This window comes from Mastacembelus armatus, chromosome 1, assembly GCF_900324485.2.
Source record: "Mastacembelus armatus chromosome 1, fMasArm1.2, whole genome shotgun sequence".
Classification (NCBI taxonomy): Eukaryota; Metazoa; Chordata; class Actinopteri; order Synbranchiformes; family Mastacembelidae; genus Mastacembelus; species Mastacembelus armatus.
Genome location: NC_046633.1, coordinates 24,895,254 through 24,965,479, shown reverse-complemented (window position 1 = coordinate 24,965,479; position 70,226 = coordinate 24,895,254). Strand labels below are relative to the sequence as shown.

At 40.3% G+C, this 70,226-nt stretch overlaps 7 protein-coding genes across 9 annotated transcripts; 2 read left to right on the top strand and 5 right to left on the bottom strand.

The window, feature by feature from the left end:
- Positions 1–198: 198 nt before the first annotated feature.
- On the bottom strand, positions 199–4,965 carry LOC113128142 (serine hydrolase-like protein). The gene is made up of 8 exons (XM_026303211.1): positions 4,809–4,965; positions 3,971–4,084; positions 3,721–3,754; positions 3,600–3,619; positions 3,430–3,504; positions 2,829–2,935; positions 2,525–2,737; positions 199–259 (listed from the first exon to the last, which is right to left on the bottom strand). Exons 2-8 carry the CDS (start codon positions 3,989–3,991, stop codon positions 199–201), a joined length of 531 nt encoding a protein of 176 aa, XP_026158996.1. The 5' UTR covers positions 3,992–4,084; positions 4,809–4,965.
- Positions 4,966–19,832: 14,867 nt separating this feature from the next.
- LOC113128156 (serine hydrolase-like protein) lies at positions 19,833–32,173 on the bottom strand. The gene is made up of 12 exons (XM_026303236.2): positions 31,931–32,173; positions 27,632–27,775; positions 26,335–26,448; positions 25,905–25,946; positions 25,805–25,824; positions 25,641–25,715; positions 25,031–25,137; positions 24,846–24,925; positions 24,709–24,743; positions 24,529–24,605; positions 24,352–24,439; positions 19,833–20,487 (listed from the first exon to the last, which is right to left on the bottom strand). The coding sequence occupies exons 1-12, from the start codon at positions 31,986–31,988 to the stop codon at positions 20,344–20,346; spliced, it is 984 nt and encodes a 327-aa protein (XP_026159021.1). The 5' UTR covers positions 31,989–32,173; the 3' UTR covers positions 19,833–20,343.
- A 1,967-nt stretch (positions 32,174–34,140) lies between these two features.
- On the top strand, positions 34,141–36,617 carry mb (myoglobin). The gene is made up of 4 exons (XM_026303238.2): positions 34,141–34,247; positions 35,397–35,482; positions 35,769–35,988; positions 36,146–36,617. The coding sequence occupies exons 2-4, from the start codon at positions 35,400–35,402 to the stop codon at positions 36,284–36,286; spliced, it is 444 nt and encodes a 147-aa protein (XP_026159023.1). The 5' UTR covers positions 34,141–34,247; positions 35,397–35,399; the 3' UTR covers positions 36,287–36,617.
- Positions 36,618–40,203: 3,586 nt separating this feature from the next.
- pane1 (proliferation associated nuclear element) lies at positions 40,204–45,510 on the bottom strand. The gene is made up of 6 exons (XM_026302403.1): positions 45,383–45,510; positions 44,360–44,436; positions 43,017–43,115; positions 42,714–42,793; positions 42,292–42,383; positions 40,204–41,531 (listed from the first exon to the last, which is right to left on the bottom strand). Exons 1-6 carry the CDS (start codon positions 45,437–45,439, stop codon positions 41,382–41,384), a joined length of 555 nt encoding a protein of 184 aa, XP_026158188.1. The 5' UTR covers positions 45,440–45,510; the 3' UTR covers positions 40,204–41,381.
- Positions 45,511–47,073: 1,563 nt separating this feature from the next.
- LOC113128015 (putative RNA-binding protein Luc7-like 1) lies at positions 47,074–56,772 on the bottom strand. The gene is made up of 10 exons (XM_026303032.2): positions 56,133–56,772; positions 55,632–55,726; positions 54,482–54,580; positions 52,776–52,886; positions 51,429–51,572; positions 51,041–51,217; positions 50,330–50,490; positions 50,209–50,238; positions 49,519–49,674; positions 47,074–48,101 (listed from the first exon to the last, which is right to left on the bottom strand). The coding sequence occupies exons 1-10, from the start codon at positions 56,191–56,193 to the stop codon at positions 47,870–47,872; spliced, it is 1,266 nt and encodes a 421-aa protein (XP_026158817.1). The 5' UTR covers positions 56,194–56,772; the 3' UTR covers positions 47,074–47,869.
- Positions 56,773–57,866: 1,094 nt separating this feature from the next.
- Positions 57,867–59,491, top strand: smdt1b (single-pass membrane protein with aspartate-rich tail 1b). Its single transcript, XM_026303033.2, has 3 exons — positions 57,867–58,061; positions 58,913–59,071; positions 59,266–59,491. The coding sequence occupies exons 1-2, from the start codon at positions 57,900–57,902 to the stop codon at positions 59,048–59,050; spliced, it is 300 nt and encodes a 99-aa protein (XP_026158818.1). The 5' UTR covers positions 57,867–57,899; the 3' UTR covers positions 59,051–59,071; positions 59,266–59,491.
- A 180-nt stretch (positions 59,492–59,671) lies between these two features.
- On the bottom strand, positions 59,672–65,075 carry LOC113128014 (TRIO and F-actin-binding protein-like). 3 transcript variants are annotated; one of them, XM_026303029.2, is made up of 11 exons: positions 64,905–65,075; positions 64,609–64,677; positions 64,313–64,402; positions 64,051–64,145; positions 62,885–63,557; positions 62,431–62,665; positions 61,693–61,804; positions 61,413–61,572; positions 61,097–61,210; positions 59,967–60,053; positions 59,672–59,854 (listed from the first exon to the last, which is right to left on the bottom strand). In XM_026303029.2, exons 1-11 carry the CDS (start codon positions 64,929–64,931, stop codon positions 59,708–59,710), a joined length of 1,809 nt encoding a protein of 602 aa, XP_026158814.1. In that variant the 5' UTR covers positions 64,932–65,075; the 3' UTR covers positions 59,672–59,707. The 3 variants fall into 3 exon arrangements, with proteins under 3 accessions (XP_026158814.1, XP_026158815.1, XP_026158816.1); XM_026303030.2 differs by having other exon boundaries at positions 62,885–63,527; positions 64,905–65,072; XM_026303031.2 differs by having other exon boundaries at positions 64,587–64,677; positions 64,905–64,952.
- Positions 65,076–70,226: the final 5,151 nt, after the last annotated feature.

Genomic DNA, 70,226 nt, shown 5'->3' with positions numbered 1-70,226 from the left:
AGACATTGATCTTAAGACAAAATGACAAAAACAGACTAGTGAGCAACACTTCAATCGACTATATCTGAATATCCCAAAACGCAATAGACACAAATTGTCTCTGACACTTGCACAGCCTCGTCTTTCCACTTCATTCTCCTTTGATTTTCTGCAGTTTACAGGGTGTGAAACATCTTGTTTTGCCTTCGAGCAACAGCTTCAAAAAGCTTTCACCACAAAGACACAGAGCAAACAGCTGATAGCTTGGATCTCTGCTTTACTGCAATGAAAGCACAGGTGTTCATGTAAACGAAACCGTAAACACTTTAAAACATCTCAAAAGCACATTTAGTTTCAGTGTCTCAACAAACTTAAAACCTGAACTTAGGAGACAATTTGGTCACATGGAAAACCTGGATTTCAACATAAACTAATTTGTCAAATCGCCTAATTATACATTAATTAGGTGAACCTAACCCATTCTTCATTGTGAGATTTCATTGCACCTACGTGAGAATGTTTTCTGACCTTTCTCTCCAAAACTGGAGCTGCACCAGTTAAGTGTGTGTCATTGCTCTGTTTTGACTTGTCAGTAAACAGAAATACACTCAAGGTGGAAACCTGGCTGTCTCACGCTCTTCACCACCACAACACCATGCTTGCACCAAGCAAGTCATGATGACACTTCATGGGACATTTAAAGCTGCTGTTAATGAAAACATTTGTGCATTTTGCTCAAATAAACAACACAGCAACAGGAAATAAGTGTGACTGTATGCAAACAAAACCTATGTGCGTGTGTGTGTTTGTAGACTATACCTTGTGCTTTTGTTCGTGTAACTGCAACAAGAGTTTGGTTCGCAGGAAGTCAGACACAAAAGGAGCAACGACTTCAGGATTATTGAGATGGATGTGATGATCACCCTGTACTGTCAGCACTGTGGGCTGAAACAGAAAGAAGCCCGGGGGAACTGGTGATAAACAACATAAATGCCCACTGCTGCAATAAACTCCTCTCCCAGGTGCAAACTCACGTTTATGCCCTGAAAACACAGGAGCAGTGCTGAGGTAAATGTCTTTTGGGCTGATTCATAAAAGCTTCTACTAAAGCCTTGGTCCGATCTGAAAAAGTAGATTTTGAAGATATTTAATGTGCATTTTACTGTGAAAAGGACCATACACTGTGTACTGGTATTGATAAATAGCTATTATAAGTTAAAAAGTACTAGGGTGCAAACTCTACATGGCTCATATGTCGGTTTCAGTACAGGGTTGGATATCTTACAGAACAACTAGAACAACTTGAATCGTGAATCTGCATCTCCAGACCCTGCTCCAAACTTCTTTTCCTTTCTAGTGCTCCCTCCAGGGGTCGCCACAGCGAATCATCTGCCTCAATTTAACCCTATCCTCCACACCCACACCAACTATCCTCATGTCCTCCTTCACTACATCCAAGAACCTCCTCTTTGGTCTTCCTCTAGGCCTCCTTCCTGGCAGCTCTAACTTCAGCATCCTTTTTCCAATGTATTCACTGTCCCTCCTCTGAACATGTCCAAACCATCTCAATCTGGCTTCCCTGGCTTTTTCTCCAAAACATCTAACATGAGCTGTCCCTCTGATGTCCTCATTCCTGATCCTATCCATTCTCGTCACTCCCAGAGAGAACCTCAACATCTTCAGCTCTGCTACCTCCAGCTCTGCCTCCTGTCTTTTTCTCAGTGCCACTGTCTCTAAACCAGACAACATTGCTGGTCTCACCACTGTCTTATCCACCTTTCCTTTCATTCTTGCTGACACTCTTTTGTCACACATCACACCTGACACTTTCCTCCACCTGTTCCAACCTGCTTGCACACGTCTCTTCACTTCTTTTCCACACTCTCCGTTGCTCTGGACTGTTGACCCTAGATACTTAAAATCCTCCACCTCTACTCCCTGTAACCTCACTGTTCTACTTGAGTCCCTCTCATTTACACACATGTACTCTGTTTTACTGCGGCTAACCTTCATTCATCTCCTTTCCAGAGCAAACCTCCACCTACTTCCTGCTCTCACTACAGATGACAATGTCATCTGCAAACATCATGGTCCACGGAGATTCCTGTCTAACCTCATCTTTCAGCCTGTCCATCACCACAGCAAACAAGAAGGGGCTCAAAGCCGATCCTTGGTGCAGTCCCACCTCCACCTTGAACTCCTCTGTCACCCCTACAGCACACCTCTCCACTGTCTTACAGCTCTCATACATGTCCTGCACCACTCGAACATACTTCTCTGCCACTCCAGACTTCCTCATACAAAACCACAGCAGCTCCTCTCGGCACCCTGTCATACACTTTTTCCAAATCTACAAAGACACAATGCAGCTCCTTCTGGCCTTCTCTGTACTTCTCCATCAGCATTCTCAAAGCAAATATTGCATCTGTGGTTCTCTTTCTTGGCATGAAACCATACTGCTGCTCACAAATGCTCACTTCTGACCTCAGCCTAGCCTCCACTTACCCATAACTTCATTGTGGGACTCATCAGCTTTATTCCTCTGCAGTTTCCACAACTCTGCACGTCTCCCTTGTTCTTAAAGATGGGCACCAGTACACTTCTCCTCCATTCCTCAGGCATCCTCTCACTCTCCAAGATCTTGTTAAGTAGCCCAGTCAAAAACTCTATTGCCACCTCTCCTTCAACTTCAACTAGGCCTCGCTCTAAAAGGATGTGCACAGAGCGCTCAGACAGAGACGAATTTGCAGCCAACAGCCTGGGGAAAAAAACATACTTTAACAGTGAACTGCTTCAGATCTAACAGTGCTTTTAAAAAGAGCAACAGCTGCAATGGTGTGATCTTGTACCTCTCCACAGCTGTCTCATAGGTGTAAACTCTATTAATCTGCTCTCTTTTTTGTTCAAACTGAAGCATCTCATCCATCCCCTGCCTCATCACTTTGGGGATTTCTGTCTGCAAGTCAGGAGAAATAATGAGGAGAGAAAGTCAAAGCAGCAGGGATGTTTTGTTTGAATACACAGAGAGCACTGCAGACAACACAATAATACAGTGTGCAAGCACTGTTTTCATATTTGCTGTGCACACATTACCTGGAAGGAGGTGACTTTGTCCATTATGCAACAATAATAATCACTGTACTGCAACAATTGGACCCTTTGTAAGAATAAAAATAGGACTTTTTCTTAGGGAAATAAAACTTACTGTTATTCAAATGTACTATTTTAACTGACTCCTCTTGTGTGTACAAACTAATCATTTCTAGTAAGAGGTACAGGCGTCCATGACTATATATATTATACTTGTGGTATTTGTTAATTATCAAGTGCCATTTGTGACATGTGTGTTTTTATGTGTTTTTAACAACTCCATTAGTCCCAAACAACTTTCTCCTTCAGGGGACAATATCAGCAGCTTTGACCTTGACTATTGGTGCAGGTTTAAAGTACCAAATCTGTCAGTAAGAATCCATAAGCATACAGCAGCACGAGAGCATTCACCATCTCAGGATACAGTGCAGTAAACTGTGGAAAACACAATATGGATATTACAGGAGAAAACACACCACAATCCCCCCTGAATATTGTGTAAAAACAGTAAATAGATGAAAGTCTCTCACCATTCTAACAACATGAGCACCTGTAAATAAAAAGAAGCTCAAAGTGATCTGGGTTATTGTTCTGAAACACAAAACAACATACAACAGATTAAGATCAGCTCTGCTTTGATGGTGTACTCACCCATGCTGTGGCCTATGATGGAGAAGTTCTTAAACTGCAGAGCGGTGGGAGTTTTAGCAGATGGGTTTAAAAGATAATCAAACAGGCACATCCATTGTCTCATCACAGAACACTGAGATCATCTGTAGCTGCCAAAAATACTGCAGTGGTTTATTTATAGACATAAAAGGCCACATGAAGTCTTGAAGAGGTCAGGAGCAGCAGTCACCATTATATAAGAGTTATTCTCCAGCTTCTTTAACTCGCTTACCAACAGCGACTCTGTGTACATCCGCCACGTACGCAGGAAGAGAGTAGAAATCTCCAGGACGACGATGAGACGACCGTCCTTGACCTGCCATGTCTAAGGCCACATATCTGCACTCTGACAGGAAGGACAGGATACAGATGTGGAAAATATCCAGTCACACACCACACGCAAGTGATACTTAAAACACAGCAGCAAAAGCCCAAACACACTTTGTTATTTTGAATGACAACTTATTTGGTCTTCGTTATCTTAATTATATCAAGGCACAATAAAAGGTTAAACATTTCTGAAATAGTCATTTTATTTTAGCTCAGTTGAGTTTAGAAGCACAGAGTGAGCTGCTCCAGTTAAACCCTCATTAACGCTGACAATCATTCACTTATTATGGGAGACTTTATTATTCATTAACATTGAGTTGTGGGTTTGCATGTTGACATTAATGCATTTTCACATGTGAGCTGACCTGCTCTGCATTGACTGGGGCAGTTTCAAACACTACAGGCCCAGCCTTGTTGGTGTTTAACATTGAGATGACATTGTTAAAGCCAGAGCTTTGTTGAATCTGTGAATAAGTAAATAATGAGAAGGAGGTTTTACCTCCACCCACTGCTGTTTTCCACAAACACGGGCCTTTTTATTACTCCTTTTTTGTTTTTTGTTCTAGTCTTCTTTGCCTGTAGCACTAAGGTGGTTTTTAACTATGAAAAGACGTTTGAGGAAAAGTTTCTGTGTGAGCTGAAAGGGAAAGGTTCATGCACAATTATTGCTGGCCTGCCTGTGGTGGACTACTCTCCCAATTTAGTTCAGACTTTCCCTGTTTTTGTCTGTAATTACTCACCTTTAGGAATGAGGGTGTTGAATGTCCCACAGTTATCAGCCCAGCCGTGCAGGCACAGCACAGGGTGGAACTTGGCGTCAGGTTCACATTTTTTCCCTGCCTCGGTTCTTTCAAGCCGGCTCTTACTCCTGCGGCTCCAATCCGGTGATCTGACATGTTTTATGGATATCACAGTAAAGAAAAAATGGCCCCACGGCATCACCTCGTTTTCCATAACTACCACTAAACACACCTCTCAGTTGTGACACGTTACTAAGATGCATACTGCACATTTCCTCACGTAGCCTGCTGCATGGTGAATGTTTTTTAAAACTCTGAGTATTTTCATTCTTGGGGAAAAATATTTCACCTTTTTTGGGGGGAATTTGGAGGTGCCCGAAAATATAAAATGTATACAACAGTGTACTATAAGGGCACTGAGAGACCGAGGTTTTGTAGTAAGTACATATGATAAGTAAAATTAATGAAATAAGCATTACATTAATTACCCATTTTATATACTACCTGCTTATCCTTGAATGGACATAGATGGGTTTCTTATATTTAGGCCCGAGCAATGACCAAAGGTCACGGCACAGGGACTATTATAATTGCTCAATGGGCAAGGGACGAATTGGGGGGGGGGTCCTTAGAAATATTATTTTTCCCTATTATTTTTTTTTTCAGCGAAACAACCTCAAATTTGACCTCCTGAACATGTGTGATGTGTGAATTTGCCCAGAAATCTGAATTGTGTGAAAACTGTATATTTTATAGGTTTCATGAACAACTTAAAAAGAATGGCTCTTCAGCGCCCCCGACAAAATTGAAAATACAATGCTCAAAAAAATAAAGGGAACACAATGTAACACCAAGTCAATCACACTTCTGTGAAATCAAACTGCCCACTTAGGAAGCGACACTGATTGACAATCAATTTCACATGCAGTTGTGCAAATGGAATAAACCCACCCACTGTTTCAATCACACCCTTGATCTTGTTCTGACCTATGGCATCGAAATTGAACATCTAATAGTTTTTCCCCCAAATCCTGTTTTGTCAGATCATTCTTTAATAACTTTTGAATTTAAAATGATGGATCATGCAGCGTTTGGAAGAAAATTCCACTACAGCAGATGTTTATCCGACAACGCTGTTAATAAATTTAAGAAAATGATTCCATCTTTATTTACATCTATGCCAAGTATAAACAGTGGAAGGCAGCTGCTTCAATCCCACTCCCTACCAAATTGATCATGTTGTTGACAGCGCTGTAACCTCACTGCGTGAAACGCTTGATTCTGTGGCCCCTCTGAAAAAGAAGTTAGTGAATCGGAGAAGACTAGCCCCATGGTATAATTTACATATTTGTACCTTAAAAGCAGGCATCACGAAGGCTGGAAAGGAAGTGGCGTTCCACAAACTTAGAGGAAATTTTTCTAGCCTGGAAAAACAGTCAACTAACATATAAAAAAGCTCTCCGTAAAGCCAGAACTGCATACTATTCATCACTAATAGAGGAAAATAAGAACAATCCCAGGTTTCTTTTCAGCACTGTAGCCAGGCTGACAAAAAGTCACAGCTGTCCGGGTTGGGGCTGGGGGTTAGGAATCGGACCAAGGATTGCCCACTCTGGTACTCAAGGTTAACAAAAGGCTTTATTTAACAAGAAACAAGAACAAGTAGGAAACTGAGAACATGAACACAGGTAACTGGGGAACACCGGAACACGAGAATCTAAGCAAGACACATGAACTATGGGGACAGGACCTAAACATGAACACAAGGGAGACCGGACACGAACATGACTACTGGGAATCGGGGCACTAGGTAGTCGGGGTCACACACACACACATTCAGGGAGACACCAGACTGCAGGAAGGAACAAACACCGAAAAAACAAACACGGGTCAAAGGTCTGGGAACACACACACCTTGGGGACACACCAGACTTACACAAACAAACACGAGTTGAAGGTCTGGGGTCACACACTCCTTGGAGACACAGACTTACACAAACAAACACGAGTTGAAGGTCTGGGGTCACACATTCCTTGGGGACACACCAGACTTACACAAACACACACGGGTCGAAGGTCTGGGGTCACACGCACCTTGGGGACACACCAGACTTACACACACAAACACGGGTCGAAGGTCTGGGGTCACACACACCTTGGGGACACACCAGACTTACACAAACACACACAGGTCAAAGGCCTGGGGTCACACACCTTGGGGACACACCAGACTTACACAAGGTCTGGGGTCACACACACCTCGGGGACACACCAGACTTACACATACAAACACGGGTCAAAGGTCTGGGGTCACACACACCTCGGGGACACACCAGACTTACACATACAAACACGGGTCAAAGGTCTGGGGTCACACACACCTCGGGGACACACCAGACTTACACATACAAACACGGGTCAAAGGTCTGGGGTCACACACACCTCGGGGACACACCAGACTTACACATACAAACACGGGTCAAAGGTCTGGGGTCACACACACCTCGGGGACACACCAGACTTACACAAACACACACAGGTCAAAGGCCTGGGGTCACACACCTTGGGGACACACCAGACTTACACATACAAACACGGGTCAAAGGTCTGGGGTCACACACACCTCGGGGACACACCAGACTTACACATACAAACACGGGTCAAAGGTCTGGGGTCACACACACCTTGGGGACACACCAGACTTACACATACAAACAAGTAATTGGGTCAGAGTTAAGGGAACAGAAAACCACAAAAACTAGTTCCTGTTATGATCCTTCAAAATAAAACAAAAGCAGGAACTCAAAAACACAGATCCTGACAACAGCTCTGTTGAGCCCAGTGTTCCCTTAGCTCTCAGCAGTGATGAATTTATGAGTTTCTTTACAAATAAAATCACAACTATTAGAGATAAAATTCAGCAGATGCTTTCTATACCTGCAATAAATGAATCTTCTACTACAGTAGCTCTTGAATCATCTGTAGGACCTCAGTTATGTTTAGACTGCTTCTCTCCCATAGATCTCTCTGAATTTACATCAGTAGTTGCTTCATCGAAATCATCAACGTGTCTCTTAGACCCCATCCCGACTAGAATGCTTAAAGACACCCTGTCATTAATTAACTCATCTTTATTAGACTTTATATAGTAAATTTATCTCTAGTATCAGACTACGTACCACAGGCCTTTAAGACTGCAGTAATCAAACCTTTACTCAAAAAGCCTAGTCTTGATCCAGGAGTCTTGGCTAATTATAGACCAATATCCAACCTAACATTTATTTCTAAAATCCTAGAAAAAGCTGTTGCTAAGCAGCTATCAGACCACTTACACAGGAATGACCTATTTGAAGATTTTCAATCAGGATTTAGAGCACATCATAGTACACAAACAGCACTGTTGAAAGTTACCAACGATCTTCTCTTAGCCTCAGATAATGGACTTGTTTCTATACTTGTCCTCCTAGGCCTTAGTGCTGCATTCGACACCACTGACTACAACATCTTATTACAGAGACTGGAGCATGTGATTGGTATCAGAGGAACAGTGTTAAAATGGTTCCAATCCTATTTATCGGACAGATTCCAGTTTGTTCATGTCCATGATGAACCTTCCACACGAACAAAAGATAGTTATGGAGTTCCACAAGGCTCCGTGCTAGGACCGATTCTGTTCACCCTGTTCATGCTTCCTTTAGGATATGTCATTAGGAAGCACTCTATTAATTACCACTGCTATGCAGATGACACTCAGTTATATCTATCTATTAAACCTGTTAACACAAACCAGTTAACCAGACTTCAAGCCTGTCTAACTGACATAAAGGCCTGGATGACCAGTAACTTTTTACTTTTAAACTCGGAGAAAACAGAAGTTATTATATTTGGGCCTAAAAATCTCAGAAATAACTTTTCTCAAATTATAGCTACTCTAGATGGCATAACCCTGGCCTCCAGCACTACTGTAAAAAAGCTTGGAGTTATTTTTGACCAGGACATGTCCTTTAACTCACACATAAACAAATCTCTAGAACTGCATTCTTTCACCTGCGCAACATTTCCAAAATTAGGAACATCCTGTCTCAAAATGATGCAGAAAAATTAGTCCATGCATTTGTTACCTCAAGGCTAGATTACTGTAACTCATTACTATCTGGATGTCCCAATATCTCCATAAAAAGCCTCCAATTAATCCAGAATGCCGCAGCCAGAGTCCTGACAGGAACTAGCAAGAGAGATCATATTTCTCCTATATTGGCTTCTCTTCATTGGCTCCCTGTAAAATATAGAATAGAATTTAAAATCCTTCTCCTCACATAAAAATCCCTTCATAATCAAGCTCCTTCATACCTTAAAGACCTCATAGTACCATATTATCCCAATAGACCACTTCGCTCTCAGAGTGCAGGTCTACTTGTGGTTCCCAGAGTTTCCAAAAGAAGACTGGGAGGCAGAGCCTTTAGTTATCAAGCTCCTCTCCTGTGGAACCAGCTCCCAGCCTGGGTTCAGGAGGCAGACACTCTCTGTACTTTTAAGGCTAGACTTAAAACCTTCCTCTTTGACAAAGCATATAGTTAGGGTTGGCTTCAGGCAACCCTGAACCATCCCTTAGTTATGCTGCTATAGGCCTAGACTGCCCTGAGGACCATCGGTGCACTGAGCTCCCTTACCCTTTCTCTAGGTCCACTGTAAAGAGGGGAAAATTGGAAGACCTAGCAAAGATTCTTGATGAGGGTACACTGTCATTCAGGCCTCTGAACAAAGTGCGATGGCTGTCGCGGTACCAAGCTGTGAATGCTGTTCTGAGGAACTACACTGTGCTGGAAGAATACTGCAAGAGAGAATGCAGTGATAACAGAAATCTAGTGGCAAATTACTGTTACAAAAAGCTGATCGATTCAAAGTTCAAGGTTACTCTCACTGCTCTGGGAGATGTTTTGGGCGAGCTCTCACACCTGTGTCTTTCTTTTCAAAGACACAACCTGACTGTGATGGAAGGGCACTGTTTTGCAAGAGCAAAGATTGAGAAGTTGTGTACCCAATACTTGACAGAGGAAAAGGATGTTAAGTGGAGTGACCGTGTCAAAGAGGCAATGAGGGCCTCGTCAGCCGATAGCAAAAATACTGGTGAGATTACTCGTTTTATTCGTAAGCTCTGTGATCACTTGGATGCTCATTTTCCAGAGGATGAATTAAAGGAGTGGTCTGCATTTGACAATGAGGCATTGAGTTCAGACATCAGTTCTGAGTATGGAGCAGCAGACATTGCCACACTGGCAAGAAGTATGAGGTCATTCTCCACTGCCCACATTCGTGGAGGTCATTAACAGTGAATAATAATTCAAGTACATAATGAGGCAAAAACTTAAAAACGGGTCAATCAGCACATTTTCAGATATGGTGGCTGCAACATTAAAATGTCCACCCATCCATCCATCTTCTTCCGCTTATCCGGGGCCGGGTCGCGGGGGCAGTAGCCGAATCAGGGATACCCAGACTTCCTTCTTCCTGGACACTTCCTCCAGCTCTTCCGGGGGGACACCGAGGTGTTCCCAGGCCAGAGACATAGTCCCTCCAGCGTGTCCTGGGTCTTCCCCAGGGCCTCCTCCCGGTGGGACATGCCCGGAACACCTCCCCAGGGAGGCGCCCAGGAGGCATCCGAAACAGATGCCCGAGCCACCTCAACTGACTCCTCTCGATGTGGAGGAGCAGCGGCTCTACTCCGAGCTCCTCACGGGTGACCGAGCTCCTCACCCTATCTCTAAGGGAGCGCCCAGCCACCCTGCAGAGGAAGCTCATTTCATCCGCTTGTATCCGCGATCTCGTTCTTTCGGTCATTACCCAGAGCTCATGACCATAGGTGAGAGTAGGAACGTAGATTGACCTGGTAAATCAAGAGCTTCACCTTGCAGCTCAGCTCCTTCTTCACCACAATGGACCGGTACACCGACCGCATTACTGCTGCCGATGCCCCGATCCGTCTGTCAATCTTGCGTTCCGTCCTTCCCTCACTCGTGAACAAGACCCCGAGATACTTAAACTCCTCCACTTGAGGCAGGATCTCTCCCCTGGCCTGGAGATGGCAAGCCACCTTTTTCCGGTTGAGTACCATGGCCTCGGACTTGGAGGTGCTGATTCTCATCCCAGCCGCTTCACACTCGGTTGCAAACCGCCCCAGCGCACGCTGGAGATCCTGGCTCGATGGAGCCAACAGGGCAACATCATCTGCAAAAAGCAGAGATGAAATCCTGTGGTCCCCGAACTGGACTCCCTCCGGCCCCTGGCTGCGCCTAGAAATTAAAAGTAATGAACAGAACCGGTGACAAAGGGCAGCCCTGCCAGAGTCCAACGTGCACTGGGAACAGGTCTGACTTACTACCGGCAATGCGAACCAAGCTCCTGCTCTGTTTGTACAGAGACCAGATAGCCCTCAGCAAAGGGCCCCGGACCCCATACTCCTGGAGCACCTCCCACAGGATGTCACGAGGGACCCCGTCGAATGCCTTCTCCAAGTCCACAAAACACATGTGGACTGGTTGGGCAAACTCCCATGAACCCTCGAGCACCCTCGAGAGTGTGTAGAGCTGGTCCAGTGTTCCACGCCCAGGACGAAAACCGCATTGTTCCTCCTGGATCCGAGGTTCGACCACCAGCCGTATCCTCCTCTCCAGCACCCTGGCATAGACCTTCCCCGGGAGGCTGAGGAGTGTGATCCCTCTGTAGTTGGAACACACCCTCCGGTCGCCCTTCTTAAAAAGAGGAACCACCACCCCGGTTTGCCAATCCAGGGGTACTGTCCCCGAACACCATGCGATGTTGCACAGGCGTGTCAGCCATGACAGCCCAACAACATCCAGAGACTTAAGTGTGACATGCAGGAAATTAGATTTCCTGCCCCGTTGTCTTATTGTGAAGGGACAACGGGAAATGTCTGGGCTGAAATGACTTGAACTTTGTATTGATTACTGATGTGTGTCACCTGTGGACTTGTGGTTAAATAGCAGGGATCGTGCTGACACAAGTCACCGGGTTGTCTGCGTACCATACCCACGGTCGGAAGATTGTAACTTTGAAGTTATGGTTCCTGTATTCATGGCCGCTGGAAGGATCGGAGGAATCTCCAGTTCACGGCAAGTTTTGTTCTAACTATTATTGACTATTGGAAGCGGCTCAAGAGGAGTCAGTCTTCATTACTGGTCAGCGGAACCCGCGAGGTGGAATTAGACTCAACGAGGGAAACTTTTTTTCTAATTTGGAGTATTGTATGTCACGATCTGCAGTGGATTGTCTCTCATCTCTCTCGAGGAGCGAGGGAGACAAAATGTACGCGCTGTGATCTCTGCTCACCAGGAGTCCCAGGTGGGTCTAACTGTTGAATTGAGACATTCCTCCCTTTTGACCTTAGTTCTTGTTTTGTTCCTATTTTTTCAAGTATCTTGGCTACCGGGACCTCTGACTGACCACAGGGGGAAAGTCTTCCGTCAGATATTGCTCTGCGGGCACTTGTTGGACAAATCACCCCATCTCTGAAGACCATCGCAGCGGTACCGAGTCTGGCCCTCAAAGAAACCACACGCTTCATACTCTTCACCTGGACCTGGACCCATCTCCTTTGGTCTTCCATCTCTCCCTGATTTCAGTTAACTTGTGTTCACCAATAAACTCATATTCTACTTTTATACTCGAGTTCTGGGGGTTTTGTGTTGATGGGGTCGTGATCCATACAAACCTTAGCTAAAAGCATGACATTAAGGTACTCAGTGGAGGTGGAAAACATGGTCCATTCGGACTCAATGTCCCCAGCCTCCCCCAGGATCTGGTAGAAGCTCTCTCAGAGGGGTGAGTGAGCCCAACTATCTCTAGCTGGTACCGCTCGACCTCCTGCACAAGCTCAGGCTCCTTCCCCCCCAGTGAGGTGAGATTCCATGTGTCTAGAACCAGTTTCAGCATCCAGAGATCGGGTCGCCGAGGTCCCCGTCCTCGACCACTACCCGATCCACTATGCACCTGCCCCTTATGGATCCTCCTGCAGGTGGTGGGTCCGCAGAAGGGCGGCCCCACGTCGCTCTTTCAGGCTTTGCCCGGCTGGGCCCCATGGTGGGAGACCCAGCCACCAGGCGCTCGCCTACGGGCCCGAACCCCAGGCCTGACATTAAAATGTGAGGAGCTAAAACACATATCACAGCTTGTGGATATTTGTCCTACATTTCAAGCATCTAGTGCAGATTGTGAAAGAGGCTTTAGTTTGATGATTCGTATCAAAACAGCATCCAGAAATCGTCTTGAAGTGGACCATTTGGACCAGCTGATGCGCATAAAGTCAAAGCTGCAAGCAGATGAGGCCATCAACCTGGACAACGTGTACAACCATTGGAGAAGTGAGAAGGACAGACAGAAAAATTAAGGGGAAATTTAAGTCCTCAGTCAGATATGTCCTCATCTAGTGTCATTTATTTACATTTTTCATTTATGGATACTGATCATTAAATACTGTTACTAGTTTATGAGTAGTAGAAAGGCAAATGATTGTGTCATTACATACTGTATTTTGCAGACAAAGAGTTACAGGACACTCTCCCAGACCACAGTAGGACCCTCTCACCCAGTGCACAGCAGGAGCTTCACACACCGGAAGTCAGAGCTTTATAATAAAAATATTCAGTGTGTTTTCAAAATTGGAGTTTATAGTTGGCTTGGTTTGGTTGGCAGTTCAGTTGCCATAGTTAAAATTAAATATTTATACTTCCAATAGCGTTAACATACTACACAGTTCATGAACAAGATTTTTGTAATTTTTATTGTAAGTGGGCTAAAGCACTTAATGAAAAGTATTCTAACAGAAATGTAAATGCTGAAATTTGATTCTTTTAATAAACCATGTAACTTGGATAGATGCGATGCTGGAGTGACCACAGTGCACACGTCTGATGTTGCTCACAGTGGTCCAAGGGACTGCTCAGGGAGTTTGTGTTTGCTCAGACACATGAAAAATTAGAGGGAACATTGGTCTAGACCCTTTAAAATTTTAGTCTGTACGTCGGCTTCTTGATATCTTCTATACTTTTTGATTTATGGCAGTTTATATTTTAAGCTGTTTTTGGTCATTTTTCAACTTCTCCATTGGTGTGTATTGCAGAATCCTATAGCAGGCTAGAGGATTCTTCAACTTTTTTGTCTCTTTTCTTCTCTTCTGGTGTTAACTTTCAGCTTTATGAACAATTTATATATTAAAGTAGTAGAGATTTTTGTCTTCTTTCATTCAGGAAAAGCTACTCTCACTCTGATAGGACCTATGGTTTTTCCACCAGGTGGCCAAAACCACAGAGTGAATCTCTCATTCACTCCCATTATAAAAGAGTTCTAGGAATTCTGGTGAAAAACACAAATGAAGGCTGTTTCTAACTCGCCAGCCATCCTTCATTTTTTGGAATATCTTCACAGATGGATGAGTCTCTTTGTTGAAGCGTCCTGGCTCTGTTAGTGAAAGAATTATTTTGATAGGTCTTATAGTGTTTCTGTAGTCCTCCATTTTGTGATGTCCAGCCTTTCACAATAAAACTCTACAGTTATTTGTAGGAAGTTATTACACCTTTGTAACGGTACCATGAATATTCAAAACAAAGTTATGATTGTAAGCTAAGATCCCTTGAGTCTCCTGCAGCACTTTGTCCTTTCAAAATAAAAGCCTTTTTATAGCCTTTTTTTCACAATAAAAGAATAGTTATTGGTAAGAAGTTATTACACCTTTGTAAAGGATAATGAATATTGAAAATAAAGTTAGGATTCTGGTTAGGATCTAAGTTAGAATCTGTGATCACGTGAGTCTCCTGTAACACTCTCTCCTTTCAAAATAAAAGCCTTTTTATAACATTCTTTCAAAATGAAAGTCCTGAAACAGCAACATAACCTAAAAATTTACTTTTGTAATTGGTATACAGCTTCAGGCACCAACTGAAGCCATTTTAAATGTCAGTCATGATATCTTCTCCCAGCAGGCCATGTACAGACTTTCACAATAAAACTCTATAGTTATTTATAGGAAGATAATATGGTTTTTGTAAAGTATAAGGAATATTCAAAATAAAGTCCAGATTCTAATATAAAGTCCCACTGGTCTGCTGCAGCACTTTGTCCTTTCAAAATAAAAGCCGTTTTAAAGCATTCTTTCAATATAAAAGCCCTGAAACAGTAATGTGACATTAAAATAGACTTTTGTAATTGGCATACAGCTTTAGGCACCAACTGAGGCCATTTTAAATGTCAGGCATGGTGTCTTCCTCAGGAGGACATGGTTGGACGTCCACAATAAAAGTAAATAAATATTTTTAAACTATACATTCTTTCTGGCTATGCAGTCTTTCGACAATTTCACTTTTTTGCTGTTTCATTCTTCCCTTTCTTTCTTTAACTCATATCATATTTAAATGCTTTAGTTCTTCCTTCCTTGACAATCCTGTCTTTTTTTATATTAGTTTAACACTTCTTTCTTTAGCAACTGAAAGCCAGTTTATTTCTACTATTTCTACTTAATCATATCATTCTCTTTTCACCCTTTTCAGCAAAGTTGAATAGTTTTTTAGCTAAACAAGCTTCCAACTCCAGTTTTATATTTCGGCTTCCAGAATTCTTCAACATTGTATTTTAGCCTTCAGCTTATTAGTGGGAGAGCTGGTAAACTTTTTTGTCTTTCTTCTCTTCTCTTTTGGTGTTAACTTTCAGCTTTATGGACAATTTATAGATTAAAGTAATAGAGATTTTTGTCTTCTTTCAGGTAATGCTGTTCTCATTTTGATAGGACCTACGGTTTTTCCACCAGGTGGCCAAAACCATAGAGTTTGGTGTCGTGGAAATTTCTTTAAGTTTGAGAGTTGCTAATTCTCAGAAACAACCACAAGTGTGATGAATCATCTCAGGTTTAATCACAGGCGCCCGGAGAGAAAGTCTTTGCAGAATTCCTCTAACTTTGTGTTACAACATCAGGTTTATATATTTTTGACAAAAGGGTTGGACTCATATTGGAAAAAACCCTACATGTTTGTTCAGGTGTCCTCTATCTTCAGGCCTCTACCAGCACTAAACAAATTGTTGGCAGTTATTTACAAGCCTCTAAAACCATAAAACACTAACCCAATAAAACAGACAGAACCACATACCAGAAATGGGTTAAGTAAATATTCAAGTGACCTTTTGACATGGTCTAAAACCCCCACATTCCCCCCTTTTGACACAAAGTGTCAACACATTCATTATAAGGCATTAGCAATCAGAGGGAACAAAATGTTACATTATTAGTCAGGGTATTTCTATATCTAGATCACTGTCATCATATGGGTTTCCTGGGGTCCAAACATTCAACTGTATTTCAGCAGTCTTTGTTGATTCAGTTACAGGATATGTGTCCATGTCCTTCACATGTGAAACTGTCCTCTTTGAAGCTGATTCTGCAGAAATCCCCGATTCCTCTGATGTCCTCTTGTATTGTTCTGAGAGATTGCAGGCTCCTTCTGTGAGGTTGTGTAGTTCCCTGCTAGTAGTACATCAACTGAGCAGTTTGGAGAATTGTTTAACTGGTCCATGTCTGACTCCACTCGGTTTCTTTCTGCGTGTAAGACATGTGTCCATACATTTGGCAAAGTCTTTGTTTCCCAGCCGACACATGACATCATGACGCAGCTTCTTGGGCCAGGTTGAGATCATTTATTAATGCAGTTTTCAACAGGTGAGTGTATGCCACATTATCCAGAGTGTGCAGCGAATACAGTTTCCATACGGGTGTGATAATCAGCTGCTGACTCACCCTCCTTTTGTCGGGCATTATAAATGTAAGGTCAGCAGACTACCAGCAGTCAAAGGAAATGCAGTCCGCACATCTTCATACAAGGTGTCCATCGTGGCGGCGAATTGTTGTGAGCCCACTGTTGCCATGTTGTGGGTCTGATGTTTCCCCATCGGAGTTTGACGAACCTGCAACACATAACTTCTACTTTCTTACCCTACATTTCTTTTTTGTCCTTCTTATTCTCCTCAACATCACTTTTCTAACTTTACCCTTAATTCTGCAGCAGAATTTTTCTTTTACTTCTGCCTCCCTTTCTCACTCTTGAAAAGAGTGCCAATTTATTTTTTCTTTCTTTCTTCTTCTTTCTTTGTCTTTGCTTCCTTTTTTCACGCCCTCTTCTCTTTCTCAACAACATTCTATAACCACACTTTTTAACTTAATTTATCTGCCATTCTTTTAATACTGGGGCTGGTGCTTAAACGCTCACTGGGCTTATAACATACACACACAATAAGATTTCACTCACACTGATCTTTCCATCTCATCGTATGGTCAGATCTTATCACACAAAACACTAAGCAACGTATCCTTATTGTATACACAATGTGCATACAAGACACTGAAGAAGTCACCACAAAGCTTATGAAGTTATCACCTCATTCATATGCCCAGTTCATGATATGGGACAATTTCTAAGGTGGTTCTTATCAACAGTAATAGCGCACTTCTCATTAACAATAACAGCTTACTTCTACAGTACTGTATTAATTTTTCATGTTTTCCACGTATGGGTCATTTCCTTAATAAACCATATGACTTCCTGAAGGAACACTTACTTTTGTAATCCTCAGCCAGTAGAGTTTTCTTGTTTCTTTTTTTTCCTTCTTTTTGTTTTTTGTTTTTTATGATTATTTTTTCGTCATCTGGCATCTGTCCCTCAGACTCACTGGTGTCATGACCAGGAAGGGATTACAAAGATCACATGACTGCCTTATCTCTTAAGGCTACCAAACACACACCTAGGGCTTTTCTATTTGACCTAGACCAAAAACATACCAAAAACATACCAAGTTTCCTTAAATCAACACTTAACAGACATACACAAGAAATGATTCATAACACTGTACTCACTTATTAAATGACCTTTTGACATGGTGTAAAACCCCCACAATGGCTGCTCAGTATCTCATTCACTCCCATTATAAAAGAGGTCCAGGAGTTTTGGTGAAAACCAAATGAAGGCTGTTTCTAACTCGTCAGCAATCCTTCATTTTTTGGAATATCTTCACAATCCTCCATTTTGTGAGGTGAAGTTTTCTCAGCATCTCCTCTATTGTGCATGCTTGATGTGGTGTGTCACTGTCACTCCCTCTCCCACATCACTTTGCCATCACTTTATTCTTTATTCATACTGATTTCATTCCTTCATTTCTTCCCATTTTTCAGTTATTCCTTCTTTTTACTTTTCTAAGAAAACCTTCCTTCAAACACTCCTGCTTTGGTTACACATCTTTTACCTTCTGTATTTTTCAGCAATGTTCATCTGTTTTTTAACTACACTATACACTCTTTCTACAATTTTGCATTTTTGTTGTTTCATTCTAATTTTTGTTGTTTCATTCTTGTTTTTCTTTCTTTAAAACTCATATATAATTCCTTCAGTTCTTCCTTCCTTCTCTATCCTACTACATTCCTTTACTACACTGTCTTCTGTTATATTAGTTGGACACTTCTTTCTTTATCAATTGAAAGCCAATTTATTTCTACTTCATCAGATCACTGTCTTTCCATCCTTTTCAGCAATGTTGAATAGTTTTTTAGCTAAACAAGTTAAGCTTCCAACTCCAGTTTTACATTTCAGCTTCCAAGATTCTTCAGCATTGTATTTCAGCTTTCAGCTTATTCAGCAATGCATTTCAGCCATTTTCAGCATTGTTGGGCAGCTTCATTCAGCTTTCAGCATTCACACACATCTTCTGCAGGAAATGCAATTTTCTAGTTAATTTTTACGGTTTTGCTTTGAGGGACGTGGAAAGTTGATACACGTTTTTGGCACCTTCAAGTTATGATAGATCGCACACGCATTGTCAGATTTGAATCTGACCAATTAATGAATTTTACACCCCGGGGGCCTGAATCCAGGTGATTGAACAAAATCATACTAGGCGCAATAGCGCCCCATGTATAATGTTTTGAAAATTTGAATGGAGAGCCAAAATTTTGTTTGTCAGAACTTTACCAAATTTGGTACAAAAATACTTTAGGGCACACTGATCAAAACAGCCACTTGGACCCATGCTCTATTTTCCACGCTGTTGCCGTGATGATGACCGAGAGCCACCATTATATTTAATTGACAGGGGCATACTGGAAGATGCAATTAATGTAAACATGCCTGCTGCTCCTGCCGCCCTGCATTTCTGTGTGTCTGTATGTGCCTGTATCACTGTGGCCTCAGAAATGTGACCTCTGCGGCCGTTTACAAAATCCCACACCTCACCTTTCCGGGTCCAAATTCTGTTGTCATTTAAAGGGCTCCCAGTGAGGTGGCTGGAACCACGGTTTGACCTTGGTATTGAATAAATCTTGTGGTATTATGAGAGACAACACTCTTTTCACCGTCATGGTGTGAAAAATGGTGTGTCTTTTTGGTCCGAACTCTGGCGTCTGGAGTGATTTACAAAATCCCCAACCTAGTCCTGTCAAATGAAAATTTAGGATGTTAAATGTGTAGGTTTGCTGGTCTGCATGTGTCCATGGGTGTGTGCAATGGTTTGTGTGGCTGAATATGTTTGTTAATGTTATAATATGTGTGTCTGTGTGTTTTTGTGTCTCAGTACATATGGAAATGTGCGTCTGTGTTTACTACTGCTGCCGTGGTTACCATGTCGATATAAAGTGTTTCTCTCCGTCTCTTAAACACATTGACCTGAAACAATCCCCCACCTCGGTTTCCCAGTTCCGAATCCTACCGTCGGCCGGCGCCGAGCCATGGATGGCTCGAGGCGGCGGTCCGCTGGGGGAGGCGGTTTGCTCGAGGCGAGGGCCGTTTATCGCTAAATATTTTAGTATTTTTTTTAAAAAGGTAGTCAAAATGCATTTTAAAAAAAATGAAACTATTCATGCAGGGAAACAGGAAAATCCAAATAAAGCATTTCAGGTTGGCACAGAGTGACAAAAACTTAATCCTGGGTCCAGGACGCTGCATGAGTTTGTCAGAGAGAAAACAGCGGCACAAAAGATCATAATGGTGCTCGAATTTGTAATGTAGTACAAAATAAAATACATGTCAATGGGTTATGCACTGCAGTAAAGATTACATTTTTATATGCAGCCAAAACTAAATATTTAATTATTATAGTTTCAACACACGCAGTAAATCTCTTCTAAAATCAAACAAAACTGACATTTCTACAAAATGGCCTAAGTTATAAACGTTACAATAATTCTTCTTAAAATTATTGTGACTGCACAATAGGCATGAATTTTGTGTAAATGTCAAAACACTTTTAAAGGAAGAAGAGGATAAACTCACCCACATGAGGGTAAATAATCCAACTGAGAGCTGGGCTCAGTGTGGGCGGCCACCTGCCTCAACCAGTTGGCAGCTTATTATGGCAACTGCTTGACTGGGGTTAAAGTACCAGGGTGAGAGTAAATAATCCATAATGAAGTTTTAAAACATTGTTAAAATTAGTATAGCATGGACTATGTGTGACTGTGTGTGCTAATTAAACTGGTGCTGTTTTGTGTCCATTATAACTTAGAGGTCTGTCCATCTATTAGTCTGTTTGGCTGCAACAACACTTTGGTTCGCAGGAACTCTGACACAATAGGAGCAACGACTGCAGGATTATTGAGATGGATGTGGTGATCGCCTGGAACTGTCACCACAGTGTGCTGAAAGAAACAGAAAGGCAGACAATTAGAAGATTATGAGCACCAGAAGAGGATTCGAAGAGTAAAGTTAGGAGCTGGATGCATGAGCAATGAGCTGAAAGTGACTATGAAGCATTGTTGAGAAGAGCTGCAGCCTCAGGTGACAAGTCTCTGCATGTTCATAACTGTCTCATTGCCATGTGACATGTTGCTTTTATAGAAATACTGATTATTGCAGGTTTAAAAATGATCACTATTATGACGTACAGCCAGCTGGGAAGCACTGGAGATGTTTTTCAATGCACACCCTCTCTTCTTTCTATTTTCAGCAACACTTTAACTTCCAGTATGTAGGCCAGTGTTAGGGTTATTTTGCTGCTTCTGAGACACTGAGTTTACTACACTGCTACTTTTGCATCCCTATTTGCATCACTATTGTATGTCTACTATGTCTACTGACAATTCTAGAATCACACCTGTTAGGTGGCAGCCAGTTACAGCAGCTCCTCTGTTTGTTTTTTGCAAGTTTTTTACTGAATTATCATGTTAATCCAAGTCAAATCACGATCTATGCTTTCTCTCTGATAACGGATGAAAGTGGATGAGTTGGGTTTTTTGAATTCCTGTGGAAAGACATATGGAGATTATGGAAACTGCATCAGAAAATATACGTTTCTGTGGCAACGGCATCTATACAAGGGAGCAACTGTTAGCTCTCAAGGGAACAAGTCTGCTTCTTGGTATAAAACCTGACATACCCCAAGACCTGAGGAGGCGCAGGAGGGGCTGCAGAGCCGGAGTGAAGCATCGAGAAAAACTTAGGAGATTTAAACCGTTTCTCCCAAAAATTATTATGGGGAATGTGAGGTCACTCTGCAACAAAGTGGATGAACTTACAGCTTTAGCTAGCAGCCAGCGAGAGTACAGAGAGTCTAGCTTGCTTTGCTTCACCGAGACCTGGCTGAATAAAAATATACCGGACAGCTCGCTTGAACTGTCTGGGTTCTCACTAGTGCGAGCAGACACAGGGGAAACAGAGCGGCAAGAAAAGAGGAGGTGGTCTCTCTGTTTTTGTTAACTCTAAATGGTGCAACCCTGGACATGTAACAGTGAAACACTGTATCTGTACTCCAGACATTGAGCTGTTGGTGGTTGGACTGAGGCCATACTACCTGCCCCGTGAGTTTTCACAGGCCAATGTTGTGACTGTTTACATTCCTCCATCAGCTGCAGCACAGAGTGCATGTGACATCATCCACACAGTTGTCGCAGGTCTCCAGACAAAACAGCCCAGTGCCCTTATACTAATTAATGGGGATTTTAACCATGTCAGTATTTTGGGAACTCTGACCAACTTCAAACAGTATGTGGACTGTGCAACATGAGAAAATAAGATTCTTGATCTCCTTTATGCCAATGTGAAGGAGGCATACAGCTCTTCAGCCCTCCCTCCACTTGGTGGATCAGACCACAACTTAATATATTTAGTACCAACATACAAGCCCGTAGTAAGACAGCAGTCAGCTACCAAGAGGTATGTGAAAGTTTGGTCAAAGGATGCTGAGGAGGCCCTGCAGGAGTGCTTCAGGGTTACAAACTGGGACCTTTTCATGGACGCTCATGGTGAGGATATCGAAGGCATCTCTCACTGCATCACAGATTACATCCACTTCTGTGAGGACAATATTGTTCCATCCTAAAAAGTTCGTTGTTTCCCCAGTAATAAGCCATGGATAAATAAGGACATTAAAGCCCTCCTAAAGAGGGCATTCATGGAAAGAGACAAGTAGGAACTCCGAGCAGCACAGAAGGAACTCAAGAGGAAGCTGAGGGAGGCAAAGCAGCTCTATAGAGACAGAGTAGAGCACAAGTTGAGACAGAACAATATCAAAGAGGTGTGGAATGGGATGAAAATAATGACTGGTTATAAGAAGTCGCACACTGCTGTGGAAGGAGACTCAAAGTTTGCTAATGAACTTAACCTGTTCTTTAATAGATTTGACACCACCTCTGCTTTTTACTCTGATCCATTGTCCTCACACACCGTCCCTCCTCCCTCCACCACCTTAGCTGATTCCTTTGGGTCTCTTCACATCACCCCACCCAACATCTCTGCCAATGCTGCCTCCCCATTGCCCACTGATGCCATCTCCTCTATCGGCAGCCATACAACATTGAAGTATACCTCACCTCCAATACCTCCTCTCCTGCCCTCATCATCTGACTCCTCATCAACACAATACACAGGCCCAGCCTTTGCCACAGAACAGGTGAGGAAGGAACTAGCTAAACTAAAGGCCAACAAAGCAAAAGGACCAGATGAGATCAGTCCCAGAGTACTTAAGGTGTGTGCTGGACAGCTTGCAGAGGTTTTTCAGAAACTCTTCAACCTCTCTCTGAGGCTCAAAAAGGTGCCTAAGTTATGGAAAACTTCCTGTATTGTCCCATTACCAAAATGAACCTGTCCCAGTACCCTTAGTGACTTCAGACCAGTAGCGCTAACATCACATGTCATGAAAGTGTTTGAGAGACTGGTCCTGCAACACCTGAGGTCCCAAGTGTCTGAATTTCTGGACCCCCTGCAGTTTGCATATCAGGTACACATCGGAGTGGAAGATGCCATCATCTTCTTAATGCACAGAGCATACTCCCATCTGGAGAGGCAGGGCAACACTGTGAGAGTCATGTTTTTTGACTTTTCAAGTGCTTTCAACAATATTCAGCCCCACCTGCTAAGTGCAAAGATGCAGGATATGGAAGTTCCCCACAGATATGGTGGAGTGGATCAAAGACTACCTCACTGGGCGGCCACAGTTTGTTCGCTTAGATGGCTGCATATCTGATGTGGTGATGAGCAGCACCGGTGCACCTCAAGGAACTGTACTAGCACCATTCCTGTTTACACTCTACACCTCAGACTTCCGCTACAACTCAGGAACCTGTCACCTCCAAAAGTTCTCTGATGACTCTTCAATCATTGGATGCATCAACAATAATAACAATGAGGAATACAGACACTTGATACAAAGCTTTGTTGATTGGTGTAACAACAACTCTCTAAAGCTCAATATCAAGAAAACCAGAGAACTGGTGGTGGACTTTAGGAGGAACAGGAAGACCCCAGTCCCTGTCTCCATCCTTGGAGACGAAGTAGAGATTGTGGACTCCTACAAATACCTTGGAGTCCACATTAACAACAAACTGGACTGGTCAAACAATACAGATGCACTCTTCAAGAAAGGACAGAGCAGACTGTTCTTCCTCAGGAGACTCTGTTCTTTTGGTGTGTGCAACAAGCTACTGAAGATGTTCAGTCTGTAGTAGCGAGTGCACTGTTCTTTGCAGTTGTGTGCAGGGGAGGTGGCATCAAGGCTGGTGAGGCCAACAGACTAAATAAGTTGATCAGGAAGGCAAAATCTGTTGTTGGACTGGAACTGGACAGTCTGGAGGCTGTGGCAGAGATGAGGATGGTGGACAAAATAAACTCCATATACTCTATAATTCCTCAATATAAACAATAATGCACACACACACACACAATCACACACACACACAAACACACACACACACACAAACCCCCCCCAAATAGATAGTTAATTGCTTTATTACTTTATTTTTATATATTATATAAATAAATAAATAAATAAATATATATATATATATATATATATATATTTATTTATATTTTATTAATTACTTTATGAATTACTATTAATCAATATAATTTAAATAATCTCAAATTTAATAACTGCTGTAACAACTGAATTTCCCCTTGGGGATTAATAAAGTACTTCTTCTTCTACTAAGCACATTTACAGAGGCTAAAAATAAATATGCACATGCAAACGTGTCGGTTTTACATTAAGATTGTCAAAATACACTCACACTTCTGTCCCTATAGCCCTGGAGAAGTGCTGATGTCCATTTCTTTTGACCTGGTTCAAGAGACATTTTGTTAAAGCCGTCTTCTGCCCTGCAAACACAAAGATTGTGTGTGTATGTAGTTATTGTAATGACTTTCATATATATAATAAGGAAAAATTAAGTGGAGGAACTCCTTACAGAACAACTAGAACAGAGGCTTTTATCCTCGACTGCATGTCCATACTCTGCTCCAAGGTGATGCGTGCTATGTTTTTCTGAAAACATAAAATAAAACACCCGTTCCTTTCTTTAGAAGCTTCATTTAACACCCGTGGGAGAAACAGAAAGGTGAATTGAAAACCTAGTGCAGTAACTTACCAGATTAATACGAAAGTCTCGGGAGAACACAACTCCTGCAAGAAAAAAGCGAATTACAAAAAGGGTTATTCAGAGCGTGAACTTGTTTTTTTTTTCTAGAAGTGCCCTTAAAAAACACAATGCAGAGAAAGAAGTACCTCCTTCAACTTGAACTAGGCCTCGCTCTAAGAGAGCGTGCACAGACTCTTCAGACAGATTTGTATTTACAGCCTTCAACCTGAAAGAGCAACAAAAAGCTTTGTGAGTTGTGAATCATACAAATAGCTATTGGAGTGGATTTTCATTGTCTTCTTAAAACACCATTAATAGCAAGGTCTAATACCTCTTGAATGCCTTCTCGTAAGTATAAACTCTTGCCTTCTTCTCTTTTGTCTTTTCATACTGAAGCATCTCATCCAAGCCCTGTCTCAGAACTCCAGACATTTCTTTCTGCAAGAAAGATGATGGAAGCAATTCAAAACTACTGATTGGGTGGACTGTACTCCATAGTGATATATAAAATATAATGGAGTAATGCAATAATGTCATATACTTAAACACTTAACACTGACCCAAAGGACATAACTTTGTCAACTACACTGACTAAGAGCATTTATCAAACTCAACGCCTTTCAAAATAACAAATTTACCAAGTTTCTACCAAATTTACCAAGTTTCTACCAATTTAGTCTAAATCAGGGTCTTAAATTCAAAATACTTGTGGGAAATAAATTGGAAAATAAAAACAGAGGTCAGATGTAACTAAACATGTGGGAGGCCTTATGAAATTGTCTAGTAGAATAATAGCTTGAGACCCTTGTTGAGAAGATTTTCTGCATTAATAACATAGCAGAGAAACTTCAAAGCTTCATCCTTAACTAAATAACAAATGACAGCAAGTGATATCACACAGTGATAACTGTGGTTTGGGGTGTAAAAGCTGTTAAAAGTACCAGATCTACAGGATAAAATCCAAAGGAGTCCAAGAGTATGACAGCATCCACCATCTCATGATACAGAGCACTGAACTGTAGAAAACACAATATGGATGATGACAACACAATTCAACAAAAGTCACGTTAGATTATGTGAAAACTGATAGAATTTAGTCTCTTACCAGTCCAGCCACATTACCACCTGAAATAAATTTTAAAAAGAAACACATATAACCTACCACAAATATTTTAATTGTGCTAATGTTACACAGCTGCACTCACCCATGCTGTGGCCTATGATGGAGAACTTGCTCCACTGCAGAGCTGTGGGAGTTCATTTCACAGATCATCAACCAGGTTCATCTCATCACAAAACAAATACAACATCACTGCTGCAATTTAAGTGCCCCACAGATACACTGGAGCTTGGTGATACAGACAAATCAATAGTAATATTAATTGTTTTTATTAATATAAATTACAAGGGCAAATTGGTGTAGAATTATATTATATGATTTGACAAAAAGTTTTGTTTCAAAAGAAAATGTGAACATTTGATGTGTGCTTTTGGCTGCAGTTATCTTAAAGAGACAGAGTTTTATCAGTAGTCATGTAGTTGTAAGAAAAATTTTGCTAATTATTAATCATGAAGTTTTGTGGCAGCCACTGCCACATTAATCATTGTTTACTTCAACTTCTTGAACTCACACACCCTCAGTGACTCTGAGCACATCCATCACATATAAAGGAAAATGGTAGAAGTCTCCAGGAGGACGATGTGATGACCGACCATGACCTGCGAGGTCCACCGCCACATATCTGCACTCTGAGAGGAAGACGGAGAGAAGGGCCAAGTCTCACCAATCGATTGTCACATTATTTGTCTAGTCAACCAATTATATATGTTTAAAAAAAAACTCAACATTGAACCTCAACTATGGTGTGTCAGTGAATAAATAGTCAAATAAAAATCCCCCGACAACCAGCTTCAAGTAATCCATCCAGTATCTACCTATCGTGGCACATTCAGGGTCACGTAGGGGCTGGAGTCAATACGAGCTGACACAGGGTGGGAGGTGGGTGCACCCTGGACACATTGCCAGTCCAAACACTCACATTCACAGCTACGAGTGATTGAGAGTCACCAATTAGGTAAACTTTAACCAATATGTCTTTAGACTGTGGGAGGAAGTTGGAGCACCAGGAGAAAACCCACATAGGCATGTATCTTCATGCTGTGAAGCAGCAGTGCTAACCGCCGTGCCACTCACTATAAGTAATATAATCATCAAAAAACATACAGGGGTTTGAACCATTTTGTGGCTTTTGGATGGGAGGATGCTGTTCTAATTACCAAAACATCACGTTGGTCTGTGCAGGTAAGTTTTGCCAAAGCAGCGAGTGGTGCTGAAAAAACCAAGTGACAGTAAAGTGTCAGGACAATGTTTTGACAAGTGGTAATGTCAGAAGTGAAAGTTGGCTACACTTCTTTTTTCTTTGTTTTTTAGCTTTTTATCTTAACTAACTGAGTTATTTCCTGAGAGGGAGCCAGCAAACAGAGATAGTGAAGAGGGTGATCCAGACAAGTGTCAAACCTGAGACAACAGGCAACTGTGCTGACTCAAAATGCCTCTTAGGCAAAAATTAACTGCAACAGTACACAGTTTAATATAATTATTCTGTGAGAGCCTAGTAGTTCTGAGAAAAACAAAGTTGTGAGGGAACCACGGAAAATGACAGAGTTGTTCAGGCAATATCTGGACTAAGCTTGTAAATTGTGACTCTGGCTTTTTGAACACACTGATACGTGCCACCAGTACACATGTCCTAAAGCTCAGAGTGACTCAACTTTTATTTTCAATTACGTTTTATTTTAAAGTCCCCAAACTAACTTCTGTGTCTTTGAGTTTCATTTTTTACAAAAAAGAAAACTTTTGGGAAAACTTTACAGTATGAGCATGTACCTGCTGAGAGCACTGTGAAGTGTTGCCACTACAGAATTAAGTTACCTTTGGGTAGCAGAGGGATAAGGGTGTTGAAGGCTCCACAGTTATCAGCCCAGCCATGCAGGCACAGCACAGGACAGCCATGATCAGGACCCCAGACTTTGCCTCTGATCTCTCCCCATGGGACTGGAATAGACAGCTCTGAAACTGGACAGCAAAACTCATAGGCTAGAAACACCTCCATACTTTACCTTCTATGTTCTGACTGTTTGCAACATCTGGTGGGAATGTTAGTTTCGGTCTTACGAGTAATAAACAACTTACTGTTTCTGTGCCTAATGTTACATGTCTCTGGAATAGGGTTTGGGACAATATTTCATTAAAAGTGTGTTTGCTTTTAGAATAACGTTTGCTGTCTAACCAGTTAGTTCATTAAGTTCATTTCCTGACTTTACTGAGCAAATGCTGAAGTCATTTAACAGAAAAATGAAAAGTTGTGCCTAAAATGGGAGCATTCGTTGTTTTTCTGTTTAATACCCTTGTTAATTGAAAAACAAACCAGGAAAGGGCTCCCAAAAACTGTGATTACAACAGAGTAATACTCACACTACAGCAGAGTAATACTGCAATACTCATTACAGCAGAGTAATACTGCAATACTCACACTACAGCTGAGAAATACTGCAGTACTCACTAAAGCAGTGTAATACTGCAATACTCACACTACAGTGGAGTAATACGACAATAAGCACACTGCAGCAGAGTAACACTACAATACTCACACCACAGCAGAGTGATACTGCAATACTCACACTACAGTAGAATAATACTATTGTACTCACACTACAGCAGAGTAACACTATAATACTCACACCACAGCAGAGTAACACTATAATACTCACACTACAGCAGAGTAACACTGCCATACTCACACTACAGTCAAACTTATTATTAAACTTTCATCCTCAGAACAGTTATAACTCATTTGAGAGCCTCACTCTTAGTCTCTCACATACAAACTGGAAAACACAAAAACCAGTTCTACTTGTCATTGTGTACCGTCCACCTGTTCCTTACTCAGAGTTTTTAACTGAATTTCCAGACTTCCTGTCTGATCTAGTGCTTAGATCAGATAAAGTCATTATAGTGGGAGATTTTAACATTCATGTAGATGTTGAAAATAACAGCCTCAGCATTGCATTTAATTCTATATTAGATTCAATTGGTTTCATTCAAAACGTTAATAAACCCACCCACTGTTTTAATCACACCCTTGATCTTGTTCTGACCTATGGCATCGAAATTGAACATCTAATAATTTTTCCCCCAAATCCTGTTTTGTCAGATCATTCTTTAATAACTTTCGAATTTAAAATGATGGATCATGCAGTGTTTGGAAGACAATTCCACTACAGCAGATTTTTATCCGACAACGCTGTTAATAAATTTAAGAAAATGATTCCATCTTTATTTGCATCTATGCCAAGTATAAACATAGTGGAGGGCAGCTGCCTTAATCCTACTCCCTACCAAATTGATCATGTTGTTGACAGCGCTGTAACCTCACTGCGTGAAACGCTTGATTCTGTAGCCCCTCTGAAAAAGAAGTTAGTGAATCAGAGAAGACTAGCCCCATGGTATAATTTACATGTTCGTACCTTAAAGCAGGCATCACGAAGGCTGGAAAGGAAGTGGCGTTCCACAAACTTAGAGGAAATTTTTCTAGCCTGGAAAAACAGTCTACTAACATATAAAAAAGCTCTCCGTAAAGCCGGAACTGCATACTTTTCATCACTAATAGAGGAAAATAAGAACAATCCCAGGTTTCTTTTCAGCACTGTAGCCAGGCTGACAAAAAGTCACAGCTCCGTTGAGCCCAGTGTTCCCTTAGCTCTCAGCAGTGATGAATTTATGAGTTTCTTTACAAATAAAATCACAACTATTAGAGATAAAATTCAGCAGATGCTTCCTATACCTGCAATAAATGAATCTTTTACTACAGTAGCTCTTGAATCATCTGTAGGACCTCAGTTATGTTTAGACTGCTTCTCTCCTATAGATCTCTCTGAATTTACATCAGTAGTTGCTTCATCTAAATCATCAACGTGTCTCTTGGACCCCATCCCGACTAGACTGCTTAAAGGCACCCTGCCATTAATGAACTCATCTTTATTGGACTTGGTAAATTTATCTCTAGTATCAGGCTACGTACCACAGGCCTTTAAGACTGCAGTAATCAAACCTTTACTCAAAAAGCCTAGTCTTGATCCAGGAGTCTTGGCTAATTATAGACCAATATCCAACCTGCCATTTATTTCTAAAATCCTAGAAAAAGCTGTTGCTAAGCAGCTATCAGACCACTTACACAGGAATGAACTATTTGAAGATTTCCAATCAGGATTTAGAGCACATCATAGTACAGAAACAGCACTGTTGAAAGTTACCAACGATCTTCTCTTAGCCTCAGATAATGGACTTGTTTTGATACTTGTCCTCCTAGACCTTAGTGCAGCATTCGACACCATTGACCACAACATCTTATTACAGAGACTGGAGCATGTGATTGGTATCAGAGGAACAGCATTAAAGTGGTTCCAATCCTATTTATCGGACAGATTCCAGTTTGTTCATGTCCATGATGAACCTTCCACACGAACAAAAGTTAGTTATGGAGTTCCACAAGGTTCTGTGCTAGGACTGATTCTGTTCACCCTGTACATGCTTCCTTTATGATATGTCATTAGGAAGCACTCTATTAATTACCACTGCTATGCAGATGACACTCAGTTGTATCTATCTATTAAACCTGTTAACACAAACCAGTTAACCAGACTTCAAGCCTGTCTAACTGACATAAAGGCCTGGATGACCAGTAACTTTTTACTTTTAAACTCGGAGAAAACAGAAGTCATTATATTTGGGCCTAAAAATCTCAGAAATAACTTTTCTAAAATTATAGCTACTCTAGATGGCATAGCCCTGGCCTCCAGCACTACTGTAAAAAACCTTGGAGTTATTTTTGACCAGGACATGTCCTTTAACTCACACATAAAACAAATTTCTAGAACTGCATTCTTTCACCTGCGCAACATTTCCAAAATTAGGAACATCCTGTCTCAAAACGATGCAGAAAAACTAGTCCATGCATTTGTTTCCTCAAGGCTAGATTACTGTAACTCATTACTATCTGGATGTCCTAATATCTTAATAAAAAGCCTCCAATTAATCCAGAATGCCGCAGCCAGAGTCCTGACAGGAACTAGCAACGAGATCATATTTCTCCTATATTGGCTTCTCTTCATTGGCTCCCTGTAAAATATAGAATAGAATTTAAAATCCTTCTTCTCACATACAAATCCCTTCATAATCAAGCTCCTTCATACCTTAAAGACCTCATAGTACCATATTATCCCAATAGACCACTTCGCTCTCAGAGTACAGGCCTACTTGTGGTTCCCAGAGTTCTCAAAAGCAGAATGGGAGGCAGAGCCTTTAGCTATCAAGCTCCTCTCCTGTGGAACCAGCTCTCAGCCTGGGTTCAGGAGGCAGACACTCTCTGTACTTTTAAGGCTAGACTTAAAACCTTCCTCTTTGACAAAGCATATAGTTAGGGCTGGCTTCAGGCAACCCTGAACCATCCCTTAGTTAGTTATGCTGCTATAGGCCTAGACTGCCCTGAGGACCATCGGTGCACTGAGCTCCCCTACCCTAACCCTAACCCTAACCCCCCCCCCCCCCCCTCTTCTCTCCCACCTCATGTATATTCCACCATTGAATGTTACTAACCTTGTGCTCTCTCTCTACCCTAGTTTGTGCTCTCTCCCTCCCTCTCTCTCTCTCTCTCTCTCTCTCTCTGTACCTTCTGCAGGTGTCCCTGGTCCTGGGGCTGTATATCGCTGATGTGCAGTTACTGGTCCCACCAACCTGCAGTGTCTATTTGTTGTTTATTGTTGCTGTTCTTTTCTCTCTGCTCTATCCACTCACCCCAACCGGTCGAGGCAGATGGCCGCCCAAACTGAGCCTGGTTCTGCTGGAGGTTTTTTCTTCCGTTAAAGGGAGTTTTTTCCTCTCCACTGTCGCCAAGTGCTTGCTCATAAGGGAATTGTTGGGTTTTTAGTTTTAGTTTTTGTAAAGTGCCTTGAGATGATTTGTATTGTGATTTGGCGCTATACAAATAAAATTGAATTGAATTGAATTGAACTACAGCAGAGTAATACTACAATACTCACACTACAGCATAGTAATACCACAATACTCACACTACAGCAGAGTAATACTCACACAAATCAAAGTTTTCTAGTTAAGGTGAACCCCTCAACGGTGTTTTCTATACAAATGTAAATAACTGTGCGGTTCGTCTACCTGTTTGTTTCACTGTGCTGGATGTCAGGTACCTGACGCCTTTCAAAGCCTGCATCATCCTGTAAAACACCCCTCACCAGTCGGTGTTTGTAAAACCTATAAACGTAAGAAAATACTTGAACAGCAGAAACAAAAAAACAAAAAAACTTCGACTTTTAATAGCTTTCCCGACTGTTTACTCTCTGGTTTAGACGTTTACTGATGTATTCCGGTTATTTTAAAACCACGTGATCAGAGCTGAACAAACTATTGGATGAGTAGTCGAGCTTCTACGTGGTCCAATGACGGTTTGGAGAAGGAGGGGCTTATCTCTCCGCCTGGCGACACCACTGCACTGTCAAGCAGCAGAGGGCGCTGTGGTCAGCAGTGCTCACAAAGACAGTATTAAAAACTACCATACTTTATCAGTAATAAAAGTAAAAGTACTCAAGTACAAGTAAAAGCCCTGCATTTAAAATCTCATGTAAGGAAAAATAATCTGTTAAATGGGAAGTCTGGACAGCTAAAGTGAAATGTCAGGGTCAGTCTCCTTCAGATAAATCTGAGGGGTCGTGAAATCAAACAAAAGAACCAAACAAAATTCAGATGTACAATCTGTATTTCAGATGTTTTTTAGGGTGGGGAAGAAGACGGTAAAGTAATTTTAGCCTAAAATCACAAGTCGGAAGGGTTTCATCTCTGCATGAACTATTTTTTATCATATGAAAATATGTTGTTCAGGTTGTTTCTGAACAAGATTAAAAGAATAATATAAAATAGGCCTATATCAGTTTTACTCATTGTATTATTAAAGGGGAATTACAGGGATTTTCTATTTTGTGGTTATTTTTCACAAATATTTTGCCAAGACCTGAACCAACATTTTTTGTTTACTCACCATAAGGTTTGTTAATCCAATCCTTTTTTAGCCTATTTGTCTGCACCTCAGACCTCCATTGTTCTCTAAAAACCCTCAAAAACACAGGGGCGAGCCACACACTTAGCCTCTTGAGCTGCACATGACAAGGTAAGAGGTTAGCAGACTAACTGACTAACTGACAGTCCTGAGGCTTTGGATCTCTTATAAAGAAATAAAGTGCAGTTGTGTATTTGGTGAGTTGGTTTTATGTATTACACCAGTTTTCAAACAATAAATATCTGAATTAAATGAGACATGGCTTACATACTTTCAAATCAGCTTAAATCAAAATAACACAAGTCATCATTATCATCTACACAAAAAAATATCGTTTCATATGTGACCTCACTATATGGTAGCCAATTATATACACCCTAACTACGACTGACCTACTCTGATTGTATTGGAAATATCTTTCTGTATCGAAACACATAACAATTCATCAGCACCAACGACTGCCAGAACAGAGCTGACCAGAAATCTGACGCAAGCATGGCTCTTTAAATAGTTTCAGCAAAAACTCCAGTTTCTGACCTTCACCAAGTAGAATTTAGGGCTGTCGAGTAAATCTGCATTAATCTGTATAGGTCTAGCTACTGTTATAGTTATTATTATCAGCCAGTAGAGGAAATCCACTTCATGATAAGCTGGGTCTAGCATCACACACTTAAAAGTCTGCAGTGGCTTTCTGCTGGAAGTGGTGTCACATGAAACTGGAACAATGCATCTACAATAAAAAGGAGTATATCCCATTACGTTGTACACCTGGCAGTCAGAAAATAAATGCTTCCTCCAGAAAAACTGACATAATGGATTACATACAGCCTTGCCCTAAACTTGGCCATCACAAACTAACTCCAACCCTTACTCTAATCCAAATTTAAACCAATTTTTATCCTTAATCCTAAAACAAAGTGTTAAACCTCAAACAGGAGTCTGAAAAAGCAAGGACCACCCAAAATGTCCTCACTTTGCTAAAATGCTCAAAATTGTCCTCACAAAGTCAGAAGTACAAGTCCACAGACATGCACACAAGGAATTTTTAGTTTGTCTGTTTGCACAACTTTCTGGCAAATATGTTTTTCTCTATTCAAATAAGATTAAGCATGGCATATAAGAGCTCAGCATGATAAAACAGAAAATAAAAAATATGCCCAAAGTGACATGTCAGAGATAATGTTTAAGTGGCATCATGAGTTAAACTTAGAGGTGTGTGCGTGTGTCTGCGTGTGTGTGTGTGTGTGTGTGTGTATGTGAGTGTTTTAAGGAACGTGCAGTTAAAGAGGTAGACGGATGGGAGGGCTGGAATAATTTGGTCACAAGGCAGAGGGAGGGAGTATAAAATGCCAACTTTTGGGTTGGGAAAATCAGGTCAAGAAGAACTTGGCAGAATCTACTCACTACTTTACTACTTTGCAGGTAGGGCACTGTCTTCCTTGCCTTTTAACTCAATTAATTTTTCGATATAATAATTTATTGACATTTATTAAAATTATGTGTTGATCAGAACCAGAATCAGTTTTATTGCCAGGTACAGCAAAGAACACTTTACAGTACTAGGAATTTGTCTTGGTGTCTGGTGCAAACATATATACAGATACTTAGTATGTACACAGTTTTAGAATAAACAAGAAAAAAGAATAAAAATAAAATAAATACTATATATATATATATATATATATATATATATGTATATATATATATATACACAGAAAAGTGAAGAGTGCGTGATGTGTAGTGCAATTTAAGAATGTTAAAGTGAAAAGGGACTGACTGTAGTTTGGGGGGGTCATATAGGGGTAATGGGTACTGTTCAGAAGGCTGACTGCAGTGGGGAAGAAACAAGACAGGTAATAATGACAGAAAATAAAGCTGATTGTGTGTTGAAAAGCAGAACAGTAGTTTAAAGAAAGCAAAATTTAATATTCCTTTAATATTCAAGAATTTATAAAATAATAATAATAATAATAATAATAATAATGTCACCATACATTGCTTATTTATCATACATTTAGGATGCAGAGAAATCCCCTGATGGAGAATTTTTCTAGTGAAATAAAAGAAATTTCAAAATATAACTGAATTAAAACGTGACATCCGCTATTAAAAACAATATTATGAGATTGACATCTGTTCTGGATGAATGAAATGCCTGCAGGTATAAAGAGAAAAATAAATATCTGTTTAACTTTCCCTTGATTATAGTGTGTCCACTGGAAGAGCAATAAAACCACCAGTTGATGTGGTTTCAATTCATCTAGATTATGTAGGACTCAGCTGAGATCACATTACAGCTTGAGTGAGGACAATCAAGGTTATGTATCGGCTTTTTTCTAGTAATGACCTGCCCTAGAATGTAGCAGTGCTTGACTTCTTGCCATTGAATCAAGTGGGAGAAGTGTGATGCCAGAACAATAGGATAACACTGTTTGTGTAATTCATGTAAACTTCATGTGATCAGATGTTTTTTCTCTGTTTCTTTCTTTCCTTCTGATTTTCTCTTTGGCACTCGCAGATTTTTGTTTTTTGTTACCATTCTGTAATTATGACACCTATTCTTCCTCTCAGATCATGGCTGACTTCGACGCAGTTTTGAAGAACTGGGGTAAAGTGGAGAACGATTACAACACCTTTGGGAGACTGGTTCTGGTCCGGTAAGTGACTTTGAAAAGACGAGTCTTTCCTGTAGGTCAGGGGGGTTACAGGGCAGGATTCAACTCCACGAAAAAAAAATGTTTATTATTGTTTTTGTAATATTGTAAATTGTAATTGTAATTGAAATTGTAAATTGTAATTGTAATTTGTTCTTGTAATTTGTTTATCATTTATTACAAAGTATGAATTGCAACTCCCAGAGCACATGACCTCAGCTTCTCCAGTAGCAGTTACAACCCTGGTGGTGAGTTACCTAAGCTGAATCCTCTCATCTCCTTTTTTCAGTTTGTTCACAGAACACCCAGAAACACAGAGCTTCTTCCCCAAATTTGCCAACATTCCCCGAGATCAGATGGCCGACAACACAGCCATTAGTGACCATGGTGCTACTGTGCTGAAGAAAGTTGGTGAACTGCTGAAGGCCAAAGGCAGCCATGCTGCCATTCTCAAACCTCTGTCTGAAACCCATGCCCTCAAGCACAAGATCTCCATTGATAACTTCAAGGTGAGGCTGATTTTCATGATGGGATGATTTATAATACATAATTCTCCTTCCCGAAGCTTTTTAGAAGGAAGGTGCATTTGTTACATCCCCTTTTTATACATCTATCCAATCTGACTTTAAAGCAGTTTGTGTAACCTTCTCTGTATTTTCTCTTCAGCTGATCACCGAGATCCTTGTCAAAATCCTGGCAGAGAAGGGAGTACTTGATTCTGCTGGGCAACAGTGCCTGAGGAACATTATGGGCATTGTTGTCAATGACCTTGCAGCCAACTACAAACAGCTCGGTGTCTCTTTGTAAAGATTGAAGCTCCACCAGGAAAAATAAACTTTCCACATGCTAATCCATGAGCATTTTAAAAAAAAAAACATCAAGTAATCTTCTTTATGCATTAATCAATAATTCATCATAAATTATTGTTTGAAATGTTTTCATTGAGATGAAGATCAAACAAATCATAATTAGCTTCAAAATTCTTCTTTATTTGCAAGGTAATTGATTTTATTGTACAAGTTTTCTGACCTGTAATAAACATGGTTTATTAGATGCATTTTGTTCAGCATTCCTAACTGGCTGTAAATTTCTGCATACTAAAATACTGACATATTACCAATAAAACTTTGTTCCCCTACTCTGTTCATTATTCTCTATCTTGTGTTTTATTCATTTCAATTTCTATTTTTATTTAATCACTGACATCATGTGTCCCATGTTATACTAAGATGTTCGACTTATAAAGCATTTAAATTAATTGCTAACCATGCAAAATATAAAATAAAGTGTGAGAGAAATCATGTTTTTTGATAAGAAAGCCAGCGCATCACATTGGTCAGTCAGGTCAACTTTACTTCTCTTCACATCAAGTTTTGTGATACACACATGTATTGCACAGTAATGTCACGTCATACTGTACAACAGCAGAACCTTCTCATCACGCTTGTTAACAAGGCGTCAGTATTTGACGCCGTGGGAATGAGAAGAGGTTGGCAAGACCCTCAGTATCATCTGTCAGACTCCCTTTCTATTCTTAGTCACCTGATCCATGTGGACGTGACAGTGCAGAGCAGCTGTGTTTAGTCCCTTTCACAGCAGCCATTTCAGAGACTTTATCACCACTTTAGTTTCATCTGAATTATCAGCTCTCCACTTTCCCAAAATGAGTCCTACTTGTCAAGTATTAGCCAATACATAAACCTCAACTCAGCTTCTCATTTTTTTGATGCTACTACAATCCTCCATGAAGCCATTCACCATGGGGCTAATCTATACTTGTGACCCCCAAAAAGTTTTGTCCACTTGCAACCTCATCACAGGTTGCACAAGACAAAGAAAGATTTTTCTTTTACAATTTGCTCCATTTGGCTGAATTTTTAAGATATGGAGAGGTGAAAAGATCTGAGGCAAAGCAAAGATCTTGTGAAGAGCTTCACAAGGATAAAGCAAAAATTAGATGCTGCAAAAATTGTACGCGCATTTGAGAAATGTATGTTTTGCCATGCAAGACATGGCAATATCAGGCAGGCCGACATTCACCATCCTAGATGACGAATCATATTGGAAATGGTGACGTAGTAACTCTAGCCTTGATTTATAAAGTTGTGATTATGCATCTTAATGGGCAAAGGATTGCTTTAAGTTTAATATTTGAGTTCAGACAAAGACAGGCAACAGGTGAGGATGGCTGACCTTCTCTGACACCTGCTGTAGCTGCTGAGGTAATGGAGCTGCATAAATCCAAATACAAATGGCACATTAGAGGTCAAAATATTTTTCTAAACAACAAAATAGCCTCAACATGTTTGCACTGATTTATTGCAGACACTGCATTTGAGTCATTAAGTGGAAATGAGTTGTTTTTGTTGACTAATCAAGAGTTAATGTTTATGACTTGAGAAAAAGAGCCAAGATAATCACGATACTAGTGTTATCATTGACATTCCCCAGTCCTACTGACTCCTCATTGTCCTTCCTGTTTCTGACCTGATGCCATAAGCACCATTGTGTGTGTTTGTGTGTGCACACTGCAGTGCATGTCTGCAGACGTGACACCCTGCACAGTTCTTCTGATGGGGGACACGCCTCCCTCACTCCTCCCACCAGAAATCTAACCGACTGCTGATTGAGCTGAGGTCAAGCTTTCACCAGTGTTCAACAGGCGAACAGACTCACATGATTCAGGCCTTTTGTGACAAGCAAGTAGTTATTTTTCTTGTAATAATATTACTACTATTACTAACAACAATAACAAAATAATAAACTATTGAGCACTTTTCAAAATTTGATTTCAAATCTAAGTCCCTCCTAAAAAAGTATGTTTTAAAATGAGATTTAACAGAAGCCACACCTGTTGCTGTTCTAATTTCCTAACGTCATTTGCTTCAGATATTAGGGACTCCAACGGCAAAATTCTTATCACTTCTTGTTTAAGAGTCACACATCTGGGACAGTTAGAAGACCTTTGCCCAGAGATCTCCCATTACGTGGAGGTTAATATCAGGTCAGGTCTACAGCATGTGGCAATACCATAAAGGGCTTTAAAAGTCAACAGTAAGATTTTAAAATCAATTCTAAAATATATTGGGAGCCAGTGCTTCTCTTTATTCTTGGTAAAAGCCCTGCAGCTGAATTCTGTCCAGTATGAAGCCTATGTGTGGATTTCAAAATTAGGCTGCTGTTGCAGTAGGCAAGGCATGAAGAAATGAAAGCATGTTAGGGCAAGGTAGAATGAATTTTAGAAATATGTGGTTAGATGATCAAAAACAAGATTGTACCCACTTTGTCACATACTGTTCAAATCTTAGATTACTATCAAAAACAAACACTGACATCTCTTGCAGCAGGCCTAATGTGATGTAAAATGGGACCAGCAGATGCTAGAATTTATTTTATTTATTTTTTTGCCAACTGTTGGGCAGATAACAACACCCTCAGTTTAACTGGAGTTCAACTGCAAAAAGTTTTGAGCCATCCAAATTCTGAAGTCATACAGGCAGTCATATAAAGTCTTCAGGTTAGCACAATCAGATCCTCTAACTGCCAGCTACAGTTGTGTGTCATCAGCATAGCAATGCAATGACTCACCATGGCTACAAATAATTCCTAAGGGGGAGCATGTAGAAAGAACAAACTTCGTCCCAGCTCTGACCCCTGAGAGACCCCACACTTGAACTTTGAAAATGCTGCTGACCGGTAATTGTTTATGGAGGTACAAAACTTCCTCTTTAACAGGTATGAGGAAAATTGTTTTAAGGCAGCACCTGTTACACCTTCAATCTGTCCAAAAGAGTGTTGTGATAAACAGTATCAGAACTGGCACTGAGATCAAGCAGAACAAAAACTGTAATGTCAGTCACCTTGAGGACAGTGGTCTCTATGCTATACTTACAAAAACCAGATTGAGAAATTGTCAACTGATAAAAAAGCAACTGCCTAGTGATAGAATTGCTAATATCCTTTGCTTAAGTAGAAATGTGTAACATTAAGTGTAACAATTGCAATTTTACAGAAGTATTAGCAGTCAAATATACTTGAATCACCAGAAATAAGGGTTGCTTTCATCCACGAGGAATGTTGCCACCTGAGCCCTACAATAAAAATTTTTTTTTAAAAATTCTAAAATTTGTTTTATATTTATGTCTTTTCTATTATTAACCTCTAGTTTTTATAGCTTGATTCTCAGCTGGTACCAAAGTTGTGAGTAAAGCTGTATAATATTTTACTATTTACAGTTTATTAACAAATTTATAGTATTAAAAACGTATATATATAAAATAAAAATAAAAACGTATATATAAAACATGGTTGGAATATCGTTAATGTAGAAAAAAACTCACCTGAAGCAAAAAATTAAATGTAAAGTAACTATTGTCAAGTGTCCTGTGTCAAACAAAAATGTGAATAGTTATCACATATGAAAGCAAATAATGTCTAGGATGATTTGAATTTTTAATAAGCATCTATAGTGATAACTGAAATGTAATCACTACTGAATTCATGTGGAAATTTAAATACTATTGAATTTATTACTCTGAAATTGTACAAATAATTTTACTAATTCAAAAATTTTATTTCCAGTATATTTTTAGGGTTCAGGAATTCACATTGAAAAAATTAAATACCTGAACTCAACTGTTTCAAAATGCTCAAATTAATTGGACTCAATTCAGATCTGAAAATTGAAGTCAAGTCTAAAACCATAAAAAATTTAAATCTCAAAATCTGAGATAGCAAGTTTATTGAATTTGAGCTTTTTTCCCCCCAATTTACATAGGTTGAAATTGACCATTATAAAGTAATTCATTTGTCAGTTAAAATATTTTTGTTCTTTAAATTCCGTATGTAAATTTCAACATTAAGAAATCAATTATTAAATGATGTAACTTTGCATCTACACGTTATTCATCAGCAACAAACCTAAGATATATATATATATTTTACTGACATTACATTTTGGTATTAAAAGCTTTTTATAGGCAGTTTAACCTTCTGTCAACCTTTTGAAAATACACACACGGTGCAGACAGGTATAAGTGCGTATATATATATATATATATATATATATATAAATAAAAAAATATATATATATATTATATATATATATAAAAAAACACACACATACAGAAAACATACTTATACTGAGAGCTTCTAATTGTTCACACAATTTAGATCATAAACATTGTGTGCCTTTGAAGGAGGCTATGCAGAATATGATGATAAAGTTTGTTTGTTCCACCATCACAGGCAAAACAACAGGGACCATGACTGATCGTGCCTACACAGCCCAGAGAAAAGGCACAAGTCAATATCATGAGAACGAATGGACCTTGAAAGTGCATGGTCTGTAAATGGTTACTAATACACAAAAAGGTCCATTACAAGCCATTGTGTTGGTTAAAGAGAGCAAAGTTATTGTGATTATTTTTTCCTGACGGGTGTACTTCTCACAATATGATAAGCACAGGTGGTACATTATTAATAGCTCTGCCCTATCCAGGCAGCAAAGCATGACAGTAAGCCAGCATACACAATATTTCCAAATGAAACTGTATTATTGACACCCACTTTCTTAAAGTGATAGGTCAAAATGTCTTAAGTGTCACTGGTCTGAGGTGTTCTTCACGTATTAGGAGGTTGAACTGTTTCTGAGCTGTAGGTTTATATGGATTTCAGTTCTAGTAAAACAGATACCACTTCTGATTAGTACTTCACAAATAAAAAACAAAACAAAAAAAACAATACTACTACCTGTGACTGCAATTGCCAAAAGCCAAAGCACTAACATGTAACATACAGTGAATAATACTAATATGTTAACTATGTGTTAACAGTTGCAGCAGTCTGCTGCAAATGAATATATACACCATGAATCAGGACGGGAACAAATCAGTAACAAGAACTAATCAAAGCTCGGCTGGTCAATGTCTGGGAGCACTGTGCATTGAGTCAGGATGGACATGTAGAGAGCAGTAGTCATGGGAACATGACCGGCTGCCACTTTCAGGATGGTCAGGAGCCTCTCTGCAGCATTGGTCACACCATCTGGTGTCTGGATGGGAGGGACATTACACAGAACTGCTTTTAAAGAAACAGAAAAACACACTGACAACAGCTGCACAGAGACCCCACAATGCTGAAAAATGGAACTATGTAATCTATAAACACAAATAGTTTTCCAAGGGTTTCAGTAGCGTTCATCAAGATAATTTAAAACTTTAAAGACCCTTTTAATATCATATAGTGCTATTTAATATAAATAATCAAAATCTATGACCTATGACCATATCACTTTTTCCAGTACTTTTAGTATAACAATATAACAATAATTTCTGTTGACATTATTAATCACATTGATGCAACATGGACTGGGAAAAGTGACAGAAATGTTTGGGTGGATTCAGCAACTTAATGATTGACAAATGATGTAATGATTCATTTAAGCTTTTTACTTAAATATACTCTTCTTGTCATAGCCAAGTATAGTATCAGTGTTTGTTGAGGGTGCTGAGTGAAATCCACAAACACCAAACAACTGAACATCCACCTGCATGAACAGTACCCAATCCCATGAAATACAATCCCTTTGAGTTTTTTAGGTGTATAAAGCCTCCTAAAAGCCTAAATTGGTGCAGTTTACAATGTATGGTCAGCACCATACAGTTGATAGACAATAGACAAGATGAATCAACAGCTTTCTAAAAGTGTGAACAAAACCTTTGGTGGGAGAATTAATTGCAGGACTACAACATCAGGTTGCCTTAGTTTTTGCTTGGTGAACCTAATAATCTTGTTACTAAGTTCATACAAACCTGATCCTCTGCAAACAGCAGAGGGCAGTGGAGCAAAGAAGCCAGCTTTCTAACAGCATCAAGGCGCTCTGGGGGGATTGAAGCATTACGAGCTACAAGACAGAAGAACAAGAGGTCAGCTGCAGAGAAACAGAACTGAGGACAAGGAGTCAGAGGAACAGTTTAAGTCAAAGCACCAGCAACTTTGTCTTTGCTCTTTTACTCATTAATAACATGATTGAGACACTGAGATAAGATAAACTTTATTAAGCAGGTTAAAGTTAAGTGTGCGCTCCACCACATTTATAATCACTCCAATAGCTATAGCAACAATATAGAGATAACTGCAATGTATTATTTATGACAAATCTTGCTCAGTTTCATCCCTTTACTACTGTTTACTGAGAACTGAAAACAAATCAAGGATTTAACTAATTACATACCATTAGTGAGCATAAAACAGACTTTTCCAAGGAAATATCCACAGTCCAAATATTTCAGGGAGGCTTCTGTTGACTCGAAACTATGATAAAAACAAAGCAATATATATCACAGAATGAACTATTATATTATATGCTATATTCAGTAACAGTGCTTAGTACAAAACATACAATGTGTACACCAAACCACACTACATAAATCAATAAGCCCTTTGTACAGTCTTCCAGTTTAACCTTGTAATTACATGTAAAATTAGATACAGAGCTGAGGGAATTAAAATATGGATATATAAGGATTTGAGTTACCTGAGCTCTGAGGTCAGGTTAATGATGAAAACTACCAGGTCTATTCTTGGACGACTCTCCTCATTCTTGGTGGGTACAGGGAGACTTTTGGCTAGTCTCCTGTTGGTACAACAAACATGCTTGTTGTCACTGACATGCAACATACAGAGATGGTGACGATATGAAAGGGTACGAACAGTAGAGATTCCCATTCTTACAACTTGCACATGTTCAGGCATCAGGCAACGTAAAACAGTTGTATAATATCTTGTGCATTGACAATATTATACAGTCAGTAGGCACTTTATTAGGTACATCTTTTCTAATACAGGCAACAACCTTGCCTTTTCCTCAAGAACAGCCTGACCTCTATGTGCCATGGATTCAACAGGGGCTGAAAACATTCCTCATAGATTCTGGTCCATGTTGTTATCTCTGCCAGGGTGATTTTGGAGCCTTGTATGACATTTGGTAAAGGACAAGGGCAATATTTTCCCAAAATCAATGTATATCAATAAATATACAGTAATGTCATATACTGACATTGTGATGGAGGAACCATTGTTGGCAGCATGATATATTCCAGTCAGTCACAGTCAGAGTCACTTAGATCATATCCTGATGTTTTTCTGAACATGGCCATCAAGGATGCATGTACAGTGGGTACGGAAAGTATTCAGACCCCTTTAAATTTTTCAATCTTTGTGTCATTGCAGCCATTTGCCATGTGATATTTCAGTTTTTCTTTTTTAATAAATTTGCAAAAATTTCTAAATTTCTGTTTTTTTCTGTCAAGATGGGCTGCTGAATGTACATTAATGAGAAATAAAATGAACTTTTTTGATTTTGGCAAATGACACAAAGAGTGAAAAATTTAAAGGGGTCTGAATACTTTCCGTACCCACTGTATGTCTGCATGCTTTTGTACAATGAGTTTCTGCCACAACCAGTGGCTTATTAGACAGCAAGTGTACAGGTGTACTTAAAGAGACCATTTGCCACTTAATAAAAAGTGGCAAGTGGGAGACCAGAGCTTTCACAAACATCTGAGTAGGAGTGTGTAGAAGGAAAAGCAGGAAACTGACAATTTAGATAGCTCTGATATACAACGAAAACAGCATGATTCCTGTGCTACACCCTCAAAGCATACAATATATCCTTTGGCTGATTACAGAGCAAACCTAAAGACAGAATATAAACAATTTGTTCATCAAGCTTTTTGATTATAAGAAAAAAAGTTAACTGTTAGTAAAAAACAAACAAACTTACAGTTGCATTGGTTAAACATATATGTAAAATACAAGATTAAAGACAAGTTTGCTGCCAGCTGACTTCAGCAGTTTACTGGATTGTGTAGTACTCACACATTAACAATGGCGTCGGCCGCCTCCACCAGAGCGTTTGCTAAACTCTGTTGAAACTGCTCCTCGTTTTCCACCAGCTAGAGGAGAAAAATCACCGTCAGCACAAAACCTGGTAAAAACACTTTACACTGCCACTGATAACACCCTGGAATAAGAGATAAAAGAAAAACCGTCCAAATACTTTTAAATCTGCTTGATTTATTTTAAAAACACAGCCCATTATGCACAGTGAAATGAATAATGTGTGGCTTGTATATGCAGGTATGGAAGTATTAAACCCACTTAAAAATAAAAAAAGAACAAAATACAGTAGAGTGGAAATGCAAAATGCAAACAGCAGAACAAAATTTTGAAAACTGTACTTTGTGTTGTGCTGTTGGAATAAACACCTGTTTTAAAATACACCATTCATTCCCAAAATTCTTAGCAGTATGGAAATATATTTTACTTTCACTGCATGTCTTTGTACAGGGTCTAAACAAGTTTCATTTCTGACCAGTTTTATATGTTTTCAAAAAATTTCTTCAATACAAGAACCCACTACTCATGTTGTGAGCAAAGTGTGAGCAGTTCCACTAAAAACTATGCACTAGTTTCATAATAAAACAGGACATAATTACAATTAAAATAATTCATTGTTCATATTGTGTGTCAGCAATATATTTATCATGGTACTAATCCAGATTTAATCCGTGACCTTTTGGAATGAACCTAAATCCCTGCAGTTGGAGAACATGTGATTTTCTTCTTTTATGCTTTTGTTTTCACATTTTCAGCTGCTACTTCAGTCTAGTGGCTTATTTGTCCAGCAGGACGTACATTTAAATGGGCGATAAGCGATAATTACTTAGACAAAAGCAGGTGTTTCTGTCAAGTAGAAAGTAAAATATCTGTTTAGAACAGCCTGCTAGCACCTGAGAATGTTTTATTAGTTTCGCCTCGGCTCGTACTGAGCAGCTTTGTTGTCAACGAGCCGCCGAGCTCAGGCTATCAAAGCTTAAAATCAATTAAATTCAAACTCACCAAAATGTTTGCTGTGTTCAGAGCAGGAAAATTATTAAACGACTTGAGCAGCGACATCCTGACACAAACATTTAATGTTTTTTGTACGTCCTATTAACTCCCGCTTCTTTCACGAACGTACGTCTGACGTCACGGCGTCCTGACGTTGCCCAAACATAGCCGGTTATTTTGCGCCACCTGGAGGCGGCCGGGGGCACTTCGCTCCTCCACGTGTGGTACAGGTGGTTTAATTTGGCCAAAACTGGTTAGCACTGTTGCCTCACAGCAAGAAGGTTCCTGGTTTGAAACCCAGCAGGGACCTTTCTGTGTGGAGTTTGCATGTTCTCCCTGTGCTTGCGTGGGTTTTCTCCAGGTACTCTGGTTTCCTCCCACAGTCCAAAAACATGTATGTCAGGTTGACTGGTGACTCTAAATTGCCCATAGGAGTGAGTGTGAGTGTGTGAGGTTGTTTGTCTCTATGTGGCCCTGTGATGGACTGGTGACCTGTCCAGGGTCATAGGTCCCTCAGTGCAGGTCTACCTGTAGTTAAGAGTGTCCAAAAGTAGAACTGAGTTTTTATCAAGCTCCTCTCCTGTGGAGTCAGCTCCCAGTCTCTATTTCTAATATTAGGCTTAAAACTTTCTATTTTGACAAAGCGTATAGTTAGGGCCGGCTCAAGTGACCCTAAACCACTTAGCTATGCTTCTTTAGGTTTATACGGCCGGGGACTTCCCATCATGCACCAAGCTTTTCACACCCCCTCTCAAATTCATGTCACCACTGAATGTCACTAACAATCCTTTCTCTTTTTACCTTGTGCAGGTGTACCTGGTCCTGGAGCTGTATATTGCTGATGTGCAGTTACTGGTCCCACCAACCTTCAGTGTCTATTTGTTGTTTATTGTTGCTGTTCTTTTCTCTCTCCTCTATCCACTCACCCCAACCGGTCGAGGCAGATGGCCACCCAAACTGAGCCCGGTTCTGGTTTCTTCTATTAAAGGGGAGTTTTACCTCTCCACTGTCACCAAGTGCAGCTCATAAGGGATTTGTTGGGTCTGTATGTAAAGTGCCTTGAGATAATGTTTATTGGGAGTTGATGCTGAACTCAACTGAACTGTAATAAGTTGACTGACCTTTAAATTGTTTTATATATGTGTATGCAGTCTAATGCATTCAACGGGCCTACCATAAGAACTAATTTGCAAAATGCTTCATAACTTGATATTTCACAAACTAACTCCGGAAAAGACTAACTCTGGCAAATTCTGAAAGCAGATGGCATACAGTCAGCCAAAAGTGAAACAGAAAAGAGGCTGGATATTAATCCAAACATCTCAAAGACAGAACTTTAGGAACATTTTTAAGTAAAAAACAACTGCTGGCCTCACCCTGACAGTGCATTAACAGAGAAAATGCCCTTTTGAATGTCTGAGTGCTGCAGGAGTTGAATACGAGTCAGTAAAATGTTCAGTTTGACTGAGGGTGGCCAAGTATAACGTAATTTCAGTTAACACCTTTGAAACGTTATCTGTGTACATTTGTGGTATGTATCACTAAAGCAGAAAGGAGTGAAAAAGACTGGTTCATTGGCTAGAGAACAAGCTCTCAAACACAAAATGTTTTTTAGGCATAGGATGCTGCACTGGTGTCGTACATATAAAATGCTAAATTTGACTAAAATGTATTGCAAGATAAATTTGTAAAACACTGCATTTGAATGGAAGCTGATAATTTTATTAACTTTATGGTGGCACAGCAAAGTATATCCCTGTCATTACATACAGGTATCACAGCAAGCAGGAGAGAAGTCCCTGGGCCTTTTAAATGTCAGTATGGAAATATGTACATCACTGATATGCATTGACATGTCAGGGACTCAGTGGAAATACTTGCATGACCTGTTTGTGGGAGACAAATGACTTTATTTTCAAATGACAAGCTCATTACTGCATTTTGAATTAAAGGCAGGCTCAAGGATGCGTATCAGACTTCCCAAATGAGATTTTTATGGCTTGAAGGCAGAAAAAATACAAACAAGTCATTCAGAACTCATTGCTGCAAGGGTTATGCCAAATTAACAAGTCTAACCCATGTAACTAAATTCACAGCTACTGAAACCATTTCCTAATGAAGAGGAAAAACATTAAATCTTCAACTAACGATAAAAAACTAAGCACTTCATGTGATTAAAATAAAAAAGTACAGCTTCTGTCACTGTCAAAATAACTGTACAATAAGATCAACATGGTGGCATAAAAAAAATGACTGTACTGCTTCCAGGTCACTCTAGCCCCACCCCACTATTTTTTTTTTAATTTTATTTTATTTTATTTTTTTTAAATAAAAGTTGGTTTGCATGTTTGCTTGACCGCCACCACAAAAGTTAAGTTGTTCCCTCACCCCTGTCCACCCCAACTTTTAAACATAAACACATACAAAGCTGACACACACGCACACATTCGCACCAACACGCTCTCGCCTCTCCATGCTGGATGCACCCCACTTGGTTCATATCTCCCCGGACTCTCGTTCCTCCGAGCTGGAGCGTCTATCCCGTTCGTATGACAGGGATCTTTCTCGTTCCCTGCTTCTGGCCATGTCCAGAGAGGTGGACCTCTCTCTGTCCTCCCAGTACTCTGCCCGGTCTTCACGCCATCCGTCTCCTGCAACATCTTTCCATCTCTCCTGGGACAATGAGCGCTCTTTCTCACGAGTGTGAGATGATCGTTCCCTAGAAGACCTGAGGGGGAAAAGAGAGGGAAAAAATTTTTGCACACTTCATGCACATTATTTCAGTCTGACTGCATATGTTTTTGCTTCAAGGACAAAAAGTTAGGACAATGTTAGACTACTATTCATTTTGCAAGGCAGCCCGATTTAAACAATACTGTAGGAGTTGTGTTTCTCAGTGTCAAGTCAAAAACTCAACCATATACAATTAATCAGAGAAAAGCAGAAAATCCTCACATTTGAGCAGCTAAATCAGTGATAGGCATTTTTGTCTTGAAATTAACTTTAAATAAATTAAGTGAAAGTGCGGTGGCACAGAGTGAATAGCCATTGCCCTGTCCACCCTCAATACCACGGCTGAGGTGAGACCCTTGAGCAAGGCACCGGACCCCCAAATGCTCCGGGTGTGCATATTGTGTGTTCACTGCTGTGTGTGCACTTGGGTGGGTTAAATGCAGAGCACAAATTCCGAGTATGGGTCACCATACTTGGCCATATAAGTCACTTTCACTTAGCTTCTCTTCATTGACTCTCTGTAAAATACAGAATAGAATTTAAAATCCTTCTCACATACAAATCCCTTCATGATCAAGCTCCTTCATACCTTAAAGACCTCATAGTACCATATTATCCCAATAGACCACTTCGCTCTTAGAGTGCAGGTCTACTTGTGGTTCCCAGAGTTTCCAAAAGCAGAATGGGAGGCAGAGCCTTTAGTTATCAAGCTCCTTTCCTGTGGAACCAGCTCCCAGTCTGGGTTCAGGAGGCAGACATTCTCTGTACTTTTAAGGCTAGACTTAAAACCTTCCTCTTTGACAAAGCATATAGTTAGGGCTGGCTTCAGGTAACCCTGAACCATCCCTTAGTTATGCTGCTATAGGCCTAGACTGCCCGAAGACCATCGGTGCACTGAGCTCCCCTACCCTAACCCTCCCTTCCCCTCTCTTCCTCTCCTCCCCCCTCACATGTATATTCCACCATTGAATGTCACTAACCTTGTGCTCTTTCTCTCCCCTAGTTTGTGCTCTCTCCCTCTCTCTCTGTACCTTCTGCAGGTGTCCCTGGTCCTGGAGCTGTATATCGCTGATGTGCAGTTACTGGCCCCACCAACCTGCAGTGTCTATTTGTTGTTTATTGTTGCTGTTCTTTTCCCTCTCCTCTGCAGATGGCAGCCCAAACTAAGCCCGGTTCTGCTGGAGGTTTTTTCTTCCATTACAGGGAGTTTTTCCTCTCCACTGTCGACAAGTGCTTGCTCATAAGGGATTTGTTGGGTTTTTTGTTTTTGTAAAGTGCCTTGAGATGACTTGTATTGTGATTTGGCGCTATACAAATAAAATTGAATTGAATAAGAAATTGCATATCCATATCCATGGGGGTGAATACCTTTTATAGGCACCGCAGGTTTCTGCGATAGACAAAAGCCTCACCTCTTCCTTTTGCGTCTATGAGAGTGGGAGCGCGAGCGATGCCTGTCCTTGTGTCGATGCTTCCTCTCTCTCTCCCGGTCCCTATCTCCACCTTCTTCTCTGGAATGAGAAGAACGGTGGCGTCTTGAACGATGGGAGGACGAACTGCCGCCATCTCTACAAAGATGTTTTTATGAAGACAAGATTATTTCGCACTCAGAATAAAAAGAAACAGACTCCACTTCTTTAAGTAACAAATTATCACAAAAGGCTTTCATGCTGCAGCGGAGGTGGTCATACAAGTGCATGCTGATATCCCATGACCATTTTAATTAGTGGACAACAGCCTACAGAGTAGCCACAGTCTGTCAACACTTTTCTGTCACACAATCCTTCTGTTCTTTTTTTTTTCCTTACATGTAAGTTATTTAATAAGACAAGCTGGCCTGCCTCTCCTGCTAAACATTTACCCGTTTTCATAACTGAATCCCCACAAACAATATCCCCCATTGCTCATTGGTTACGGCTCTAAATAGCAGCATAATCACATTTCTAAATGAATGTTCACCTCTATGTTTGTCCACATAACTATTTCATTTAAATAATTCTCTTTTTTGCCCTAACTTGGGATCAAGGCCTGAGATTCTCAGCTTGTGTGCATGAAGCAGCAACTCACTCCCAAACAAATGATTCTGGTCAGAACATACATACCTATAACGGTCTCCACTTCTAGATCTTGACCTAAAAAATTAAATACAAATAAGAAAGTCTTATTGTGCTAACGACATAACTTTTGGTTCCTAAATAGTAACAGTGGAAGTCACTTTTATACCTCCTGCGCTCCCTCTCCCTCTCTCGTTCTCTTTCCCATTCTCGCTCCCGCTCTCTCTCCCTTTCCCGCTCCATCTCCCACTGACGCTCTCTTTCATCTTCTCTTTCACGTTCCTCTCGTCGTCTCATTCGCATTCTTTCTTGTTTCTCTATAACTGCTTTCTGGTTTAAAAAAAAAAAGAAAGAAAAAAAAAAAACATTCAAATGAGCAGACTACAAACATGACTGCAACTAAGAATTGTACTGTATTTTCCAGACTATAGGTAGGACATTTTTTTTTGCACACTCTGGTCTTGCAACTTACATAGGGAATTGACTTATATGTGTATATTTACAGTAATTTAATTAAGTAGTCACTAGCATTAAATGGCACTCTTATAAACTAAAATAAAGTGCAAATGTTTATGTTCACACGAAACTACAACTTCTAGTGTAACACAAATGAAAATACCGCCCAAAAGAAACCACTCTACTGCAGACTTCATAGTGCAGGTAAATAAAATATGCAGCTGAAAAAGAGTGTCAGCATTCAGGCAACCCAAGAGGGGAGGCAGACACACGAGTTACACACCGAAGCGATTTATACATGATTTCTGTTCAACAAGGCTGTTTTTGCTAAAAGTGACTAATATTCTGGTGCAAATAACAGTCTGGAAAATACAGTAACTGTACAGATTAGAGCAGCATGCGCTAGCTCCAGTACATGCCTTACCCTTAGCTTTTCGAGCTTCTCACGGATTTCAATGAAGCCAAGATGCAGTTTGCCCCCAAAGTGATCGGCCAGGCGTCGGTCATTGTCGTGCAGACCCAAATAGGCAGAGCACACTTCACACACCCGTAATTTTTGTTGCTGAAAGCTGGAAGCTGGCATCGAGTTTCTGTACACATCCTACAGGAACAAAGGTTTTAGTGCAAATGAACAGGGAGAGAATTACACTAATTTAATTTAAAAAAAAGCCCAAATTACACTACTCATTATTTTCAAATGCATAGTAATATCTATTATGTTGCATAACTTTGGACTTGCTCTGTGTAGAGGATGTGTTGTTATTCTGACCTATTTTATCTTGTTAAAGAAAAGCAGATATCAAATTTTATACCTCAGCTTCTTTCTTTAAAGCCCGGGTCTTTTCCACTTTTTCCAGCAGCTGCTGAGCCTCGTCTACGTTCCCCTCACCTCCGAGCTGCTCTGCCCGGGCCAACAGCTTCCCGATTTCTTCATTCAGCTCGTGCACACGCTCAGCCTTTTCATGACAGGTGAAATTAAGACAAAACAGACAAAAAAAAAAAAACATGTTTTGAAGATTTGATTATTTTCTGGGGGTCAATTTGATATTTTTCCAGGCGATTAAGTACTATCTGGTTTAAAGTACATCAGTTTCAAAGACTGGATATGTGGCCAACACCACCTATACACCATTATTTGGCTAAAGGCCACACATTGTAAAAAGCTCATTCCAACAATAGACCTGTAGGTTTTCTTAAAATTTTGAAATCACCATTATTATTATTATTATTATTATTGTTGTTATTACAGGGTGTGTGTGTGTGTGTGTGTGTGTGTGTGTGTGTGTGGAGGCGGGGCGGTCTGTAAGATGAGAGTGGTGATTAGATGGCTGGATGTTGTTGTGTCAGGGGCATGGGACTAATCTGGCAATTAGTGTTTTGTATTTAGGAGGTGAGTAGCAGAGGAGAGTTCTCTTCCTCTGTCGTCAATGCTGACAAAGCTGTCAGTGACCAGCCGGAACGACATGGAGTTGGAGGGGGAAAGATGTTTTCAGCCAGTGAAAGGAGCTTTTGGCAACAGGATTGTGCTGCTTTATGGCCAGGATGAGAGAGAGTGTGAGAGAACTATAAAGACATTTGTTTCTGAAAAAGGAAGCAGTAGAGAATTATTGAAATTTTCAGTGGTGTTGGTGGGTGTGGGTCTATGTCCTTCTATGGTTGCGTGTACACGTTTTACAGTGATACCATTTTGGCTGGTCCTCACAAATCCAAATATTTTTTTTGAGGGTTAAAGACAGGGTTTTAGGGTTAGGATTAGAATTGGGTTTAAGTAATGGTTAGTGTCTAGGGAATGTGTTATGTCTATGAGTGTCCTTGCAACAACAGTGAGACATGACTGTGTGTTGGGTAGGCTGATGATCGCTGTTAAATGTTTAAAGCATGTACCACCATTTTATTTAATACTGCATTATATTATTGACCATATAACAACCTTGTATTACCATTATATCACTGTTACAGTATATTATGTTATATTCCAGTATTATGGTTATATTGTCTAGAAATTACATGCTTTACATTACATAGCTCTTATTCAGCTCTGTGCTGCTTTAACATGGGAATTTACCTTGAATTTACCAAGGCTCAATAAAGTCTTATCTTACAGTTATGTTGTCTTAGCTCATTTATTCACACCAATTATGCCAAAAGTGGGTTTTCACCTTTGCAGCCACTTCGGCGCTGATCTCATCCTGTGTCTCAGCTAGTCTCTTCTTGGCCAGCTCCGTCCTACGGTCACAGTCAGCAATGAAAGACTGAAGGTGTTCAGCAGCCTGAAAGAAAACATGCAAGATAGGTTTTGTGCACATTAAACATACATTATTATTTAAAAACTTTACCTACACAAGGTTCACAAAATTTATATTTCATTTTTTTTAATAATCAAATAAGTTAATTTCATATTACTTGACAGAATATTTAATGAATGAAGCTCATTTTAGTGCCTAGTCTGAACGTGCTATGAAGCAATAAACTATATCTGCTATTCTAATAGCAGTGATCCTTTGACACAGGGCATGTCTGCCCCATTCATTTACCCTGCTCTCAGTCATCCTGTCCCTTCTAGACCAAGCTCTGATATGCTTGGATGTGAGAGCAGCACAAGAAAAACAGGGTGTGTCTCACTTTTATGTCAGACATCGAGCCAATTAAAACGTATTCACAATGGAAAACATAGTCATGAGTTACTGACTGCACTACAATCCACACAGCATACAACACAAACAAAACTTAGACTTGAATTTTGCAAGGAAATACTCCACAAAAGAAAGTAGTTTGATGTGACAAGCTTAATAACACTAAATCTCTTAAAAGAAAGCTCTTACGGCAGGAACCATAAATAAATGTTAGCGTGAATTACCTAGGCAGCTCTGAGAATGATCTGCAGTTCTGGGAGGAGCCGAATAAGTGACTTCATTGTAAATTAGTTTCAGTTTTCAAAAGGTTTTAAGGTTCCTCAGGTTACAAATACAGGAGATCACAACCGTCTTCACATCTTCTCGATGTCATCCTATTGATTGTCTGTCTTACTTTAAGGCCATCAATCCCTCTATCCTTGGTGTTACATTAAAGTAGCCTTGTTAGCTTGGACAGCTATAATTAAGACAGTAACATCACCTGTAAGATTTAGAATAGTAATCACTAGTTGAATTATTTGCTTGATCAAAAATATTAATTAAAAAAAAAAAAGAAACAGGCATCCTGTGCAAGTCAGAGTATGCTCTGGAGGAACAGGCTGGTACTGAAATTGGAACTGGAAATACAAAAAAATTAAAAAATAAAATGCTGAATTGATTTTGATACAAGTGTTGGTGAGAAGATAAATATAATGAAGTCCTAGTTGAGTGGTATCACTGAGTTTTAAAACTCCACACTGATTTATAATAACAGGAGGCAGGATTTTGCAACTTTGGTTATCATAGAGGCAATCATTTTATCTTGTATCATGGTGACTAAGAAAAACAAAATTGCACTGCTGAAGTTATAAACTGCAGTGATGGGAAAATGCACTTACAGCAAGTCTGTGAAAAACAGCACTGACATATAAGGTTTCTAAGAAGAGGCTGACAGGGTATAACAAGTAACTTAATTGTTAATTTCCTAATGTTACGATCTTTTACCAGACAATAGCTAGCAATGTTCATATTATTGGTAAAAAGGTCTGGTAACCACAGAGGATCCAGGAATTGTAGTTCAACATGGATGACGCCTCCAAATATCCACCAATCAATCACCAATCAAACCCCCTGCATGTCACTCCGGACAGGTGAGGGTATTCCATCAGATACATGTGAATTAAGTGAAAGGAATCAAAGAAAACAAACGCTGTCTGCTGGGTTATACATGGTGGTGTGTGTATACAACTTACATCAAGTTCAAAAAAGTACTCCTGCTCCTTAGAGGCAATCTCATAGTCTGCTCTGAGGGCCAGGTCATGGACTTTCACACACTCCCCCAGGTCCATTCTCTGCAGAAATCATAAAGACACCAATGTATTGTGCTCATATGCCTCATTTCTTTCAATTTATATTCACTTTTAACAAATGGCATTTAAATGATTCTAATAACATGAGGAATTGAAAGCTCTCTGTTCTCTGTCTGGTAAACAAAAGACACTGTTGGTCACCTGCCTAAAACCATCCCTGCACTGAAACATGGCTGTGGGAGCATCATGATATGAGGGAGCATCTCATTGAGTTACAGGGAGACTGGTGAAAGCTGATGGAAAAGACGAGCGCCTTGAAGAAAATGCGCTCTAGACTATACGTGAACTGAGAGGCTAAGACTAAAGTGATGGTTCATCCTTCAGCATGACACTGACCGGAAGCATAAAGACAAGACAAAGCTACAGGGACTTTGGGACAAGTGTGACTATCATTGAGGTGTCAAACCAAAACCCAGATTTAAAGCCTATAAAACACATGTGGAAAGACCTGAAGATGGAAGTTTTAAACTCTCTATCCAATCTAAGTGAGCTTGAGAGGATCTCCCAGATCAGCCAGAATTGGATCAACAGACCAAATCCAGGTGTGGAACTCCCATAATGACTTTTATCTGCAAAAATTTCTAAAAACATATTGTCACTTGCTGATTAGATGCGACAGAATGTAGAATGTTGGGCAAAAACATATATTATCAATTTAAAATTAAACTGACAAGACAAAATGTGTCAAAACGAAGGGGCCTGAATTCTTTCTGAAACCACTGTATTATCCTTACTCACTTTTAGGATTTTTTTTCCCCCTCGACCACTATGACACAGTGAAATTGTAGGTTGGAGTCAGATAAAAACAGGCTTTTGTCTCTTTACAATCACTAGCCTGCTGCAGGTTTCACAAATTAGAAAACTTTAAATACAAGGTTGAGTCCAAAACTTTAACCTTTTGTAATCACTGTAACACTTTAAGCCCCTTTAAGCTGGAATAATGTTTCACCCCAAAACCAATGAAACTGACTGAAATAACTTTGACTGTGAGAAACATAATGTACAGATGCATGAGTGTAGAAACGAAACTCACGGTGCCTGACAGGATATCATGTGGACAGGAATCCAAAAGGTGACTTTTGCAGACTCGCTCATCTGTGAATTTGATTCTCTGCCGCATTGTGTCGCCTTTGAACAGACAAGCACAAAAGCAGACACAGGAGTAGAGTCTGATCATTACTGTTTGTGTTAGCAAGCCACAGTTACATGCTAAACCACTTTGGTGCAGACAAACTTTAAACATCTTAAAGCCCAAACTTAGCTAATAAAATAAAAAAAAACATATTTTCGTGAGGAAAGGAGTACAATGCTAAGGTGTTAGCGAGGTAGTTGGATGTTAGTTGGATGTTCCTAACAACTAACTTGCCATGTAAACTTATGCCAACAGGTAGCCCAGTTAGCTATTAGCATGGTAGCTGTCCTCATGTCGGACGCCTCGCTGTCACTATCTGGCGGACGCGTTAGCCTGCCCGGCTAATGCTAGCACCGAGACAGAAACGCTAGTATTTTTTCCGCCACAGCCGGTCGAGCTCACCGTCTCTCCCCGTCCCCATGAGCTGGTCCAGCATCGCTCGCATCTGAGCCTGGGCAGACATGTCTAACTAGGTACCGTAGTGTGAGTCAGTCCTCGCCACATGCAGCCGCCTCAACGCAGGCCCCGTCGGCGGCTCCTCCACCGCGGACAACTTTCCCACAGCGGGAGAAGCCCAAGGCCCCTGAGCCGGTGAGCCGGTGAGCCGGTAAGCTCAGCGGCACCGACACGAGTCCGACTGGCCGGTTATTCCTCCACTTTAATGAACGCTAATGTCACTTTCCAAAGGTGGACGACTCTGGGTCGGCTGAGCAGGACTGTTTGAAACCTGCCGGACTCGGCTGATCTAGACAGCGGGGACTGGATGTGGGCCAAAGCTATTTCGACATAAACAGCCAGTTGTTCCGTAACACGGCACCAAAGTGCATCTCAAGCCAGGCAGGTACAAGTTGTCGAGTTTATTCAACGTCGTTTCTTCCGTCTTTACACTTCCCCTTCGTGCGCGTGGCCGCCGAGCGCGCGGGCCTGCCTCGAGGAAGTGCTGCAGTCGGTCTCGCGCCCATCGGTGTCGGTGACGTTACCGTGAAAATAAATAAAACAAATAAAATGTTTGTGAAAAGTGGTTTCTGCTCAGGCACCTTGAATATCGTTGGACAGAAGAATAAGAGAACTGTAAACTGTCACTTAATGAGACCGGATCCCCCATCGGGCCAACCGGCTCCCACGTGCCTCAGGTTTAATTCCCAAGGCTGTAATTTGGCTCTGCATAATTTAATTAGGCATCTGCAGCACTGATGGGCCTTCCACTCGTAGACTTGTTTTTCACACTGTTACAGTTTTAGTTTCTGTTGTGTAAAGTTTTATCAAATTGCTTCCAGTTGTTTCCTGTAGTACATAAAGTCCACAGCAATATGGCGTTTATCCTTCAATAAGCGTGTTGGAAGGTAATTAACTAACAAGCTATTACTTTGTCGTTATGCCCACATTTGTCGTTAGTACCTGAATTTTCTAAATAATTGGTTTAGACTAAATGTGTGCGAATTTTTCATTTGTTGGTTATTTTTCCTTTCTTGTTCTAATTATAGTGTTTTGGGTGTATTTTGTGACAAGTAGAGCACATATGTATAACCAACATGCACCTGGGTCTGTTTATTTAACTACATAAAGAGAGGACATGGTTTCTTTCTTTCCTTTCCTTTTATTTATTTATTTATTTATGTTGTTTTTTTTGGCCTGGCTTTTCCTTTTCCTTATCAAAACCACGATGCGTCAGACCTTTTGATCTAGTTTCATTTTAATTTTACTGCCAAGACAGATGTGTCGCAGTCTTTTCCAATAACTAAATATAAAATGTAAGAAAATTGCGAATAAATCCAAAATCAATAATCTCTGAAGCTTAAGTTAAAATTTTGATAGTTTTTAAATTTAATTTGAATTGTTTAAAAAATATATATATATTTGCTTGTAAAAATGTTCGATTTCATATCATAAATCCTGTTGTAAATAAAGTAATAACATTTATTTACTGATCTATTTATTTATTTAGGGGGATGAAAATAAATAAATACATGTCAGTTGGTGACGTCACAGTGTGTGACAACATAAAGAGGCTGGAAGTTACATATTTACACAAATATCTGGTTTGTAAAAATACTTAAACAACTGATATAAAGCATCAAAACTATTCTTTATAGGTGTTGTTTTCTCCTCACGCCCATAATAAAAATGATCCCGGTCCCACCCCCCCTGTCTCACACGGCTACTGGAGCAATGGCGACCGGTTTACTGCGACTCCCGCTACGAATTTCCCTGAAAAACACGGTGATAATGAGCCGTAACAGCCGTTTGGAAACACCGAACATTTTCAAGACGACTCAAATTCGCACCAGGGTGTCGACGCCGACGGGGGCAATCCTACCGAAGCCGGAGAAAGTGAGTTTTAAACCGACAAGAAATATAATTGAGTCTGGGCAGGACTTAGCGTTGGATTGACAGCAGCTGTAGCGAATAGAGAGGTAGAGTGCGCGTCGTGTTAGTCAAGTCAGCCAATCAGAGCGTGTCTACACAACATACACACTTTCAGGAAGTAATCGCCCCTTGTTTTGCTAATTTAAGTCAGTTTTGATCCAAAATAAATGCTTTAATCAAATAAGTTGAAATGTTATGTCGATAGAGGACTGGTCTCAGTACAGTTATTTTGTCTGGCGACTAATAACATGACCTAAACATTACGCAACTTAGTGTACATTGTTGGTATTCTAGTACAACTATATAACTATATTCGTATTTTAGAAACACAGGTCATGTTTGCAGCGTTAATGATGTCCCACACAATTGTTAAGACTCACAACTCACCTTTAATTTGTGTAACGTCTGAATATTATAGGCCTACATTTTTCTGTTCCTTATGTCTGGGTGGAGTTGTTAAATTGTGCAGACTAAACAGAAGCCCCAAAATAGGAAACTTCTTCTCAAGCCCAAAACATGGTCCACATTTAAGCAATAATTGCCCAAAATGATTTAATTAGTTGATTCAGGGTTGGATAAATCTGCTGTGAGGCTGGTGTGTCCCTATTAACCAATTTCCACATATTTTTCAACAGTGTAAAAAAGTCTGTTCTTGTGTACATCTCTACTAGAGTAATGCCAGATACAGGAATATGTAGAGATAAGTAAACCATATAAACTAGACCATGACACTGACCCACTATAAAACACCAGTTATGTCAGCTGACATTTATTTTAAAAATATCTTTTAATTTTGATTTCCTCATGTTTTCCAGACGCCATTTGGTCTTACCCGCATGACAGTAGTGGTGGTGCCTTTCCTGTACATGGGAACTCTGATTAGCAAGAATTTTGCTGCTCTCTTGGAGGAGCATGACATCTTTGTCCCTGAGGATGATGATGATGATGATTGAGCTACCTTCAGAAAACAAATGGTAAAGTGTATTAGCCACACCCAAGTTAAGCTTTTAACACTGCTGCATGTACCTTTTATGCACAATCTTTATTCATAGCCAACGGGTGGTTAACTACATGTCAAAGGGTTGAGTTGGTGGCTGATTTGTATGTTTGTAGTTTTAAGGATTGGTTAAAATTGATAGCTGATGACATTTTTCATTTATATCCATAGGCTGCTTAACAACACACCAGCCAGCAAAGACGACGAGGGGCACTTTGACTTCCATATACACCCCTCTACCTCCACCTGCCCCCTGCACTCTTCTATTTATTTTGTTTTCATTAAAACAATTTTTAGGAAATCTCATGTGAGGCTATCAAAGCTACTGGTCGAGTGGTCAAGCCTTCACTCGTTTGCATGTTTGCGTCTGTCTACTCAATAAACAGGGTGGGTTTCATGTGGAAAACACTTATTTAATCTTAAAAACACTTTTTGGAGAATGGTTTCCATATGTAATAGTTACTATTATTCTGTCTCAGAAACGTTCTATCAAACCAGATCCTTAACAACACTTATTCTTACTGTAGTAATGCAGCCTAATGACTGTTGTTACATTCTGTGTATAGTTTGTATTGGCTTGGTGTCTTTATTTTACAACAGAATTTTTTTTGAGTCAGGTCTGTCTTGCTCCCTCCTGAAGTGCAGCATTGGCCAGTCTCAGGTGTTTGTTGAGGGAGCCCATCTCCAGCTGACTACAAGCCTTTGTGTCACTTAGCTCGACATAGGCCTGTTTATAACGCTCATAGGCCACTTCTTTCTCCTAGAGTAAGGGTTGAGACAAATATGTTAGACACATCATATTTAAGACTTACCTTCAGCACTATTATTTTCAGTTATGTGCATAACACAAGAGGTTAGTTTATAAAACATACCTTGGTGACAGACTGTACTTCATTCTGCATACAGTTGATTTCTTTTTTGAGATATTGCACCTCATTTTCTTTTGCTCTTAGTAAAACCTGAAAGACATAAAATGCAACTTCATGCTCTTATCAGTAAAATAACTGCATCTAACTTATTTTCCTAATTACTTACTCAGCATATTAGTTTCTTAATTAATACTAAAGTCTCTACAATAGTAAACTTCTAAAATGCCTATGTAAAACACTTTTAAAAACAATGTTACAGCCTGGTTTACATGAGAAAACTAAAGTAAAAGTAGTTTAGCCCAATATCAATTACATTAAACTAGGGTACTGAAAGTATTAATGTGGAATGAAATTGAGTATAATAGCCAAACATGAACGTGCCATTAATAAAATAGTAAGATTATAAGAATCAGCACTATGTCAGAAACCATCATAATATCAGAGTTCAGGGGATGTTTTGAGGCTGTTTGTTTTGTTGTACCTATAATTGAAACCCAGACAATAAATTTACAAAGTAATAAAACACCGAGGCAGTGTATTGTACTTGTGCTAAAAACATAACGTCTGTCATCTTTGCTTGATAAATACATTTTTTGATAATTTATCAACTATCAAAATAGTTACCAAGAAACTTTCTGTTATTAGTTCATCATTGCAGATCTACGTATGATATTTAAATAGTCACATATATATGAATCAATCTGAACATCTTGAGAAAAAGTCAATAGTACAGTACAAGTACTAGATTGTAATTTTAAAGCATGCAGTGTAGTCTTCCCAGCAGATGGCAGTATCTGCTGCTCCACAATGTGTACAGTTGCAACCACAAATGAGGCCACCAGAATAAAAAGGAAGGTGTGACAGTGTTGCTTTGGGGAGCTACTACTGAGGACAAAGCTGTTGTATTTTTTTTATTAAAGTGGGTTCAAAATCCCTCAGCACATACATCAAATGCTGCTTTGTGCCTTCATATGATGACGATAATGTCAAGATTTGTCCTTGAAGGCCCAAGTGAATTTTCAGGTGCATTAAATGAAACTGGTTTGCAGCAGGAGGTTACGATGTTTTAGTATACATGCATAGAAATTGTGTTGATCTAATTTAGCCTCAAACAAACTTAATACTATCGGTACCTCTATGTCTGATGCGGTTCGCTGACTGGTGCCAAGTTTTGCTATATCTGACTTCTGCCCTGTGATGAAATAACGCATACGGCTGATCTCTTCTGCTAGTTTGGCCTTAAGCTCCTGAAAAAGCGAATGTTTGGAGGAGAGTGGAAATCATGTTATAAATAAAAAGCATCCCTATTATTATTGTACCTTATCACATTTTCTTAGTAATGTAACCCTAGAATAACAAACAAAACCTATAATCTATTAATTTACAAACTAGTATGATTTTCTTATTAAAGAACAAAAAAGTCAAATCAGGTATGTGCTGTATATAAACCTGGTTCTCTTGTCGGAGCTGCTCCAGCTCTGTCTCCTTGTGGCCGAGCTCAGACTCTCGCATCTTGCTGCTCTGTTCAGTGCAGCTCAGCTCCAGGCACTTCTGACAGTAGCGTTCTGACAACACATCTAATTCACTGCGCAAGACATCTGCATGGGGCCTGACATGCACAACCAAACACGCTATAGATTAAATAATAATGGACTATCGTGCAATGCGTCATAGTTGAGCATAGAACATCTTAAGCCTCCAGTGAGAGCTTGTCATTTATTAAACTTACATGTGCCCTCTGTATGATGTATCCATGTGTGCAGCTCCTCCAGACAACCTCCTGGCCTTCTCCACCTCTCTCTCCAGCTCCTCTCTGTGAGCTGCTCTCAGTGATTCTAAAGCTTTGATCAACACTTAATTAATTAGGAATGTAATTATGCATAATGTGGAAAATTGTTTCTGGATTCACTACACAGCTTTAAACACAAGATTGTAGAGTACAATGTGCAATCAACACAGATTAAACTAACCAGCAATATATAAAGTTGCAACCTTATAGTACATGTAAGTAATATATATTGCAATTATCTGCAATAACATCCTGTATGTTTTACTGAAAGAGGTCATCCTGCAGCATTAAGAAAGTTGAATATATTTAGAAAATATTTCTTCACTGTGGGCTACTTTCACAAGATCTGATACTTCTTCTACCACTGACGGTCCAGAGATATTTAAAGCTACTAATAATTGTCACAAGGTTGCTGGTGGTTGTCAAAGATAACAGGTTATTAAGATATTTGATAAGTGAATCAAAGTGGTAGTAGCAGGAAAACAGGGATTTAGAAGAAAATATTGCAGTACAGTATATGATTTTGAGGTTAAAAGGTCAGGAATAAATCTCATTATATGAATGTACAATCAGGAAAGCTGTATGCTTAAAGAGAGCACCTGCTAACAAGAAACGGCTTATCTTGATTTGAGTTTGTACTGTTCTATATAAGCTGCATGACACTACTTTCTGACTTACCTTCAGCAGATGCCTGGTTCTTGTCCTGCAGCATCCTGTCTCTATCTTCTTCCAGCTCCCTGATCTCCCTCTCATGTTTCTCCTGCATCTCCTGCAATGCTTTCTGATGGGCAACTTCCATGGCTTCAAGTCTTGCCCTACAGTGAGCCCCAGGGCCACATGGGCTGTCCACTTCTATTCCCATAGTTGCATGTGCTATCTTGATGCTCTCCACTTGCTTTTGAAAAGAAAGGGCCTGGGAGATGAATTTACAGAGAATGTATGAGTGGTGGGGGTGGAGGCATGGGTATAGAGGTTCAGAGAGAAATTCCAAAATAAAATAAAACAGATGAAGAAAGGAGGACGGGAAGACTTGATTTACAGTTTGGGATCATGAATTTGCCTCTGGAATATCTTTATAGAATTTCTACTCTTCACATTTGTATTTATGAAATTAATGTCACTTATATCTTACCTCCATTTTAAGAGCTTCAGCTGTATTAATTGGAATAGTTTGGACACCGTTTATTGATGGAAGAGCCCCCTTTGAGTTTGACATATCAGTTTCTGAACTGATGACAGCATGTTCAGAATCTTCAGGGTTCAACTGATAAGTCTGGGTGCTGACTAGAGACTCTGATGGTTCTGTTGTGCTTGACTGATAAGCCTGGGCTCCAATGAGAGCCTGTGCACTCATATCCATAAATGACAGCGTCTCGAATTCTGCCCACTTCCTGTTGACCTCTGAGTCCATAGTTTCAATAACAGGCACAGGTACACTCCCCTTTTTCAGTTCCATGGAGTCCCACCTGCTGTTCATCTCACTGAGGTAAGCCCCTTCCTCAAACCACTTGTTCCTCTCCTCCAATCTCTTCACTTGCTCGCGGTCCCAGCCCTCCCCTTCTTCTCTCTGACTGGCTGGAGAAAAGTCTGTGTCCAGATCTCCGTCCACAGTTTGGCAGTGGTGGGCGGCCTGATGGGAGTTTGCAGCCATGGTGGTGGACATTGAACTGGTAGGTTCACAGCCAGAGTCCTTGCAGGTGAATCGAGCTGGGGGTTGGTATGACGACGGTCTCCAGGAGGGGGGGTTCTCTTTCTCGCTGCCGGTATCCGATTGGCTGAGGTCAGAATGAGGGAAAGACAGCAGGCTAGAGTTACACATCAGAGGAAAGATGAGAGAAGGGGTTCACTACAGACAGACCACCCAGTCACAGTCTGCATTTCTGCACAATATTCAGGCGGTTTCATGTCAATGGAAGATCTGGTGAATAAATTTTATTGATATTATTATAATATGTTATATGTTAATATAATTTTGTACTAATATGACAAAATAATATACAGTAGTCTCTCAGCAGTGGTGCTAAATGCATTTGACTAAATACTATACTTAGTACAATTTTTAGGTAATAACATTATGTATATATCTAATAATCTAAAAATTGTAATATATAACACTTTTATCTAAACTGAGTGTCTTTAGTTTTGAAACTAGGTACATTTTGCAGGTAGTTAACAATTTTGAGTATAGGGCTTGTATTTGTAATGACCCATTTTATGATGTGGTATTGCTTCTTTTTCTTAAGTAAAGATGCTCAGTACTTCCTCCACCACTGTATCCCATTATAGACTCAGACTCACTGCGCCTTGTTCTGGATAGCCTGCTTTAGTAACTTCACCCAGTTCCGTCTTATTCTGGAGGTCATAGCAGAGAGAGTGAACACTGCTCTCTTTGTCTGGAGGAGATCAAAAAGACAGAGCAAAGACACAAGTGCGCATGCGCAGGAACACAGAGTTAAACAGGAAACAAACAAGTAATAGAAAGTGGGGCAGGTAGAGAGAGAGGTGTCTGACTGTCCATCTGTCTGGACAGTACAACATAATGAGTATGGTAAATACATACTTCTATTTGGAGTCCATAGTTCTTCTCTACCTCACATTCTGACACATTCACACAGGATGTCAGGTCGATCTCTCCATCCAGATTATCTGACTACAGCACAATGAGAATAGTTTACATTTAGTCAAGTCAAAAGAGGTTCCAACCTACACTTGAAAGAAGAATGAAATTGTCTTGTAGTATAATTTGACTCATGAGGGCAAAACCTGCATAAAATCCTTTCAAATCATGTAGATTAAATTCTGTAGGTTAAAGTATAAGAGATACTGTGACAAACCAGAAACCAGGTCAGGTCATACCTCCTCAACCTCAGAGTCTCTGTAGTACCTCAGGCAAGTATCACCCAGAACAAACCAGAGTTTTCTCCACTGGGCAAAACAAAATAAAGTAAATGACATTCAATTGTTGTGTTGCTTATGAGTAAAACTCAAGTCATATACATTTTATACATGTGCTCTCTCTTTTAAGAGTGAGCCGTGCTGTCCGTTGGCTTGTGTGAGATTGTGGTTACAACATGAACTACAACAAACTACAACCTACCTTTATTTTAGATAAAGTAAAATAATAAATACATGTTACAAAAAAAGTTATTTACCTTGCCATTATCATCCAATCTGGACATCCATCCCTTCAAGCAGTAGCATCTACAATTAAAGTATTAAGAACAAGCTCTTGAAAAACATTCTGTAGTGGTTTCTGACTGACACTTGGTTGTGAAACGGAAACGGAAAACTGTCAGTGGCAGACACATATGTCTGCGATAGCTAGATCATTAAGTGTGCACAGAGAGGCAGGCAAATCGTTAAAGCATGAAGAATGGGAACATGAAAAAGGAACAAGGGTAACATGCAAACTGTGATCTTCAGTGTAAAACAGCGGGAAATAGGAAGTGAAAGTCGAACTTATAAAACAGTATGAGGCTCACTAGAAAGTAAGCAGGTGTATTTGAAGTATGTTAACACCAAATAACAGAAAATACTCACCATGCATGCATCATGTTGTGTCCAATATGCATATTATGTGATAGAAATGGAAATATTGAGAGAAAAGAAAATGACGTGAAGTGAAAAGGGGAAGTTGCACATAACACTTATAGATGAAAACATTGTTCTACAAAGATTAGCACAGCACTGAAATAACAAAACGTTTGTTAATTTTGTTTTATTTTCTGATTATCCTTCTCTATGTTTTTTTTTTTTCTTCAGCAGACACGACACTGCTGAAGCTGCAGGACACCTTGTTGTGTACCATCCTAGAATCTATTAATAAGGATGATAAATTATATGATCCTGCTGCCCTAAATTAGAGAGCGCTTCCTATTGGCTTTATGTCACAACGTGTTTCAGTGAGAGGGATGCCTGAGGTAAAAGAGCTGAAATAAATATCAAGGATCTGCTTTATCAAAAATAACTCATTTTCCTCGAAACAATTATGTTTATGACTTATTCAGATGCACTCATGGGGCCATTCTCACCTGTGTCTGCGGACATTCGGCTCGCTCCTTCAGCTTTGAGGATCTTTGCTTTCCACCTTGACTGTATGAACTCTTTGATAAACAAACATATAGGGTTCCAAATTTCGCTGTGTTTTAGTATGCATTTTATTGTGAATATTATATAATTGTACCTGTGTATGAAGCGATGCTGTGGACTGTCTTCGAGATGCTTGTCCATTATTGGAGTCCCGATGTTTCTCTCGTCTGTCTCTGCCTCTCTCTCTGCCTCTTCCCCGCTCATCTGGCTCAAGTCTTGAACTGTAGATGTCTATTTCATCTTGATACCTTCAGAACCACATTATAAAGAGAACACTTACATAATATTCTTTTTACCTCACTAATACCAGTCAGTCATTAAAAGATATCCCCATGCTGCAAAACCTCAACAATTAAAAACAAGGGAAAAAAAAGAACTGAACTGAACTGAACTGAACAGGAAAATTTCATGATTTTTAAAACAAGCAAATATACCTTGTCTCAAATAACATAATAAATAAGATGTCTTAAAACTGGTGCAGCCACAATAAACACAAGTAAATTTTATTAATACAAGGAAAAGATTTAAGAACTATTTTCTCAATATATAGGAAAAGTACTTAAATATAGCAAATACTAGTGTCATTATCTTTAAATAAGGCTATATATGCAGGAATTATATCTTAAAACCGGTAAAGCTAGACTATATCTTTATCTAAATACTAAGAAAAGTTTTAAGAATTCTTTTTTCAATGTGAAGGATAATATATTTAAATTATTATCAAATGGTTTACAACTATCTTGAAACAAAGCTTTATACCCTAGAATTTTTCAAATAAAATCTGAATATTGTACTTATAATAAAAGAGAAACAAATAATGAAATACATTTCAATACACTTTTGTCACCTCTTTATTGTGAACTCCATGAGTTGGATATGGCCAAAAGCAAAAAATGCAACAAAACAACACAATGGTTTTATGGCTAGAAATGGCCTGTATGGTTTTATAATGTCTTTCCTGGTTCTATACGCTCTCAGTAGTTTGGGATGCCAGAAAACATTTAAAAAAAAAACCCCACCAATTAACATTTAAAATGTAGCATAACCAACATAAAGGCCATTATTGGGCAAGTAAATTAAAATGAAGATCTATGGCAAGATAACCAATGTAACAGTGCTTTAAACCTTATTAAAAACAAATGCTCTTGCTATGTATTAAAGGTTATCAAATTGGCCGATGTCAAAACATGCTAACAAGCCCAGCGGCTAAATTATTATAGTAACATGCGTTGTATGGATAAACTCATATGTTATTAATTCTGTTAGTGTGCCGGTGTTTCCTTCCCTCTGCATGAGAGACGGAGCAACGCATACACTGTGGCCGTGCCCTGACCTACATGTTACACACACGGCTTCAGCTAATGATGGCAGGGGAAAACCATTCGTTTCGAATACGTAATTACATTGTATCGTATTAGAATTGATGCTGACCATGTTTATCATGTGTGGAACAAATCTGAAAGTAGAAGTGCGTGCAATTCAGATGAATATTCTTGCTAAAACACGCAGGATAACTTTCCTCAATAAATGTGTCTGTGCATACACAGGAAAGAGATGAAGAGGGAAAATTAAAATCGGCCAAAAGAAACGGCATCATATATCGACCATCGGCTGCCCTGATTTCTAAATATCGGCATCAGCCAGAGAAAACCCATATTGGTCAACCTCTGCTTAGGATATGTCAGGTGAAAGGCATACTAACATGCCATGAGATACATCACACTAGCATAGATGTCCTCTCTCAGGAAGGTCACCACAGGCATGGTTCCAAGGGCCAGTAAGCATTTGGTTTCGCAGACAATCAGGACAGGGCTGAAGAGTGGTCTCGTCTGAAGAACTTAACCATAAGATACACTCGTATCTTATGGTGAAGTAAGTAATATGAAATTTCTTATTCATGCCCAAATGCTTTTACCTCAAGGACGTGAAACAGCCTCATGAGTTATGAGTTACTTATTGTGATACATGAAATTAAACACATTTTAACTGTAAACTATTGTAAAACAACTTGTTGCCTGAGAAATGTTATTCTGCTGGTTGGTTTTTGGTGTTTCTTTTGTTTCGCTAGCTATCCAAAAGTATTGTTAATGTTAGCTATATAACATTAACTTAGCACCAAAAACAGCTAAGCTGGGCTGTTAAATACTTAATGGACGATGTCAATCATAAGGGCACATTTACACATTTAAACTACTTCTGAAAATAACAAAACAAAAAAAACAACCAATTTATTCAAAGTTTAAAGTATTTTTAACAAATAAACATACTGTTATAAATTAGCTACTATCAGTCTGCACCTTGCTAGCTAACGCTAATTAAAATTAGATAGAATACTAACGTCTCAATTCAAATTGATATTAGCTAACGTCTTCTAGTTAGATTAGTAAGGAGAAACGTAGAAGTATAGAAGTATAAAACAACAAACTAATCTTACCTTTCAAAACTGCAGTTTCGGATGTGTTTCGTCCATTCCATCTTTATTCGTGATGCCATAATAAGCCAGAGAGCGTCCGGTGAAAAACAAGCTAACGCCATTTGACTTGGCGCGTTTTCAAAGAACTGGAGCATAACCGATGTGGATTTCCATTGGAAGATACCATTACATCAAGAAGGCGGGGGTGTATAAATGTTATAAATATTGTAAGAATTTGATTAACTGACGACAGGGATGATTTTCAATTTACATAATAATTTAATAATAATTTTAAAATTAAAACTGCCACCTTATCGTGGTGGAGGGGTCTGAGGAGCTAGGAGCTATGTTGTCCGGGGCTATATGCCCCTGACAGAGTCTCCCAAGGCAAACAGGTCCTAGGTGACGGACCAGACCAAGAGCGGTTCATTGACTTCTTATGAAGCAAACATCAAGGACCATGACGTCGCCCGGCATGGCGAAGCCAGGGCCCCACCTTGGAGCCAGGCCTGGGTTAGGGGCCCGTTGGCGAGCACCTGGTGGCTGGGTCTCCCACCCAAAAATCCAGAAAAAAAGCCCAAAAAAGCAAAAAAGGGGCCGCCCTTCTGTGGACCCACCACCCGCAGGAGGATCCATAAGGGGCCAGTGCTCAGTGAATTGGGCAGTGGTCAAGGGTGGGGACCCCGGCGACCCGATCCCTGGATGCTGAAACTGGCTCTAGGGACATGGAATGTCACCTCGCTGGGGGGGAAGGAGCCTGAGCTGCGGGAGGTCAAGTGGTACCGACTAGAGATAGTCGGGCTCGCCTCCACGCACGGCCTGGGCTCTGGAACCCAGCTCCTTGAGAGGGGCTGGACTCTCTTCTAATCTGGAGTTGCTCGCAGTGAGACGAACAAGTAGCTGATGGTTACTGACGGGCTACTGCCGGGCCAAGAGTGCTGCAGCCCAAGTGGTGACGGCGGCAAAAACTAGGGTATGGGAGGAGTTCAGTGAGGCCATGGAGAAGGACTACCGGTTGGCCCCGAAGAGATTCTGGCAAACCGTCCGGCACCTCAGGAGGGGGAAACAGTGCTCTGCCAACACTGTTTACAGTGGAAGTGGGGAGCTACTGACCTCGACTGGGGATATTGTCGGACGGTGGAAGGAATACTTCGAGGAACTCCTTAACCCCGCCAACACGTCTTGCATAAGGGAAAAGCAGGGGCCTGGGATTCGAAGGCTGATCCATCCATCACCCAAGCCACTGAGGTAGTTTGGCAGCTCCTTGGTGGCAAAGCACCGGGGGTTGGATGAGATCCGCCCCGAGTACCTCAAGTCTCTGGATGTTGTTGGGCTGTCATGGCTGACACACCTGTGCAACATCGCGTGGCGTTCGGGGACAGTACCCCTGAATTGGCAGACCGGGGTGGTAGTTCCTCTTTTTAAGAAAGGGGACCGAAGGGTGTGTTCCAACTACAGAGGGATCCCACTCCTCAGCCTCCCAGGGAAGGTCTATGCCAGGTGCTGGAGAGGAGGATCCAGCCGGTGATCGAACCTCGGATCCAGGAGGAACAATGCGGTTTTCATCCAGGTCGTGGAACACTGGACCAGCTCTATACCCTCTCGAGGGTGCTCGAGGGCTCATGGGAGTTTGCCCCACCAGTTCACATGTGCTTTGTGGACTTGGAGAAGGCATTTGACCGGGTCCCTCGCAACATCCTGTGGGAGGTGCTCCAGGAGTATGGGGTCCGGGGCCCTTTGCTGAGGGCTATCTGGTCTCTGTACGAACGGAGCAGGAGCTTGGTTCGCATTGCCGGCAGTAAGTCAGACCTGTTCTCAGTGCATGTTGGACTCCGGCAGGGCTGCCCTCTGTCACCAGTTCTGTTCATTATTTTTATGGACAGAATTTCTAGGCGCAGCCAGGGGCCAGAGAGAGTCCAGTCCGGGGACCACAGGATCTCATCTCTGCTTCTTGCAAATAATGTTGTCCTGT

Coding starts and splice junctions, on each gene's coding strand:
- LOC113128156 (XM_026303236.2), bottom strand. CDS start 31,988: ATGATGCAGGCTTTGAAAGGCGTCAGGTACCTGACATCCAGCACAGTG. Junction 27,776..31,930: donor CAGCACAGTGAAACAAACAG/GTAGACGAACCG, acceptor TTTGCTGTCCAG/TTTCAGAGCTGTCTATTCCA. Junction 24,744..24,845: donor CCTAGTTCAAGTTGAAGGAG/GTACTTCTTTCT, acceptor TTTTTCTTGCAG/GAGTTGTGTTCTCCCGAGAC.
- LOC113128015 (XM_026303032.2), bottom strand. CDS start 56,193: ATGTCTGCCCAGGCTCAGATGCGAGCGATGCTGGACCAGCTCATGGGG. Junction 49,675..50,208: donor AGAAGTGGAGACCGTTATAG/GTATGTATGTTC, acceptor ACATCTTTGTAG/AGATGGCGGCAGTTCGTCCT. Junction 48,102..49,518: donor CATAGACGCAAAAGGAAGAG/GTGAGGCTTTTG, acceptor TTTCCCCCTCAG/GTCTTCTAGGGAACGATCAT.
- LOC113128142 (XM_026303211.1), bottom strand. CDS start 3,991: ATGTACACAGAGTCGCTGTTG. Junction 3,755..3,970: donor TGTACACAGAGTCGCTGTTG/GTAAGCGAGTTA, acceptor ACCGCTCTGCAG/TTTAAGAACTTCTCCATCAT. Junction 260..2,524: donor GTGCAGAGTTGTGGAAACTG/CAGAGGAATAAA, acceptor CTTTCATTGCAG/TAAAGCAGAGATCCAAGCTA.
- pane1 (XM_026302403.1), bottom strand. CDS start 45,439: ATGTCGCTGCTCAAGTCGTTTAATAATTTTCCTGCTCTGAACACAGCA. Junction 42,384..42,713: donor CTGTTTTATGCTCACTAATG/GTATGTAATTAG, acceptor TCTGTCTTGTAG/CTCGTAATGCTTCAATCCCC. Junction 41,532..42,291: donor TGCTGTTTGCAGAGGATCAG/GTTTGTATGAAC, acceptor CCTCCCATCCAG/ACACCAGATGGTGTGACCAA.
- LOC113128014 (XM_026303029.2), bottom strand. CDS start 64,931: ATGTCCAGATTGGATGATAATGGCAAG. Junction 62,666..62,884: donor CTGAAGCTCTTAAAATGGAG/GTAAGATATAAG, acceptor TTCATCTCCCAG/GCCCTTTCTTTTCAAAAGCA. Junction 61,211..61,412: donor AGCTCCGACAAGAGAACCAG/GTTTATATACAG, acceptor TCGCTTTTTCAG/GAGCTTAAGGCCAAACTAGC.
- smdt1b (XM_026303033.2), top strand. CDS start 57,900: ATGGCGACCGGTTTACTGCGACTCCCGCTACGAATTTCCCTGAAAAAC. Junction 58,062..58,912: donor TCCTACCGAAGCCGGAGAAA/GTGAGTTTTAAA, acceptor CATGTTTTCCAG/ACGCCATTTGGTCTTACCCG.
- mb (XM_026303238.2), top strand. CDS start 35,400: ATGGCTGACTTCGACGCAGTTTTGAAGAACTGGGGTAAAGTGGAGAAC. Junction 35,483..35,768: donor GGGAGACTGGTTCTGGTCCG/GTAAGTGACTTT, acceptor TCCTTTTTTCAG/TTTGTTCACAGAACACCCAG. Junction 35,989..36,145: donor TCTCCATTGATAACTTCAAG/GTGAGGCTGATT, acceptor TTTTCTCTTCAG/CTGATCACCGAGATCCTTGT.